This window comes from Panthera pardus, unplaced genomic scaffold (genome assembly GCF_024362965.1).
Source record: "Panthera pardus isolate Hobbes unplaced genomic scaffold, ASM2436296v1 HiC_scaffold_6, whole genome shotgun sequence".
NCBI classification, from domain to species: domain Eukaryota; kingdom Metazoa; phylum Chordata; class Mammalia; order Carnivora; family Felidae; genus Panthera; species Panthera pardus.
The window spans coordinates 35,450,481-35,522,569 of record NW_026526991.1 but is presented as its reverse complement, the minus strand read 5'-3'; positions in this window follow the sequence as shown (position 1 = coordinate 35,522,569).

Here is a 72,089-nt window from a genome sequence, read left to right as displayed (position 1 = left end):
AGAATAATAGAGGCACAAGCTTTGAAGGGGGATTATAGAGGCAAGGACGGTGATAAAACAAACACTACACATTATAAGCTGAAGAGTTCAACATCCTGACCTTGTGGCTTCCAAGACCTTGGGTCTGACAAATCAAGAGCCACAGGTGCAGAGAATGTATTCTCCTCTTCCACTTCTGCCCCAGGGTAACCCCTAGACTAATGATAATGCATTTGCATTGTGGGAACAGACCCAACTGATGAAGAAAGGTTGCCATGACAGTTCCAGTACAAACCTTGCAGGATCAACACTCTCCCAAACCTGTGGGAAGAGTTTCCCAAAAGATTGGAAGCAGCCTCCATTAGATACCACCATACGGTAGGTCACCACTCCTCCCAGCCCAGAGACACCCAATAATATCCAAATCCAAAACAACCTAGGGGATAGTTTCATCTCAGGAGCCTGCACACTCTCCCACCTGGAGTGTATACTTTCACTTTAACAAACTACTTTGTGTTTGCTACTTTCCATCTGGCTCTCTTAATTCTGAGCATGGATATTTACATATATCTTCTTGTGAGAGATCCAAGGACCCAGACCTCGATTCATACAATTCAGACTGTCTCACCTGTAATCATCCTTGTTTCTTTTTGTTTCAAATCCAAAGGTGATCATGGTCATCTACTCTTAGTAATTTGGGGTTGCCTCACCATCCTTTGTTTGGCTTCCTAGCTCTTCTATTTCCTTGTAATTAATTCACTCTATTGAACTATGTAGGACGAGCTGTTTTGCTAGTTAAACCCTTACCTTTACAGTCTTAGTACTAGCTAGTGGTTCCACTAGCAGTCGTTCCAGACTCTCATTGTGGAGTTCTGGGTTTTATTGCTCTCCTTATGGAGACTGATCATGTAACAGCTCTTTCTTTTTTTCCTAAAGGAAAATGTAATGCTAGTAATCTATGACATGCAAATGCATCAGGATTTTTATATCATCACATACACTTTTGAGATAAAACCCCAATTTAGGAAAAGCTTTGAGATCTCAAGTATTGGCTGGCTGCTTCTAACAATTGTGAAGAGCTTTATAAAAGACAAAAATAGGCTCAGGTTTTTAAGCACGCTTTTAAATGGTCATCTCAAGAAATCAGAAAATGACAGAGTTCCCATTATACCTTAAATATGTATCTTATTTTGTAATACTTATAAGGCAGGCATGGCTGAAAGTCTGACCCAAAATCTAATTAGGCTGATTACATAATGAAAACATAAATCAAATGCATAATACTGCCATGTTTTTATTTTTATATTAGGATTTGGGCATTGCTTTGGAAGAGTGGAACTGGGGATCAGAAAAACTGGGAAGACAAATCTGAAGAGAGTTCAGCCTTCAATTTTTGCCCAACCTTACTCACCAGAAGAACCCTTCCTTCACTCTCCAAGGAGACTAGCCTTTCTTTTCTTAAAACTTTGCAATAAGGTTATCTGAGATATTTATTTACAAGAAAATACCTATTATGCTCAATTTTATACCATTTGTTGCTTCAAGATTGGCAATTAGAGGAACATTGGAAGAAATTTTGATGAAATTTTCAAGAAATTTTGATGACTCTTACAACTCTTCTTTGATTAGATATTAAAATGTATTTATTTGGTTCAGATCTGTGGAGTTGATAAACGGAAATCATTTATCATAGGCATTTATGATAGGCTTGCAGAAAGTATATGCTAAAAAATCAAAAGGTACCAACTAGTGTCTTACTTATGATATAAGATATTCATCTAAATATGTGGCTTTTTTAAAAGCCAATTAAGCACTTGTTTAAAAATAAACTGGTATTTTACTTGATATTTTGTAAAAAAAATTTTTGAGTACATGTTTCTATGAAAGTTGAAATTATTATTAGTCATTTGTCATATTAACTATAATTTTAACTTATGCTAAGGAGACTGGGAAATAGAAAGGTTGAAGGATTTTACAGTGGCACACATGATCAATGATCTTTAAGGTCTCATTTTCCATAATGTTCTATTGTTTATATCCTGGCAGGTTCTGTTTCTGTATATCTATATTATGATGAAAATGTATGTGATTCACCTATGAATCCTGTTCCAACAGAATTAACTTATTCCTCTAAGATTCATGAGATTAGGAATTATGTTGGTGTTTATATCTTCCATTTTATTCAGCATTCCTTTTTACATAACATTAGCAATTTGTAGTGGTCATTCTGTTTTCTGCTATTTCCAGTTTTCCTCCATCATGGCACAGAGTAGGAGTAAACTTCTTTACCTCTTAAAGTTAGGCATGACTGTGAGTTGCTTAGATGATGAAAAGTCATCAGAAGCACCTAACAGTATCATCCCTGGGACATCTAACTTTTTCTCTGTCAGAGTAAACAGAGATGCTCTTCATGGTCTCTAAATGTGGACAAAATGAAGCACAGTCCTTTCTTGAAGATATAGCATTGTTTTAATCCCCTGAGATTTTGGGGTTGTCTGTTAAAAAACAGATTTGGGGGTTGTCTGTTAACCAGTACAGTACTTTTTAATCCTGTCTTAATCATGGCATCTTTTCTTCATTTAAAGATATGCCAGATGGTAACACTTGAAGTGGCTATTCTGGTGAAAGGGCTGAAGGGCTTGATTGTTCAGGATCCATTAGTCCATCCACTCCTATGAGCTGAGCTGTCTAGGGCCATCCCTCTGGCTCCATCAAAACTCAGTTGAGCACAGTTTAAAAACTGAGTCAGAAATCAGGAGACTTTGCCTTAATCACATCGAATATTTGATGATTCATATACTGTCTTTATTAAATATTTTATTGTTTTAAAAATATCTCAAATTTATTTTCTTACAGGATATATGTACTGCAGGTGTAATTCTTAAATCCTATCTCATATTGGTTGTAGAATAAGATTTGAAATGAGGGATGAAAAATATTTGGTTTGGCGTTATGACTTTGTGGGTGTGTATGTGTGTTTTAAGAAATGCAGTAAAAATATATAATGAGATGGTACCTTTATGGTTTATGATCAAATGTATTTTCTGAATCATAAAGCAGTATGAGAATATAAAGTTATTATTTTAATTAAGATAACGCATTTAAAGAAAACAAGTTTAAAACTATTTTTTAAGATGATGGGCTCTGAGCTCTTAGCTCCAATCTGGGAAAAGGAAACTGAATGACTTGGCTTTTTTCCCCCTTAGTGTGCACAAAAAGACTAAAATGGCTGGGCAGCATTAGGAAGGGTAGGAAACTAACACAAAACATAAGCTTATCCTACTGTGAAATTATTGTGAGGCCCCATCTGCAATATTCTATAGTGTGATTGCTAGAGAAATGAAAGATAAAATGTAGATGGAAAAAGCTTAGGAAGAGGTAATTTAAATGGCCAAGATGATGGAATGTCTCCATGAAAACCAGAAAATTAGGACTCTTCAGTTTGAGAGAATGAATGTGAGGACAGTAATGATTAAAGTGAATAAGCTAATCTCTGAGGCTCATTCTAGCACAAGGAAATCTTGAAGGAAATGACTAAATAGTAATGATAGCTCACTTTATTGAATACTAACAATTTACCAGATTCATACTAAAGGCTTTATCCATGCTCATGCAACCCTCAAAATAATTTTATGAACAGAAACTATTATTTTCCTCACTCTGTAGATGAGGAGACTGAAGGCAACCTAGTTAACTTATATAACACTGTATTAAAAACCTGGGCTAGTATCTGAATTCTTAAGGTAAAGATAAGTGAATGATTTTCAATTATATATAAGATTCTTCTAAATTGTTATCAAAAATATGGATTCCTGGTCCATCCTAAGCTACTTTAATTTAGTGTATCTGGGGTGAAGCCCAGAAGTATATATCTTAAAAATACTCGGCACCTGGATGGCTCAGTTGGTTGAGTGTCCCACATTGGCTCAGGTCGTGATCTCACAGTTTGTGAGTTTGAGCCCCACATTGGGCTCTCTGCTGTCAACAGAGAGGCTGCTTTGGATCCTCTGTCCTCCATTCTCTCTGCTCCTCCCCTACTTGTACTCTGTCTCTCTCAAAATAAATAAACTTTAAAAATATAAAAATAAAAATACCACAGGTACTAATATAAATGTGTTCATGACCCACATTTGGAAAAATACCAGTTTGGTAGATAATTACTTTCTGGAAATCCATTTAATGGATGTTTGACTTTGGCCAAATAATTTGATTTGGGAAACCTCACTTTCCTAATCCACAAAAGATACAATAATACTAATATCATTACCTTTTACCAAGCAATCATTTTTTTCAAATGTTGTTTATTTTTGAGAGAGAGAGAGAGAAAGACAGAGTCTGAGAGGAGGAGGGGCAGAGAAAGATTGAGGGAGACACAGATTCTGAAACAGGTTCCAGACTCTGATCTGTCAGCACAAAGCCCAACACGGGGCTCGGGCTCAGGAACAAGGAGATCATGAACTAGACCAAAGCCTGACGCTCAACCCACTGAGACACCCAGGTGCCACAAATATCATTACCTTTCAAAGGACTAAACAAATTACCCATTAAAAGTGCTCATCATGGAACAATACATATTAGTTCTTATTTGTAAGCAAAGTTAGCTATGGCTGTAGTACATCCATAATTTTTCTACTAAGTAAAATTGCTGCTGCTTCTTACACAAATTTTGAATCAACACAAACATTTTAACTTTCCATATGAGTTTGCTAAATTTATTACATGGCCCCATTCTCTAATTTTTTAAGTACTTTCTTTTTTTGGTAGTTTTGATATGTTTTGATATTTCTGTAATTTACCCTTTTCCCTTATGTAAAACTTCCCTTGACTGTTCCAATCCACAATAATCACTAGCTAGGTCCATTTATAGAATCCCTGCTACTTGTCAGGCACTTTATACCCCACAAGGTAAGTGTTACTATCTAAGCTTTATAGGAGAGTCAAACAATGTACTTAAAGAAGAAGTATAAAATTCAGGACCCAGAAACAAAATGAAATTCTACTGATAAAACTCAAGTTCAGTTCACTACACTATCTCTTTGACTCAAAGCACTTTACACTTTCTACAACTCACTGGTTTTACAATTTTCTGGTGATATTATTGAATAATTTTTATACGTACTTATCAATTTTAAGAATTGTTACATCTTATAAATAACTGAAGAAAACTATACTTCACATAAATTATTTTTAACCCTCAGAACTACTATGTAAGTTGGATGCATTTATTCCCCAGTGCCCTGAAGTCAAAAAGGTAGAAGCTGAAGTAGATGATTTGAACGCCTTGGTGTATACACCTTGTGTATCTTGTGTCAAAGTCTACTTTTTTCTTTTGTAATCATTTATTTCAAAGTTATTTGAGTGTTTACAATAAACCAGGCTTTAACAATAGCTTGGGATATACTTGTGCACATAGTAGAAAATCCCCTGACTTTACACAGCTAACATTGTTTTGGAATGTGGTCTCTCCTTCTTTGTCTTCATTGTGAGTTCTTTGCTGGCAGCAGCTAAAGATAACCAACAGAGCCAGGTGCAAGATTTCTCAAGCAGAGCAGCCTAAAGCATACTTTTAATTTAGTAAACTTGTAGTAGCTTAACTCAAAGGATAAGAACACATTATTTATTAGGGCAAGTTAGTAGTTAGCTTTACTCCATCCCAGGGTTTGAGAGTAATCTCTTCTCCCAGATTTCCCCAATGCAAGGCTGAGTGAATGTTATAGCACTTTTAGAATAGTTATTCCAACAACTAAAAAAGTACTTATCTCATTGCATTAAAATCAGTTGTCTTTTTTTTTCCTTAAATCATGCTTTGAGTTTTTTGAGAGCTAGCTTCAATTTTTTTAAATTTATATCCACAGTAATATCTAGCTAATAACAGAAAGGAAACAAATTTCTGTTGAAATAAGGAGCCAGATATCTTACCTAGTAATTTAATAAGTGCATGGCATTCTAAGAAAGGAAGGGAGAGAGAGACAGGGAGGAAGAAAAATATACAAAGCACATATATGAATCCTTATAAATTGAACAACTCACACAACTAGAATAACAATCCCTTCTAAGACATGAGTAGTCAGAGGGCTTAAGCTTAAATTTTCAACTCTGCCACTTTCTATTTGATCTGAGATAAATTTAACCTCTCTAAGCTAAAATGTGTTATGTACAGAACTCATAAGATTAGACAGTCTTAAGACTAAAATGAGATAATATATGTATAATTACAGATATGTCACTGTATGTGAAAGTAGGAATATATAATAATACCTTCTCGTGGGTTATCAACATACTCATATAAAAAGTAGTATAGTTCAGTGATTTAGAAACCAAGCTCTCAAACCGAAAGACTGAAATTAAAATCCAACTCTACCACTGTATAGAAGTGTGATCTTAGACATATTTCTTGAAATCCTGAACCTCAGTTTCCTCAATTCGAAAAAAAATTGTTACTTATACCTATGTATAATGTTGCTATGATAATTACATGAGAAAATGTACATAAAGTTATTAGCATAGCGCCATAAATTAGGAAGCCATAAATAGTTCAATATCTCATTTTTACACATGTGTACAATTAAATGTTACACATTCCAGCATCATGCTAAAAGAACATGAAAAAGACTAAAAAATATCCCATGAATTTCTTCTACTTAAAGTTTTATTATTTGTATAGATGTCAATGACTGTGAGAATGTCCATTTCTTTTTTTTTTTTTTTTTAATATTTATTTTTGAGAGGCAGAGAGAGCACAAGCATAGGAGGGGCAGAGAAAGAGGCAGACACAGAATCAGAAGCAGTCTCCAGGCTCTGAGCTGTCAGCACAGATCCCTGACACAGGGCTCGAACTCATGAACCCCGAGATCATGACCTGAGCGGAAGTCAGATGCTTAACCGACTGAGCCACCCAGGCGCCCCAGAGAATGTCCATTTCTAATCTTTAATATACAATTGTTAAACAGCTGTTGCTCCAGAGGAACTGTATTTGCTTTTTCTGTTTGATTTAATAAACAGATTCTTAAAATATAGTCAACTAACCTAATTCAAATATTAATTGAATAATTTTTTCCTGCATCATGAAAATGATAGAAAACAAAATATATTGCTTTACTATTTATTCATATTTAGAATTTGAACAAAAGTGAGATCAAGGCTTTGAATCCAATGTTTTCTCACTCCTTCTAAATAGGCAAGACCATGTAAAAATCTGCATTTGGTTTCCCTTACACATATTGAATGTATTTCATTTATTTTTAAAAATGTTTTCTTATGATCTATTTTCTCACCAATCTCCACATGCCTGATGGAAGATGTAAAAAAGCTATTCCATATGCTTTGTGTAAAATATGTTGGAGAAAATTGGGCACGAAATGGTCTACTTAGAAAAAAAAATATAACAATTGCATGATTTTTCCATCAGAAGAGGCAGATTATATTTAATTGGTCCTTTCGGCTTTCAATGTCCAGATTCAAAATTCAGGTGATTTAAAATTTAGTAAACAATTATATAATTGGTCTTTTACTATTGGCTTATAAAGAGAAGCATGAGTTACTAGAGACGCAGTTTCTAAGGTAATTTCTATCAAAGTTATGACAGATTAAGAATTATGCAAAAAACATGTGTAAGATTTTATCTGATTTAATAATTAGTAATGTATGCACCAAATAGCTCCCATAAAGAATTGAAGCAGCTTAAAATGAACTAATATTTCCTACATAGTTTTATAGTTTAATGTTCTCTAGACTTTATAATAAGGGGTTCTTCAATTGGATATTAGTTGATAATCCTCCTAACCCAAAAGAATTATTAATTATTATCCTTTTACAGATGAGGAAAGTGAGGTGGAAAGCCATGAAAGCCATGCAAGGTTTTACAAAAGTGAGTAGCCAAAATTAGGATTTAAATTCTGATCTAATTCAAATGTAAAGCCCTTTCCACTATTTATCAATGTCTCTGTAGGACCTCCCCTGGAACACATCACTCACAAGTCATTAAGTCCTCTAAGTGATTCCACATATACACAGAGAGAAGAAAGTCTAATGATACATAAAATACAATAAATTAGGTCTCTAGTGGAATATGTATTATTATTTTCAAATATAACCAAAAGAACTTTATCTAGGTAAACTTCTTATAAGATACAGGCCTAAGAAGTTACCAAAAGAATAAGTGATTTATGGTCAATAGTTACCCTTACTCTACAGAAGCAAATCAATTAGTACTCCTTCATTTCCTAACTCATGGTAATGATATAATATTAGAAAATCAAAATGATCTGTCTCCTAGATACCTTTCTCTCATTTTGTTAAAATCAACACAAATATATTAGTCAGAAGTTAATAATAACATCCTCACTAATTTGCTCTTGTTAATGTCTGAATGATGGGAATATGGACCAGAATGGTCACAATAGAAAAGTGAATGGATGAAAGAAATACAGAAGACACATTTGATGATACTTGATAAGGGACTGAATACAGAGAGTGAGGAAGAGGAAGTTGTCAGTGGGGACCCCTCATTTTCTGCCAAGTGAAACTGGAGGAATAGTAGGGACCCTCAGAAGGAAACTGAAAGAGGATGAGGTGTGAGGTGACTGAAAAAGGGGTGACTATAGCCATCCATGCTGAGGAAAGATTAGGGCTAGAAATAAAAAACCAATGTCCTTAGTTAAAGAAGTTGGTGAAGAGGGGTGCCTGGGTGGCTCAGTTGGTTAAGTGTTCGACTTTGGCTCAGGTCATGATCTCACAGTTTGTGAGTCTGAGCCCCATGTCCAGATCTGTGCTGACATCTCAGAGCCTGGAGCCTGCTTCAGATTCTGTGTCTCCCTCTCTGACTGCCTCTTCCCCACTCACACCCTGTTTCTCTCTCAAAATAAGTAAACTTTAAAAAAAAATAAAAAGTTTGTGAGGAATAAATGCATATGGCTAAGAAGCGAAAAGTGAGGAGTATGACTCACAACCAATCTTTAAAAAAAAAAAAAAAAACTCCAACATTGAATTACACAATAGAGAAGAATGAGCCTACAAAGTAGGTGACCTAGGAAATACTAGAGATGTAGGAGGAAAGCCTATATAATTCTACTAACATAGGTGGAAAGGAATCCAAAATGAGAGAGAACATTCACGTTCTTCACATTCAAGTCAAATGCTGCTAAAAATAAAATGAATTAAAGCCTGAAATGTCCATTTTATTATATAGAAGCTTCCATATTTATGTTTCCAATTTAACCTATTAATGTATGGTTTTTGGCTATTATTTTCATGCAGAAATGTTCTGCTGGGAAATTAGTTGATAGGTTCCATCAGCTCTTCAGCTTGTAAGCATTAATAAATTTAATTCAATGAGAAAAATGTATGCAGAAATAAGAATACAGGTTCTTTAAGGCTTAATAATTTCAAAACAAGTGCTTTACGTAGGCCCAGATTTATCTTTGAAAGATATTTGCAAATTAGTATAACAGCTTTAAAATAATGTTATTTCTTTAACTCTAAGAATAGGTAAGATTAAGTTAAATAATTTAAGTAAATTTAATTAATTAAAATATTTGCAAAGAATGAAGATTACATTGAGGAATCAATATTCTTTTTGAAATCCTTACTAAGTATATTTTGAGTTATTTTTATCTCCTCTTCTTGACCTAAGTACTGTCTAAATACACGGAGTATTTGCTCTGAAAGTATCTCAAACATCACACACACAAAAATAAAGTTACCTTTAAGTCATATGTAACTGAGGTCCATGGAAATCTAGTTTCAATCAGAATAGAAAGTTATAATTTATTGTCCAACTGAGAGTTGCCTCAATATGGAAAATAAAATTTCATAGAAAGCTTTTTGTGGATTCCTAAGGGTGTGGATATGTATGCATGTACACAAACACATAGATTTTAGTATTTCCACATGTGGATAAAGTGCAAATATATTTACCATACTATCATAAATAAAAATTAAAACAAATCTGTCCCTTTGTGTTTGGGTTTTTAAGTTTGAATGAATAACACTTCTTTCTTCCTTTTTTTTTTTAACGTTTATTCATTTTTTGAGAGACAGAGACAGAGCACAAGCATGTTGGCAGCAGAGAGAGAGACACACACAGAATCCAAAGCAGGCTCCAGGCTCTGAGTTGTCAGCACAGAGCCCAATGCAGGGCTCGAATTCACAACTGTGAGATCATGACCTGAGCTGGAAGTCCGACGCTTAACTGATAGAGCCACCACCCAGGCACCCCTTTCTTCCTTTCTTGAATTGGGAATTGAGACATAAGGCATAAGAGACAAAGATAATGAGATGAAAATAACAGCTTTATGAGAGAAAGGCCGTTTAGAGAATTTGCTTTAAATTTCTGCATAGAGCGCTTACTAGTATTTCAAACTAGAATTAAATATACATAAACAGACCTAAAAATTCAGTGCTTCCTCTGGTAAGCTTCAGGCTGAAGACACAAAAAGTTGTGATTGTTGAAGCTGGAACCAAAATAGAGGGAGGAAGAGGAAGATGACTTGAATGTATATTAATCCTTCTACAACATTTAACAAGTAATTCAGTTCTTTGTTTATGGAGATGAGACTGTGAATTAATAAGGAAAGAGGCCAAGTATTGCTATAAGCCATAAAGTCCTTTTGCTTGCAAATCTGAGCAAAGGAGAAAGGTGGTTCCCCCACTCAGTAGCATGCATTGATAAAATACACATAAATTAATTTTAATAAAAATTTATATGTGGATCTATCAAGTATACCTTAGCATTTCAAGTTTCTTACATGATATTTTTTAAAAGGATGAAATTCTTCCATTCTAAGGGAAAACAAGAATTTAACTAGTAACAAAGTCTAATAAGCAAGTAAAGACTTCTATTGATGCAATGAACTTAAATTTCAGCAAGTTCATGTGACCAATGAGAAAAAGGGTGGCCAAAAAAAATAATACATTTGCAGCATGAAGAATGATTATCTGAGAAAATAGGAGGAACCTATTTGTAAATATGTTATATTTTAACACATCCATCTCACACATACCAAAAAAATATATTTTCTATATCAAGAAGACCATGTATGTGATATATATACACACACATATATGTATACATATATTAGATTTTATTTTTATTAAATATTTATTTGAATTGTTTTATATATAAAAATCATTTCATATATATGGTCTTCTTGATATACATATGCATATCATTAGCAGATATCAAAATAAAAAATATCATCAACATGACAATGGTGATCTACCATTTGCTAACTTTAATGTTAATGGTGATATGTCAACACCAATGTCAATACAGCATATAAATTCCATCCCAGTCAAAATAATCCAATATCCAGCAAATTATTCTAATGTGAAGCCGCTCTTAATGGCAAAAACAATTTGCATCTTAAGTGGTTTTTAGTTTTTACTATGACATCTGCTATAAAAGGAAGCCACTCAAGAGTTTTTGCCTTTTCTTTACACCTTTGACCTCTCCTTTTCGCTGCCAGTGATTTCAGGCCTCTCAGTACTTTATTGATTCTCTATGGAGAATGTATGGGCCAGTTTCAGTCCCACCAGTAACTGTTATACTTTTGAACAGAAAATAATCCAAAGTTGAATCTCTAACTTACTATGATAGACTCCAAATATAAGAAACTGGAAAAAATGAGGCTAGAAACATATGAGAGACAGAAATAAGTGCTAGTAAAAATCTAAAAGCCACTTCACCAATGTTAACAGCCCATTCTGGAGAGGATTTTGGCTTCCTTGCCAACGTGTACTTAGAAGCACCTCCTCTCATCTCAGTCACTGACATGATCCCTGCCACACTCTCACTTTATCACCCATTGGGGCTACTTGTTTCTTTTATGGCAACAGAAAATGACATGGAACACTGTGCAGAAATTCAGCAGTTTCCCAGATCTCTTTCTTTGCATCTATCGTTCTCAATGTAACAAGTAGAGGAAAAACCTCAAAGTCAGTGAAATTCTATAATAGCCTGGTTGACTTTTCCCACCCATGAATATGTTGATGTGTTGTACAGGTTCACAGAAGAGAGTATACACTCTATAAGAAAAGTGAACTTGTTTTATTTACTACTACATTCCCATTTTATAGACACATAGGGGATGCTAAACTAATATTTGAGAGATAGGAAGAGAGGGAAGAAGACACTGGTATAAAATTGTGGTAAAATATGTAAGAAGGGAGAGTTAGAAGACAGAGCTTGATTATAGAAATTAGGAGAAAAACTGGGAATTTATTTTCAATACTTGAATCTCTGAGTAGATCTTATGTATATGGAGAATAATCAGAGGTTATTTTCACAGTGAGAAAGTTCCATCGAGACTCACTGATTTTTGGCTGCCATTGCCTATGTAGTCTTTGCTTGTAAAATGAGCTCATTATAAGTCAGAAGAGATACATTTTAGCTCTTTCAAAAGTGGACCAATATGCAGGAAATTCTACACGAAGCATTTCCCCCCTACTTATCTACTGCCCTACTTGGTCCTTTTCCTCTTTTCAGCTACTTAGCCACATGGCAACCTAGAGATGTTTTTCTTAAGCACAAGGTCTCGGACTTTTAGTTCAAGAGCCTTTGCCCCAACCTGCTTCTTCTCTCCAGGCATTAGGTGATCGGGTCTGTAAGTCTTCCAATCAAAAATTTGATGGGAAATCTCCCACCCTTCTTGAAGTCCTTCCAGGAAAAAGATTTATTCAATCTCATACCCTGAGTGAAGAAATAGAATATAGTATCCTATCAGCAACCACAGGCTCAGTTCATCTAAAGTTAATTTTCTCATCTCCTACTTGGTAGGAATACCAACATTTGCTTAAGTTTTAACAAGATGCCTGCTATTGCTAGATGCAATGTAGATCCACCACATATAAGCCTTCTCATCCTCCTGCCATCAAATTTTTCTTCATTCATTCAAAATATTTTGGTTCAGTGCCAAGCACAATGTTAAGTACTAGGGGGGCAATTATGAATTTGACTGATTTTACGCTCTCCCTAGAGCCCCTTTGGTGGAGGAGGTAAATTTAAAATTCTTAAGCAATAAATATTTCAGAATTCTAGTAAATGCTATAAAGGAAACAAAAAAAGGAGGCTAAAATAGAAGATAACTGAAGCCTTGAGGAGCAACTTTAGATAGAACAGTCCCAACTATTTCCTTGGGAGGTAACATTTAGTCTGAAAAGTGAAAGAATGAAGTCGCTAACTAAGAGCAGAACTGGGAACAGAGCATTTTAGCATGCACCCTGAATCAGTCATGGAAAAGTAATGTGCTCCATAAAGAGCCAGGTGTCCTACCTGGAGAAATTTTTGATGGATTTCTGACTAAAAGAGCCAAGTAAGATTTTTTTCATACTGCAGACCGTTTACACCAGGAGTCTTTCGATGTCTCCGGCATTTCCCCATCTGACTCTGAAGCTAACGACTATTCCCACAAAGCATCACTTTCAGCCAGCTGTCAATCCACCAATAGTTTCAAACCATACTTACTAAGAGACTAGATAGAAATGACTTAACACTCTGGGGTATTTCTGTTCTCAAAGTGGATACAAGAAGACAATAAATCCATTCAAATGCAAAGGAGTGAATCTCTAATGGATCACCTGGCAGAAGAGTGAGAAGAGTGAGTTGAGTAGGTAATACTCACCCACTGTTATAGAAGCTAATTTCATAAATCTTTTCCTATTAGGGTTCATATAAATTGAGACTTATATACTGAAGAAAGTAGAGAACTGATTATTTATATTAAAAAATGAGTTTGGTTCTAATTTAAGTGAATTACACACACACACACACACACACACACACACACACACACACACTGATCAATGTTCTACTCTGACCCGGTCACATTCCAAATTGTTCCCTCTACCCTTTAGTCAATTCAAGCTATTAAGTCATTTAAATGCATATTAACTCATTAAGTTTGAGAACAAGTTTTTGTTTTCTGAAATAATTATCTATGATATTTATCTAAAAAAAAATAATTCTATGACTGTGTTGTTCTATGGCTATTAGCTTCAGCAGAGAACACTTTGTTTAGCTCTGTCAATCCCTGACCACTGCTAAATTATCATACAATTTACATTAATGCTCTGAATAGTTTGACACATTGCCCCATAATCACTTAATTTGTACCAATACAACATGGCTTATGATTCAATAAGTAAACACAGATTTTTAAGGAATGTGTATACTCAGTAGCATTTTGATTCCATAAAATGTTTTAAAACTATTCTTTCAAACATTTGGGGTTTGGCAAAACATAAAATGCCTTGGCCAAGCACTTTCTCCCAATTTTTAAGCCCAGTGCCTTTCAAGGGAAATTTAATTCATATGTTTCCAGTATATTTACACTTAGTTTATTTAAATGGTGTTTTGTAAGAGCTCTGTGAGGTCCAAGAAGTCAATAACCAGTTTATAAAGTGTTTTAAATTTCCTGTACATTGAACCAGGTGAGCAGATTTTGTTTAAAACAATAAAAATTCATGAATTTATTTTAAAATGTAATATTATATAACAATAATATTCAAACTGTAAAAGTTACATGCTATTCCCAAATAGGTCTCAATAATATGGCATTAGATGCCACCCAAGTATTCCTTGTGTAGGACTGGGCTAGAATAGAGTTGAGGGAGCCAGTTGAGATCAATCCAGGATGTAAAAGAGCTGATCTGTGGGTCGATGAGAAAACAAGTTATGGCAAGGAAACTTCTCTAACTCTTTTGGAAGTGGCTGGCTCGACTACCTCCCATTTACGAACTGTAACTTTGGACAAGCCACTTAACTTCTCCTAACCACTCTTATTTTCTTTTAATCTAAAAAAGGTGATAACACAGAACAATTTCATAGGGCTAGAGTGAGGAATAAGTGAACAAAATAAGGGTAAGGTTATAGGTCTTTATGAAATGGGGTGGCATACAATATGTGTTCAATAATAAAAAGGATAGTTGTGTGCATCTGACTTAAGATTACCTACAGTAAGTACTTCAGCCAAACTGATTTTAGCTAGGTGCCCATTAGTTGAAATCCATTTTAAAAAATTATTTAGGTGATTCTGGCTTACATAGGAAAATGAACAGGGCAACAGAAAATAAGCTAGAATCGGAGCAAAATGAGAGCTTTCTAGATTTGTCTATAGTGTTGGCTAGTGAAAGGAATACCAGCCCAGGAAAGAAGGCAAGAGCTCCAATGCCCCACAGTGCTATCAGCTTTATGATTGCAGGTAAGTTACATAATGGTGCTGGCCTCCAGCATTAGCTGTGGCTAGACTAGATGACCCCAACTTTCAAATAGAGTAATTCTATTGTTTACCTCAGCATTAAAAGAGTCTCAAAATTTGTCACGAAAGTTAACTAATGAGAATTAGTTTTTCTAAACCTATCAGGTCAGAGACTTTATAACTTAAGCTTTACAAATATTCCGACTGTTGCCAGACATATCATTCCTCTTCACTTTCTAAAAAATATATGGATGTGAAATAAAAAAAAAGTGCATCTAAACTGATCCATATATGCAAGTATGCATCACATTTATATTTTCAAAAATTGGAAATGTAGAAAGATAATAAATACAAATATAAATGTAACTCCAAGTATCTGACAAGGAGTAGCTTGCAGGAATCCATTTCATATCAGTCCACTTCGCTTTTTCTAACCTTTAGTTCAAAAAAACTTTGAAAGTAGAGAGTATATTTTTGTTATCTAGAAGAGTAAAAGCATTTTAAAAACATATGTTTATCACCTGTTTATTATCTTTTGTCATATGGTATAATCACTTCCCTCAGGCATAGTTTGGTCACTCTGCAGTTGGAGAAAGGAAGCATTTTCAGAGTTAGTCTGAAGACTGAGTTCAGGCCACCGTCAAAACAAGAGCTCTAAAGCATCATTAGTCTATCAACCACCTTCCACAGTCCATGCCACAGCTAATCACCATTCAAATTAAGAATGAATTATAAATGCAAAAATAAAAATCTCACATGAGAAGTTAAAGCACATTGTTAAGGATCCTAAGAACAGTAAATGCAGAGCTAAAATTGTGACTAAATTATCTTAGTCCAGAAATATTTCTACTTCTATCTCCATATCTGTCTTTTAGGGTCTTTCTTTTTCTCACATTACTGCCAAGACAAATTCAGGAAGAGCAGATATTCTTAGCCATATTGAGCCAGGCACATAATTATTTTTAGATTAAGGCACAAATTCTTTGTTCTCTTTGAAAACACCTTCTTATACTCACTTCTTTGAACTTTCTCCTCAGGTTAATAAAATAATCATAACCTAATGCATATGGAATGGCTTTGTCACTGTATCACTTCTGTGAAAATAAATAATCTTATTGTTGTCACCTTAAAATATACCCATAATTTCATATAAGTTATGTAACTTTTGTCTCTCCTTTTCCTAAATATTAAAGAACATAAAAGTTTAAGAAATTAATCTGCTTTCCAGATGCTAACATTCTTGTTGAATGGAGAATATTAGCATATATGATATGCCGAAAAGCAGGCTTCTGACCATACATGCAACCAGGACTTGAAGCAGAGAGAGATGTCTGTGGACTAGAGCACTCTAACCTACTTTTGGAAGCTACAACGGATGCCACACATGAACCCACCCCTGGTGCCTAATGCCACAAATAAGATTTGGCCCTGATGTGGTTAATCATTCTCCAGTCTCACTTATTCATATCTGCTCCAGGCACAGCAGGAGAATTCTGACATCTAGACTACTGTTGTTTGGACCAGCTGTCTCCCAAATTTTTATTCTTCAAGGTACCAAAGTAGTGCTGATGAGCATGCAAGAGTAGAGTGGGGAGGGTCTCCTCTGTGTCCATGGCCACCATAGGCCCCAAGCTTCTCTGTGCCTAGATATAACAGAGTTTTTGAATGCTCTATGAAGCAATGCCTCTAAGCATACCTAATGCCCATTTCCCCTGTTAAAAAGCCAGCATAAGAAACCTGGTGGTGGGTAGGTACACCATTATACAAATGTGTCCCTCTCTTCTGACTATATCAATCCTTATCTTGATAATACCTCCTCTAAACTCAAGTAAGAATTACACAAATATAAAAGAACTGGGAAAACACGGGAAGACAGGGGAGGAAATGGTATTGACACAATCAGCAGTTCACCAAAAGTCAGGAGATAAACTTATGTAAGTTTCAATCTTCAATTCTGCAAAAATGTAAGTGATATCCTGAAAATGAAATGTTAGCTAAGGTATAAAACAAAGTTTAAAACCAAGTCTTGTTATGGTCAATACCAACTTCCTCAATTAAATTACAAAGAATTCTTACATAATGATGAGTGCTAATCCAATAATGCCTGATAGGATTATTTGGGATTCAAATCAACAGTTAAAAAATTTTTTTTAATGTTTATTTATTTTTCAGAGACAGACAGAGCACGTGTGGGGGAGGGGCAGAGAGAGAAGGAGTCACAGAATCTGAAGCAGGATCCAGGCTCTGAGCTGTTAACACAGAACCTGATGAGGGGCTCGAACCGATGAGCTGTGAGATGATGACCTGAGCCCAAGTCGGACGCTTAACTGACTGAGCCACGTAGGTGCCCCTAAATCAACATTTTGAAGCCAACTTAATTCACTGGACACACCAAAGACAGAACATGAAATTGCTCAGATCCGTGCAATATTATTTGTTCTGTGAACCGACAGGAGTTACTTATTTTGTATTCATTTATTTTCAAATTATATGTGATTTGTTATTTCAGAACAATTTTTGTTTCAGAAAATAACATCCACTAGTATTTGCATGTATATGCAATAAATCTAAATATTTTTAAAATACATTAATTTATATGGGATTTTTTTCTCTTTCTGAGCCTTTTTTTAGTTATAAAGGGATTGTTTTAGATGACCTCTAACAACTCTTTTATATTTATTTATTTATTTATTTAGATATATATTTATATAATATAAATATATATTATAAATTATATATATTTATATATATTTAGATGACCTCTAACAACTATTTTATATATATATATTTATATATATATAAATATAAATTTTAGATTTATAAATCTATATTTATATTATAGATATAAATATATCTATATATATTTATAATATATATTTATATTTATATTATATATAAAATATTTTATATTTTATATATAAATATATTTTATATATTTATAAATATTATAATATAATAAAATATATTTATATTTATATATCTTTTAAATATAAATTATATTTAAAATTATACCCAATAATTTTATAAAATTTATTCTTAAACAAGTGTACATGTATATACACACACAAGAATATAAAGTGAATATGTTACTTATTTCTCATAAATATTTTGCAAAGCACATTTTGAAACCAGACAAAGAAATTTGCTGCCAGAAAAATACATACTTTGGAGAGAAAAATATACTATAACTTTTCCAGAACATTTTTAACACTAAATGTACAAATCTGCTTATCCGTTACAATGATACAATTAGAATTCTGAAAATAAAATTTGGTTTAAAATTAATAATATGGGGCACCTAGGTGGCTCAGTAGGTTAAGTGTCCAACTGTTGGTTTCAGTTCAGGTCATGATCTTATGGTTTCGTGAGTTCAATCCCCATGTCTGGTTCTGTGCTGGCAGTGTGGAGCCTGCTTGGGATTCTCTCTCTCCCTTTCTCTCTGCCCCTCCCCTACTCATGCTGTATCTGTCTCCCTCAAAGTAAATAAATAAACTTAAAAAAATTATTAAGATAGGGGGCCTGGATGGCTCAGTCGGTTAAGCATCCGACTTCGGCTCAGGTCATGATCTCGTAGTTTGTGGGTTCGAGCCCCGCATCAGACTCTGTGCTGACAGCTCAGAGCCTGGAGCCTGTTTTGGATTCTGTGTCTCCTCCTCTCTCTCTGCCCCACCCCCACCCCCATGCTCATGCTCTCTCTCTCTCTTGTCTCTCAGTAATAAATAAATGTTAAAAAAATAATAAAAAAATAAAATAATAAGATAAAAAAGAAACTTGTGTTAGTTCCTTTATCATTATAATCACTAGAATGGAATGGAACAATATAATTCAATTTTTTTAATTGCAAAAGTCACTATTAATGCTATGAGTTGCCTTTTGATAGATCCATTTAATTTTTAGGACATTAGGAAAACATTGGCTTTAGCTATAGTGTAAAATGTCCCTAAAATATGCCTCCCTCAAAAACAAAATATCATAGCAAACACACAGATTTCTTCAATAGGCAAAGTTCAAAGCTCTGCTTTAAGTACTATATTTCTTTTAACCCTCGTGTTATTGCAGAATAAAATGTTACATGCTGCATTTGAAAGGAGAAACAGAACAAAGAACTAAACTTCATGATGGGTTATGACTTTGCTTTTATATTTAGGAATTTTAAATGTATCCACACTAAGGTTTCTCACTTCCTTTTTTTAAAATATTATCAGTGACTATTCTTTCTTCCTGCCTTATTGCATTTCACACATGAAAAAGATTAACACAAATGTACCATGCCACTCTCTGTATGTTAGCTACTTTTGTATGTTTCTACTTTTGATTCCTTTATTCAAAAAATCAAAAACAGTTTAAAATACATGGTTTTGGAAAAATCCAGGTGAGAAATTCTAGGCTGTCAGTGGACTTTTGCCCAGAAATAGAAATCACTGTGACTCATTTCAAAAAGCAATTTTCATAGCCTCATAAATATCTGGTTATAAAGGATAATCTAGATACTATCATTAAACCCATTTTCAGTGTTCAAAGAGACACTTTTTTATGATTTGTGGAACTTTTGTTTGCCAATTTTTCATTCAAATACCCCTTTGTACAAATTAAATTCAACTCAATAATCACATCAGTGATACATATCAAAAATAAATATAAACTCTGATCTCAAAGCACTCAAAATTAAGCACAGAAAACAGAATGGAAGCGAATAACAATTTTCTTTTTCTTTCTCACTCTTCCCGTGGCTTTTCTCTCCCAGATAATAAAATGAAACACTATAGCCACTCTTTTCTTAACATTCTATGTCCTGGTTTTGCAAGACACACGACTCTACACTTTCTAACTTGGATGACTATTTCCTTCACTCCTAAATACAGGCATCTGCATGATGTTATAGAACTTCATTAGAATCCTGGAGACTGGAGGCACCCCAATCATAAATTCTCTGATATTTGCTAAACCCAAGCACCTCTCAAACACTCGATTTCAAGTATCATTAGCTAGTGGGCACTAACCTTTCAAAAAATCATTTTAACACATACAATTTATGTCCCTAGATAAAACTTTTCTTATCGCCACAAATTCTCTATAGTGCCTCACCTCTTACCACTGGTTACGTACAGCACTGAAACAATCACGACTGTTCAATCACACTTAAATTGCTGTCCTTCACAACTGTACCTACATCTGCTCCTGCCCTCACTGCCTTTTTTCCAACCTTGGAAGACTAGGTGCATCTTCTGTTATTTAAGGATGTTAATTTCACGTCTACTTTTTTGTGACATACTCTCCCGATTCTTTTCGATTCTCTTTCTCAATAACAACCTAAGTTCTTTGAGGAGACAACTTGCCATGTTTGAGTCATGGTAAGTATTCAAAACTAAATGCTTGCAAATATTAATGGCTGATTTATGTGTTTGGCACTAATTATCTATGGAGTGTCAAAACATGGTGTATTTCATAAAATTGTATTTCTTTTCAAGATTGTACAGTGAATTAATACTTATCAGAAATAATCTGCTACAGGGGCAGTTAAGCATCCAACTTCAGCTCAGGCCATGGTTTCACAGCTTTTGAGTTCAAGCCCGGCATCAGGCCTGGAGCCTGCTTCAGATTCTGTGTCTCCTTCTCTCTTTGCCCCTCCTCACCCCCTGTTCGTGCTCTCTCTCTCAAAAATAAATAAAACATTAAAAAAATTTTTAAAAGAAATAATCTGCTCCAGGTACATAGCAATAAGGAATAAACTATAAAAATGGAAAGCCAATAGGACATATCTGGGCTTAAAAGTAAGATTACTACTTTCTCCCCAGACTTAACACACACACACACACACACACACACACACACACACACACGCAAAGAGCGAGGCCACTGCCACAGCCCTGCTGAGCTCAAGTTTTGGAAGTATGCAGTGGTTACCAGAAATAAGGACCATCCTATGGGAAAAGGGATGGAAATGGCATCTAGTCAGACAGAACCTCAAGCCAGACTCAATCATTAAAGCTGGATTTGATCCTAATCCTGATCAATGTAAGAAATAAATCAATCAATAATCTTCAGTGACTAAACCCATCTGTCCATTGTCACATAGACTAGTTCTGCAAAGTCTTTAATATTTAGAACAAATAAAAAACTGTAAAGTAGTATATTAAAAAGTGTATCTAAACAAACTCCTGAGTTTGGAAGGCTAAAACATATGTTACTAACTAATGGGTTAAAGAGAAAATTAAAAGTAAAAATTCAAAATATTTAGAAGACTATTAATATACAAACTTTTAGGATTCAAGGGAAAAAGGCTTTTATTTATTTTTTTAGTGTTACAATTTTTTTTTCAATTTTAATCCCAGTGTAGTTAACATATAGGGTTATATTAGTTTCAGGTGTACAATATAGTGATTCAATAATTCCATATATTACTGCTCATCATAAGTGTATTCTTAACTCCCTTCACCATTTTAATTAATATTTTAATTCCAGTATAGTTAACATACAGTGTTATAGTAGTTGAGAAGAAGGCTTTTAGTGATCAAAATATATAGTTTTAAAAGCACAAAATATTTATTATGTGCTCTACACAAAATCTATAAAAAGAATGAAGGGACATGTTAAAAATTAGAAGAGGGGCACCTGGGTGGCTCAGTGAGTTGAGCATCTGACTTTGGCTCAGGTTATGATCTTGCAATTCCTGAGTTCAAGCCCAGCATTGGGATCTCAGCTGTCAGCACAGAGCCCACTTCAGATCCTCTGTCCACCTCTCTGTGCCCCTCCCCCACTGCACTCTCTCAAAAATAAACAATTTTTTAAATTTTTTAAAATTAAAAAATGAATACAAATTAGAAGAAATAGTAAAGATCAAATGAGAAACAAAATAAACTAGAAATCAAACAATGGGCACTATTTTAACACCACAAGTTGCTTAGTCAGGGCAAAAAAGATTTAAAGCAAATGAGAGAGGCAAACTCGTAGCAACGACAATAACAACATCTTATAAAGCACTAGGAAAAAGAGAAATGGCCTGAAAAAGTTGTACTAGGAATGGAAAGGGAGCTATACGTACAGAATAAGTAGATATTAAACAATTTTTGTCTCTAGGTAAAAATATATAATTTTCTCTTTTTTTTTAAGTTTATTTATTTTGAGAGAGAATGAGTGTGGGCAGAGAGAGAGAATCTCAAACAGGCTCCACACCATCAACACAGAGCCAACGTGGGGCTCAAACTCACAAACTGTGAGATCATGACCTGTGCTGAAATCAAGAGTCTGATGCTTAACCAACTGAGCCACCTAAGCACTCCAGTAAAATAAATAATTTTCTAAACATAGATAACCAAAGTTGAATCAAAATGACACTAATAATATACTGACACAGAAAATCTAAGTAGAGCAATAAGTATTAACTACATCACATCTATTTTCAAGTATATCCTATGGTCTTTACTCCCCAAAACAGAGCCAGGCCACTCTCTGAGTTTTCTATATCATCAACAAGCAGAAAATTCATGTTATATACATTTTGTTATTCCAGCAAATAGAAAAAGAAAAGTGCTCCAACTAATAATTTTATAACTTAAACCTTGCTAACAATTAAGAACAAATCAAAGAGAAAAATATTCATAGAGCAATTCCAGTTATCAAAATATATAGAAAAAAATCAAAACAGATTGCTAAGCAACTTAATCTACCAGCAATTTAAAAAATAGGCTATAGTCAAGTAATGTTAATGGCAAGCAACATTAGAAAATTGAATAAAAATGAGCACATTCACAAAGGGAAAAACCACTCCCCAAAATACCAAAAAACAAACAAACAAACAAACAAAAACACCGCACACATTTGATAAAATCACTCATACTGTTATTTAAAACTGGGTCTTTGAAAACTAGGAATACAAGGTTATATCTATAATTTGATATGTTTATTGTGCCCAAATATACAGAAATCATCTTACTTAATGGTAAAATTTTAGAAGCCAGCTATTTAAATTAAGGTAAAGTACTACTTTCATTTAACTTTGTAATAGAAGTTCTAGCCAAGTTGATAAAGAAGAAAAAAGTAAAAACTGGAAAAGAAAAAGCTCTTTTTATTTGCTCTTTTTATTTGTAATAATGTGCATACACATAAAACAAGAGAATCTAAGAAAAACAGAATGAAAATTTTAGTTCAGCAAGACTGAATACAAGGACAGGAAAAAAGATATCCTATAACAGTAAAACTAATTAAACATTAGATCTCATCTATAACAGAAATCAAACACAAATATCTGTGTATATGATGTGCTCACACCCACAAAATCAAGATACCCACGTGATTTAACAGTTCATACATAAGGAAGTCTAAAATTCTAAAATATATTGAGGTTGAACAATGTCACTTTTAATCAAAGAAAACATGCACAAAAATGTTTATCACAACATGTATAATAGCAAAAATAAAGCAATTCAACTAAAATTAATTTTTAATTGAAATTTAAAAATGTTAAAAAATGTATAAAAGGATTAAACAATTGCTACTTATTCACACAATGGAATACTATATAGCAGCTAAAGTGAGTGAAACTATAACTATGCATATTAATATGGAAAAATGTTTTAGGATAAAAACAATTTGTAGAATACTAAAATATAATATTTCTATAAAGATAACATATTTCACACCTCTACTTTTCTTGCTTAAGCACATACTCCTATTTGATTAATGATTAATGCATGCATGAAATGGTGAAACACTGGGACACCTGGATGCTCAGTCAGTTAAGCGTCTGACTCTTGATTTTGACTCAGGTCATGATCTCACAGTTCATGGGTTTCAGGCCCATGTCAGGCTCTGTGCTAATGGCAGGGAGCCTGCTTGGGATTTTCTTTCTGCCCCTCCCCACTCATATGCACATGCACTTTCTCAAAATAAATATATAAACTTTAAAAAAAAGTGAAAATTTTCAAGATAGTGATTAACTCTGGAAAAAAGAAATGACAATGGAATTAATAGTAAAGATTTAAATAGAGTTTCAACTGTGCCTGGAATGTTTGATTTATTAAAAAATAATTTCTGTGGAAGATGGAAATATATTGTTTTGCTAAAACCAGTGGATAGTATATTGTTTTCTTTTTAATTTAAATTCAAGTTAGTTAACATATAGGTTAATAATGATTTCAAGAGAATTTAGTGACTTATCAGTTACATACAATACCCAGTGCTCATCCCAACAAGTTCCCTCCTTAATGCCCATCACCCATTTAGCCCATCCTCCCCACCAACATCCCTCCAGCAACCCTCAGCCTGTTCTCTGTATTTAAGAGTATCTTATGGTTTGCCTCCCTCTCTGTTTTTATCTTATTTTTCCTTCCTTTCCCCTATGTTCATCTGTTTTGTTTCTTAAATTCCACATATAAGTGAAATCATATGATATTTGTCTTTCTCTGACTGACTTATTTCACTTAGCATAACTCGAGTTCTATCCACATTGTTGCAAATGGCAAGTTTTCATTCTTTTTAATTGCTGAGTAATATTCCATTATGTATATATGTATGTACGTACATACATAACACACACACACACACACACACACACACACACACACACACCACATCTTCTTTATCCATTCATCGGTCGATGGATATTTGGGTTCTTCCCATAATTTGGCCTTGTCTATAGTGCTACTATAAACACTGGGGTTCATGTGCCCTTTTGAATCAGCATTTTTGTATCCTTTGGATAAATACATAGTAGTGCAATTGCTGGGTCATAGAGTAGTTCTATTTTTAATATTTTCAGGAACCTCCATATGGTTTCCAGAGTGGCTTCACCAATTTGCATTCCCACAAGCAGTGCAAAAGAATTCCCTTTTGACTGCATCCTCACCAACATTTGTTGTTGCCTGAGTTTTTAATTTTAGCCATTCTGACACGTGTGAGATGGTATCTCATTGTGGCTTTTATTTGTATTTCCCTGATGATGAGTGATGTTGAACATATTTTCATGTGTCTGATAACCATCTGGATGTCATCTTTGGAAAAGTGTCTAATCATATCTTTTGCCTATTTCTTCACCAGATTATTTGTTTTTGGGGTATTGAGTTTGAGGAGTTCTTTATAGATTTTAGATACTAACCCTTTACCTAATATGTCATTGAAAGTATATTGGTTTTAATGTTATTTACTATTTTGGTTCTGTTAGAAATATTCAACAATTAAAAAACAAACAATAACCAAAGTATCCTTAAGATAGATTTTATTGTTTGCCAATCTTCACTCACCTATTCTTCATGGAAAAAATATCCTTTCAACCCAATGATGTGGCACTTGGATTTTAAGTTTGTTTTGGCCAGTGGAATAAGGATGGAAGTGACAAAATATGTATTTTGAATAAAAGCTGTGAGAGGCATGGCAAGATTCTGTCCCCCTTTTGTGTTCCTGTACTTTCCCATGAAAACATCACATCCCAGATGGGGTGCTACATCATTCTGGTCTTGAATGAGAGGACACATTGGAGCAGACCTACATCTGACATTGTACTTTGATAAGAGTCAGCATCTAACCCACAGGCACCGACATAAAATATGAGTGAGAAATAAATCCATAGTTACGTAAGCCACTGAAAGTCAGAAGTTATTTGTTACAGAGCCATTTTACAGCAAAACTGTCAAACAGAGTGCAATATTATTATAGTATAGAATATTAATGAAAAACATTATAAAATTACATATTAGTATATAAAACTGTCTCATGTATTCAATATCAGAGGCATGTTCATAAAATGTACCAACTGACCTTAATTTGAAGTTGGTTCTTATTCACCACCCCAACCCAATATACAACATGAACACATGCACCATGCAAACTTCTACAATTAATAATCAGAAAAAAATAATCCTATAGTTAACATGCATAATTCATTCTAAGGAAGAACTGAATGTGGTTTAAATATTAGAAACTATAATGCACATTTAAATTTTAAAACCAGGAAAAAATATAATTTTGAATTTAGTACTGCAAACCTTTTCTCATTTTGGGTACAAACTTTTGAGGTTAATTTTAATTAGCCAAATATCACCCATAGTCTGTCACATAAGTTTATTTTTAGAGAAAATAGTTTTTGAAGTGTACGAATTCTTACAGTAAGTGATTATGGGAAATTTCTAAGCCATCAAGCAAGAGTTTTTGTTTATTATACTTAGAACAAAAGAAGAAATTCTGAATTCTCTCTAGTGGAGCTAAAAGCAGGGAAAAAATAGCAAAAGTTTGGATTCCACCCAATCACTGAGCCACACAATTGCCGAGTCAGAGACCTACCATCCATTCTACTCCCAGATATTGACAATGTGAAAAACTGTCACCCTGTCCTTGGTGGTAATCGCATTTCCTATTCAGAATAACCCTCCCTCTGAGAGCAATTAAAATGCTAATTAAAACATATTTAAAAAATTAATTTGAGGGTTGCCTGGTGGCTCAGTAATTTGAGCATCTGACTCTTTATTTCAGTTCAGATTATGATCCCCAGGTTGTGGGATGGAGCCCCACTTCAGGCTCTGTGCTAGGTGTGGAGCCTGCTTAAGATTGTCTCTCTTCCCCTTTGCCAATCTCCCTCACTCACACTGTCTCCGCAGAATAAAAAAAAAATAAAAATAAAAATAAATTATTTTAAAAGCTTCAAAGAATTGATTAAGTTAAAAGGGCTCAAAGGACCAAAATTTTAGTATGGAATTATGCAGAAAGTCAAGCACAGCTCATAAGCTCACTTTTTCCCTAAAGACATTTGCCAGTGATGACGATATTGTACTGATGTTTTTCTGATCTTGTAAGGCATAGAAACAGAACCAAAGCTCTGGGCCTTTCCATGATAGGGAGACCATGTATATCCATCCATCAAGAAAGCGAGAACTCCAAAAGCTACCCTCGATGTAACAGTGAATCAAGAGAAAACCATCCTCCACTCTCCATTCCCAAGAGACTTTAAGAAAAGTGATTTGGCAATAGCAGAGTTGCAAGTATGTAGTGTGTGTAATAAAGCTGTCTCAGTTGTGACTACAATATTCTATCAATATAAACACAAAAGTGCTGACTGCCACCAGGGAAAGACATCACATCTAATCAACATCACCCTACCATGGTTGCCTAATTTGCATATACATAAAACTGGAGCCAGATGGCTGGGGGACCAGAGCCAGATGTACATAAATCACATGAAGGATCAACACTTTAGAGTTGTCTGATTTAAATACAGGTGAACCTCAGAGCCAGTTGGGTAGGAAAAATAAACATGTGCACTTATCATAGTTAGTATCACCTTATTATGGTTTACTAAGTATATAAACCCCAAACCTTCACCCCTTTGATACTTGTTCCCATTGCAAGGATTTCTTCACTTTCCCAAGAGTGAAGGTTCACATTTTCAACAAGAAGAGAACCTCCCTTTGAGAAGAGAACTTGTTAAGAATCCCATAGTACAGTGATGAGTTTGGGGCAAGGGTTTGGAGTTGGGGAGACAGATTTAGAGAGAGTATTAAAGGAGAGAAAGCATTGAGAAAGAGAGTAGGGGCATGCAAGTGAAAGCAAGGAAGAATTTATAACTGCTAGATGACTAAAGGACCATTAGAGATACCTATCTGGATAAGGTATATTACCTCTACCCCAATCAAATGTATACGTGTGTGTGTACACACACACACACACACACACACACACACACACACACACACACTGTTAGGAAGTCTTAATTTAAATGAATGATATATGTTTACATTAGATAATCTCTTGTCCTATAGAATAATTCCATAATAGATATAAACAACTTGAAAAAACTAACTCTGGTTGGTTATACATTATTTTATTAAAGATAGTAGAGTGAATATAGTACAGTTTATTGCAGATCTTATACCCTTCTCTCCCTTGCTTTCACCATAGCTTTAACAAATTATGACAAAAACTATCCCTCAGAAACTGAAACCACATTTAAGCCTTCTCAAATTCACATTACCTAAGTAGTCAAAAAAAATTATGAGTTTCAATTGCCCCTAGTAACTTAACAAAAGCAAAAGACAAATTTTCTCTGAAAGTTTTTAACTTCATCTGAGTCATAGACAACTCCTACCATTTTCCAAGCATAGAAAAAAACTCCCAATCAAAATAAACTGACCAGCATACTAAAGAACCAACTATACAACAGAACGCAGAAAGTGACTCACAATGAGTTGAAATTTTCAATTCCAGATTATAAATTGACAAAGATATTAAAATGTTTAAAGAAATTAAAAAACAAGATTGACAATTATCTGTAGGTACTGGAAAACTATAAGTTTTTAAATATAGAAAAACAACAGATAAAAATTTCTGGAAGCATAATAAATTTAAAAACTCAATGGATTAGACACAGATGAAGAAAACAAGTCAGAAAAAACTAGTCAATATGTAGAGAGACAAAGAAATATAAGATGGAATTAAATAAAACATGTCTAATCAGAGCTCCAGGAGGACGGGAGAAAGAGAAGGGGTTAGATGCATATATAAAGATATAAAGTCTGAGAACATACTAAACTGATAAAGTATACTAAGTCCAAACAATCCAACATAGGATAAACAAAAAACTTTCACACCTAGGTGTATCATAGTGAAATTTTGGAAAACCAATGGCAAACAGAAAAAAAAATAGAGAGGAAAAAATATATGCTTCAAAATAGTGGTAGTTTGATGGACAGCTCCTTTCTCAATAGCAATAGAAGCCCAAAAGCAGTAGAATGATAACTTTAATGGATGGAAAATAAATAAAGGAGAGCCTTTGAAATTCTATGAAGACAAAACTTATTTCAAGAATAAAGGCAAAATAAAGATACTTTCAGACAAAACTATGAGAATTTATCACAGGCAAAATTGCACTAAATTCTACAGGATATACTCTATGCAGAAAAAGAAGTCCCAGACAAATGGGTTGGAAATAAAGAAAGAAAGCACCGGAAGTGATAAATACATGGCTAAATTTAAACAAATACTGAAAGAAACAGATAATATAATGTTTAATGGGGTTAAATATGTAGAATTATAATTTAGCACAGGAATAATTTGTCAAAAGAAGGGTAAATTATTCTGTGGGTCTTACATTGTCTTGAAAGAAAAAAATGATATTGATTAAATTTAGGATACTGAAAATATACATATAATTTCCATAGTAACCCCTATAGCATTAAAAAACATTTCACAACTAGTTGCAGGAAAAATGCATCATAAGACAAAATTAATTGCAGAAAAAAGGCCAAAAAGAAGAAAAAGAATACTGGAATCAGCAGGAAAACAATATGTAAAAATAAATCAAATTACATCAGAAATCAATATAAATATAAGTAGCCTAAATTCTCTAGCTAAAGACCAAAGATTTTTCAGACTCAATTTAAAAGTCAATAGAGAAATAAAGTTTGGAGATGAGCCAAGAAAATGCTAACCTAAAAGAATTGGAGTTGCTATACGATTTACTGAGAAAATAAGATGTAAGTAAAGGCACTAGCAAAAATAAAGCCTTTTGCTTATAATAAATAAAAATTCAATTTTTGAGGAAAAAATTACGGTATGAATTTTCTATTAATCCTTTCACAGCTATGTCTATCAGCATTAATGAATCTTACATATATAATGTTGAACAAAATAAATCATTGAAATAAACCTACACTATGATTCTAGTTATACATTTTTTTAAAAAGGCAAAACTAAGTGACTTTTTTTCAGGAATAAATATACATGTGGTGAAAAAAAGAAAATCAGAAGTTGAAGTAATACAAAATTCATGGTAGTGCTTTTTCTGGGAGAAAAGAGATAGAATAAAAGAAGTTCATCTCAGGGAGTCCTATGTGGATGGCAGTATTTTCATTGTTAAGTAGTGGTAACAGGGGTGCTTACTTTATCGTTTTTCTTTAAAGTATGTATGTATATTTGTATATTTCTATCTGTATATATTTCACAATTTTGGAAGATGTGAAACTTAAGAAAACGATAAATGACATATTAAGGCAACACCGCTAGTAGTCATAACTATAATCTCTGGTTCCTGTTATATATTTTTTTTCTTTTACAGTATGTCTTACTTAACTTCCTTGTTAACATCTCTTATTCTCTATATTTTTCAGTGGCCCATGTTTATCAAGATAGATGTTTGTACATACTTCATAGATTTGGGGGGGAACTATATGTAACATTTTTATTTTATCAACTCATTTACTAACTCAAATATGCATTCCTGTGTAACTAAATAGCTTCTTAGTGTTATACCTTAATTTGTGATTCTCTTGGACAACTGTCATTTTGCCTGACCTAAATCTCTTTTTCCTTTATTCTGTTAACAGAATTCTTCTTTACCATGGGCATATTATTCCAGGAGATTTATTTATTTATTTATTTATTTATTTATTTATTTATTTATTTATTTATTTCAATATATGAAATTTATTGTCAAATTGGTTTCCATACAACACCCAGTGCTCATCCCAAAAGGTGAGCAATACCCATCCTCAATACCCATCGCCCACCCTCCTCTCTCTCCCACCCCCATCAACCCTCAGTTTGTTCTCAGTTTTTAAGAGTCTCTTATGCTTTGGCTCTCTCCCACTCTAACCTTTTTTTTTTTTTCCTTCCCCTCCCCCCATGGTCTTCTGGTAAGTTTCTCAGGATCCACATAAGAGTGAAAACATATGGTATCTGTCTTTCTCGGTATGGTTTATTTCACTTAGCATAACACTCTCCAGTTCCATCCACGTTGCTACAAAGGGCCATATTTCATTCTTTCTCGTTGCCATGTAGTACCAGGAGTTTTAGATCAAGCTAACTTTTTTTGCTCCTGTCAGAGATGAGCAGATGACCTAGAACCTGGACCTGGTCTATGAGACTACCACACCTCCCTTACCAACAGTGATTGCTTGGCTTAGGCATGTGACCTTACACAGGCCAATAAAAGCCACCAAAATGTTACATTAGAATTGCTGGGATATTCTCCCTTTATCTAGAATTATGGACATTGAAAATTTTGTAAGCCTGGAGGGACCAGTGGCTTTTGTCATCTCACTGCTAAAATCAGCCCGAGAATGTGGCCCAGAGAGAACACAATGGTATCACAAAATGAAAAACAAAAGAAATGGATTTCTGATAACATTATTTTGTTCCCCTGGAACAAGTAATGTGAACAGGTAACTATTTTTGTTTGCTTATGGAAATATGAGTTGGTTTCTGCCACCTGTGACTAAAAGTGTTGACTCAGTCTTTACAAAAACTTTAAATTATGGATTGAAACTTAAAGGCCTAAAGGAGCCGGGCAAGCAAATGGGGTAAGCAAGCCAGATAAATGGTTGTTACCTTTTTCTCCCTTGTTTCCCAAAAGAGTAAAAACACCACAGTTTAAAAAAATTTATGTTTTTTTGTGGGTTTTTTTGGGGGGTGGGGCTTGGTCTTAGCCAAATGTTATAAGTGATAGAACAATTGACATTGATGGATTTGGAAGGTTCATTCTCCATCAGAACAGGCAGCTGCTACAGACTTTTGCCATTCAAGCACATAGGCCCAGTGTGGATCTACTTTCTAATTTTTCAAGGGAAGATGGATTTTTAAAATTATTTTTGAGAAATTCCCCAATTTTTAAATGTGGCAATTAATTCAGGTTTGTTTTAAAGACTGTGTGTGCCAAACAAAATACTTCCTCAGATAAGATTCACGTCTGGAGCCAACAGTTTGGATCCTTTCCCTCATGGTAATTACCGCAGTATGCTATTTTTTCCTTCTCGGTATGATCTGTTAGACATTTTTATCATTCTCTCCCTCTCTTCCCCCACCCACACACACACACACATCAAAAAATTGCTTCTACCCTCCTTGAATTCAGCTTGACCATGTCTACTTGGTAGTTAAAAAAACTCTAACTTGGTTAGTGAAATTAAATAAGAAAAATTGTAAGGTAAGTTTTTCATTCTATAAGGAAAAGATTCATGGTTTATATCAGTTAATGACTATTAATTGCTAGTCCTTTGATAAAATTAAGAAAAAATAGAATAAAATGGTCAGGAAGTATTTTTAAACAGTAGAGATGTGTTGCTAAATATAGAGAAAACACCTTAAAAGATAATTTAAGTAAAAAGTATTAATTATATTATCTGGCTAGGTATATTTTGGAAGACATACATACACACACATCATAGTTTCTGAAATAAGAAAACACTGTATTAAATTAAAATTAAGTGTTATTTAGTTCACAAAGGGAATTGCTCTATTGAGAAAAAACAGATTAAAGTTCTAACAGGATATGGATACATTGATATTCTGTTGGATATTTTTCCTTCTTAATATCCTAAAACAGAAAGGAAGACTAGAAGAGAGTTTGGAAATATTGTTTTTCAGAAGAAAAATATCTGAGTTTATTTGGTTAAATAACATTCATAGTGGATAAAAGCGATGCAGGAGTCTGTTATTCAAAGAACATTTTGGCAAAAGCACATTCCTCTCTTTTTCTCAATAGCATAAAATTAAAGATTATAATTAAAATAAATATATGTAAATACATTTAATATTGTCCCATTAAGAGTGAAAGCAAGGGACATCACAGAATTCATAAATTGGCTTGGATAGGTACACATAACTCATCAGCAGAAAAATTTGAGTTCATTATGAGGGCTATAATAAGGAGCAGCCAAATAAACCAAGAAGTTATAACTCATGGAATCTGAAACACTGTTTAGGATACAACCAGCCTATAAGTCACAGTAATAATCTCTCTGTGAAGGTGGTAAGATCATACCTCTGCAGATATGGTCTATAAAGAATTTTTATCAGTCAACTACTGCTACGTTACAAACCACCTCAAAACTTGGTAGCTTCACATGATGTCTTTACTTTATTGTTTACAAGTCAACGCCACAGCTGGCAGGTCTCCTGGTCTTATCTGGGCTTCCTCATGCATCTGTAGTTAGCTAGGAGACAGATATGGAACTGAGCTAATTTTGTCTGGAATCATTCGCATATTTGGAATTAGTCTTCCATTAACTGTGTCAGATCAGCTCCCCTGCTTGTGCTCTCATCCTCCAGCAGGCTAATCCAGGCTCATTCTCATAGCAAAGGCAGAAGAGCAAGAGAGAGAGAATAAACATGTGCAAAGATTCTTAAGGCTTAGTCCCTGAACTAGTGCAGAGTCATTTCTGCCACAGTCTGCTGGCCAAAACAAGTCACAGCCCAGATTCAAGGATGAGGGAAATAAACTCCAGCCTGTAATGTAAGGAACCACAAACTCTAATGGCAAAATGTGTAACTACAAGGAGGGTTGAAAAATTTGTACCATTGCTGTAATCAGCCCACTGAAAGACATCCAGCAGAGATAATGGACATGAAAGGCCTTTGAATTTTGTTTAAAAGAGGAAAGCCAATGGGGAAGCACCTTACATAGGTCCACTCTGCACACACACCCACAATTCACACACTCTTTCCCTCTTTTATTCCTCTTAAAATTGGTGTCTTTTACTCTAGCTCCAAAAGTCAGATAAGAAATGCTTTAGCTAAAAGCTATTACTTTTACAGCAACATCAAAGAGAAAGTAGAAAGCAGTGGTGGATTAATTATGAAAACTGCTTTCCATGTGCTAAACCTGTAAAGCTAGTACACTGTCTATGGCAGATAGCATCCCATGACAAAGAGACAAAGAGAGTGCCATGATGGCCTATGGAAGACTAACAATTTCTTAAACAAAACAAAACAAAAAACACACCTTATTCATTTATTTATTTTGAGAGAGAGAGAGAGCAAGTGTGTGAGCATGGGAGGGACAGAGAGAGAGGGAGAGAGAGACTCCCAAGCAGGATCTACACTCTTAGTATAGACCCCCCCAACATGGGGCTTGATCCCACAAATTGCGAGATCATGACCTGAACTGAAATCAAGAGTCCAACACTTAACCAACTGTGCCACCCAGGTGCCCTAAAAGTTAACAGCTTCTTCCAAGTAACAGAAATGCAAGACTCCATTGTAACCAAACTGGCTTCAAATACAGAAAATAATGTGTACTTAACACATATGGATTTTTATTAGTATTAACTGATAGATGCTCAGGGAAATACCAGGTTTCAGAGATGCAGATTCCACATCAAGCTTTGCTTAATTAGACAATACTGAATGTTCAATTTTGAGAGACTTTTTTTTTTAATTTTTTTTTAACGTTTATTTATTTTTGAGACAGAGAGAGACAGAGCATGAACGGGGGAGGGTCGGAGAGAGGGAGACACAGAATCTGAAACAGGCTCCAGGCTCTGAGCTGTCAGCACAGAGCCCGACGCGGGGGTCGAACCCACGGACAGTGAGATCGTGACCTGAGCCGAAGTCGAAGGCTTAGCCGACTCAGCCACCCAGGTGCCCCGAGAGACTCTTTTTGAATGTTAACTTGTATTTCATTGACTATATTATGTGTGAATAATTGAGTCAAATATCTTCCTGGGGCACTTGGGTGGCTTTTAAACATCCAACTTCAGCTCAGGTCATGATCTCACAGTTTGTGAGTTCAAGGCCCACATTGGGCTCTGTGCTGACAGCTCAGAGCCTGGAGTCTGCTTAGGATTCTGTGTCTCCTCTCTACCCCTCCTCCACTCACACTCTGTCTCTCTGTTTCAAAAATAAAGAAACACTAAAAAAAATCTTCCTAATATTTCAGGGTATAATTTATTTACTAAGGCTATAAAAGTTACAGAAGTTTTTCTGTTTTTACATCGGTCTTTAAAGTGTTCTGAAATTTACTTAAAACTTACCTAAAAGAACACTATCGTCACATATCCATTATCCCTACTCTCAAAACTTGTTACCATTTTAATTTTATCAACCCTCCCTAATTCCCACCTCTCTCTCTCATAGAATCAATCTTTATGCCCTGTGTACTTATTTAATTTTGCTCTAATCCATCCTCTTATTGCCAGTGTCATAACCCTCTATCGCATCTTATTTCTCAGAATATTGCCTAAAATAGGAATTATATTTAATCCTTTCCAATTTACCTACATAATTTTATCCACACGAATATTCTAAAACACAAATCTCTACAGATCATTTCACTCTTTTATATCCTTCCAATACTCCCAAAATGCACTGGAAAAAGTAATGACATTATTAAGACATCAAAAGCTTCCATGGCATATTTTAGTCTACCTCTATATTTCACTCCTTCCCCTCGCTGTCTATTCTACATCAAGATTCAAATTCTTTTTTTTTTTAATTTTTTAATGTTTCTTTTTTGAGAGAGACAGAGAGACAGAGCTTGAGCAGGGGAGGGGTAGAGAGAGAGGGAGACATAGAATCTGAAGCAGGCTCCAGGCTCTGAGCTGTCAGCACAGAGCCCGATGCAAGGCTTGAACCCACAAACCATAAGATCATGACCTATGCCAAAGTTAGATGCTTAACTGACTGAGCCACCCAGGTGCCCCATCAAGATTTAAATTCTTACAGATCTATAAAATTTGTATCTACCATTCCCTATGCTGCAAATAGCCTGTGATTTTTTTCTGATTAATTATAATATATCCTCCTCGTTTCATCTTCAGAGTCATGTCTTCAAAAAACCTTTCCCTGACTCCATCTGCATGAGGATTGGTCTTCTGCCTGTGTGTCTCTCATAACACTTACTATTCTACCTGGCTGTTCCAGTCACAAAATGGGTATATATTATTTGAGGAAATGTTTCTTGTTGTGTTTGGTGTGTGTGTGTGTGTGTGTGTGTGTAGTTTTAATAAATATTTATACAATAGTTGTCATTTACCCAACAGAAGCCAGAGACAAAATCCAAGATTCCTTTTATCCAGTTTTTTTACTCTCAAAAAGTGAATCTTAAATATCTCAATTAAGAGTATCCAGCATCCAAAGTATAGAAACTAAAAAATGGCTGGTTTTAAAGGAAGACAACATAATTCTGAGTTTAGTAAAGTGACAGAGAAACAAAAAAGTTGGAGGAAACACAAAATTCAACTAGTAAAATACCCTCCACTGCAATAGCATCCCTTGTAATGTCTGCATGTCTATTATGAGTGTGTTCCCAATTGCATTTTATAAAGAATCATTTACAGAATGTTCAATATGTCTGTCTTTACTAGAAAATTATTCTTATACTGTTTAAGCAATGAGTATTATTTTTAGGGCTTCCTTGAAGTTAATATTTTTTTACCTTCACTATAAACAAAACTAAAATCAAATGGTCTTGAACAAGTTTATGCTGTCTATTTAACAGATTGCAAAATGTCTTCAAAATGAATTTTATTAATAGAAAAGGCACGATTAGCCATTTCAATGTGATGGAAATAAAATGAAACCATAAAAGAAGTAAAATAGCTTCTTTTATTATATATTTGACATTATAAAAACTCGTTTCTGTTTACTACTTATGTTAGAATATTATGAATTGAATCATAGCCTTAATCCATACAACACTGCAATGATTTCCAGAGTAATTCAATCATAGACTAAGGGCAAATGATAGCCACTCAACTTTTAATCACTTTACAAAGCTATAAACACAGATGGTAGTGAAATATAAAATAGTAAGACCTATAAAATAATAACAGCTTTTTCTATCATTAAAGTAACTTCCATTGACAGTTTTAGGAGATATTTTAAAAGAAGTTAATGTATTGTGATTAACACAACAAACAGTAACTCTGAGACTTGGAATTTTATTTTTTCCCAGTGCAGACTTTGTAATTCCTGGCAATTTTTTATTTTAGAAAATGTTATTTACCTATTTAACATATATATGGACATGTTTTTTATTGTTGTTACATACTTAACTCTTCTGCTCATCTCTCAACTATATTCCTGACTCTGTCACAGCACCCTGTATCCTTGTCTTCTAATCTCCCCTTTGTACCTCCATTTTCTTAAGAGATGATAGGAAATGCTACATGGTGGGATTGGTATATTCTCCAAATAAAGAAGTTGTCAAAAGACAGAATGGTCCACGTTTTCCCAAGTAACTGCACATGATGAGGAAACATTTTGTTGGGGATTTTGCAGCATAGACTGTGTAGTAGATATATATAGTCCATACAAAAAGCAAGATAATATTCTTTAGTGACAGGGATTATAGAATATGTAGTAAAAAGTGTTGCAAAGATGAAGTACAGGTACCCCTCTATGATCTTTGAGAACAGTTAGTAACGTGGGATTATTTGTGGTCACATATATCCGTGAAACAATCTCAGGACACGGTTGGTTTGTGGCTACATTTGCTAGTAGCAGAAAATTCTGTCTAAAATTCACTTAAGCAATAAGGAATTAAATATAAAACAGATGACAGTTGATGGCATTCTAGGTAGGGTCTTCTGGTACACTGTTACCACATCTCAGCGCTCCTCCCAGTCTTATACTTTGTGTGTTGACATTTTAGTTGGTTGGGAGTGAGATGGTCACAGAAATTCTAAGGTTAACATTTTTATTTATCTGAGGAAAATGAGTGTATTTTTTTCACCTCTCCATTTCATTAGCACGTAAACCTTTCTCAGAAGCCCCTATATTTCTCCTCATTGGTCAGGGTTGTATCATGTGTCAAACTTGGTTGGGTCATATGTCAATCATTCCTAATAAAGTAGTCGTGACAGGATGAGCTTAGATCAATCACTGGGGATAAAATGAATATTAGGAAATTAAGCAAGAACATGGTATATTGAAATACATTTAGTAATTCTGTGAGGAGAATGAACTTCAAAAGCAAGGAATTTGTCTTTGTTGCTTATCATTTTTTAAAATTTTTATTCCAGTTAACATGCAAAGCTATATTAGTTTCAGGTATAAATATAGTAATTCAACACTTCCATACATCATGCTGTGCTCATCAGGACAAGTGCACTCCTTACCCCTCATCACCTATTTAACCCATCCCCCAACCCACCTCCCTTCTGGTGACCATCAATTTATTCTCTATAGTGAAGAGTCTGTTTCTTGGTTTGTCTCTCTCGTTTTTTTTTTCCCCTTTATTCATTTGTTTTGTTTCTTAAATTCCACATATGAGTGAAATCATATGGTATTTGTCTTTCTCTGATTCATTTTGCTTAGTATTATATGCTGTAGCTCCATCCAGGCCATTGCAAATGGCAAGATTTCATTATTTTTATGGCTGAATAATATTCCGTTGTGTGTGTATGTGTGTGTGTGTGTGTGTATACACACACACCACATCTTCTTTATCCATTCATCAATCAATGGCTACTTGGGCTGCTTCCATACCTTAGCTATTATAAATAATGCTGCTATATGTTGCTTATCATTGAATTTGTATCATGTGGACCTATTTTTTTCCTACTTGATTATGAGAATTGATACTGCAGAAGAATTACATCTTTCTCCAACATCTGTAAGTATACAACCCATTACTATGTGGTAGGGAAAAAAGCAGTTTTTCATATTCAGTATTTGAGTTTTATCCTTCCAGATACTTCCCAAAAGCAATGATACCTTAGGGTAAATGCAGATCTGTCTTTGTAGAGATAAAATGACTAAATGAGGGAATACATCTAAAACTATGGGTACATTTTATATTCATCTTTAATGAGGTTAGATAGGGTTGACCTCAAAGTCATGAAAGCAAGAGAGGAGAAAACAAGATGACCAAAGGTGGACTGGACACTCTCTATCAATTATGTCTGTACCCTCTCTAAAATTTGTTCAAATGCCAATTTTGGATTGTTCTTTTTTAAATTACAAATGTCTATTGCTAAGCTCCAGTGTTATTTGTGCTTTCAAGTGCCTAATGAGTTCTTGATTATATTCCACTTATCCTACTAGGAAAGGAGTCTATATTTAAACCCTACCTGATTTTCTGAGGCTTGCTGTCCTCACTCCTGAAAGTTGAATTATTTCCTCAGTCACTGAAAGATTTTATGATATAACACTGATATAATTACACCACGGCTATAACATTGCTATCCATGCCTCTTATGTATATACTTTTTCTGTGCTTCCAGGCACACTGACCTCTAACTCACTATATTTATCTCAAGAACAAGTACCAACAGTAGTGATTATAAAGATTGTGGAGTTAATTTGTTATTTTCTATAGCTCTACAGAATCTATATAGGGAAAATAACTATAATCTACAATCTTAAAGTAGGAACATATTTGTAGAAACATAGAGCCTGTATGAACCTTTGAAGGACTATCTTATTTCCAGTGATAGAAGAGCAAATATGGCTGAAGATGTTTAGGTTGGATTGTAGGGGTGGCAAACTTTCAGCACCAATTATGTAAACGTGCTTAGGGTCACTACTGAAAAAGTAACAGATCTTGAGATATAGGCTAGGGATGTTTGAGCATACATGGAAGAGCCTAACAGTTTTAAACTTCCAAATTCCCTAAGCTCCTCTTGGACAAGGCAGCCCTTTCCTTTCCCAGAAATGATCTGTCCTTTGTATAAAAGCCATTCCATAGATTACTCAGAGAAAGCTACCTCATAAACTAATGCCAATTCTCCTCAGGATAATCTCTTTCTAGAATATTGTCTCCAGGTCTATATGTAGACTCATAATACTATTTAGTTCAAACAGACACTGACTTGTGTGAAAAAAGATAGATCTTTCATCAAAATGTTCTCAGATCTAAGCATTGTATCTGTAGGAAGTTGGAGAGTATTGTGGAGTACAGTAAAAAAGAGTCGGACTATAAGGGAGAAGAGATACATGATCAGGTATCATCATCACTCATTATGCATGACTTGGTCACATTGACTTCATTAACAGGGATGTGCTCGCCAAGGATTTGGGTTTTAATATGTTGTCTTCAGCACCTGACTGGTGTTATTCTTAACAGTTGGTTAGATTCCTGGTCAATGCTTGGACTAAGAAAATGTTTATAATCAATGAGGTTGAAACAACCACTTCAAAAGAATAGGATTGAGAAAGGAACCAACAGGCTACTGAAATGGTAGCCTCTTAGGATCAACCTGTTACCCCAACCTTACAAAAGTCCAGAAAACACTTCCTTCTGAAAGCATTAAGAAATCCCTTGGGTTGGAGCGGGTACCACAACTGTTGAAGGACTCTGCTAGTTCTATGTGCAAGCTATAGAGACAGTGGTAAATACTTAAATGGATTGGGTTCCCCTATCTCAAGAGAAAACAATGGGTATAAAATCAGACACTATCATCCAGCTCTCAGAGAAAAGATGGGTGCATGTGCACTATAAGGCAAATGAGAGACAAAAATCAAACTCTAGTGGTTTCCAAACTTTGCTGCATATTAGAATCACCTGGAGACATAAAAATATTGTAAAGCCCAGATTTTGGGGTTCCGGAAGATGGCGGCGTAGGAGGACGCGGGGCTCACAGCGCGTCCTGCCGATCACTTAGATTCCACCTACACCTGCCTAAAGAACCCAGAAAACCGCCAGAGGATTAGCAGAAGGGAGTCTCCGGAGTCAAGCGCAGACTAGAGGCCCACGGAAGAGGGTAGGAAGGGCGGCGAGGCGGTGCGCGCTCCACGGACTGGCGGGAGGGAGCCGGGGCGGAGGGGCGGCTCGCCGGCCAAGCAGAGCCCCCGAGTCTGGCTGGCAAAAGCGGAGGGGCCGGACAGACTGTGTTCCGACAGCAAGCGCACCTTAGCGTCTGGGAGGTCATAAGTTAACAGCTCTGCTCGGAAAGCGGGAAGGCTGGAGGACAAAGGGAGGGAGAGCTGCTGAGCCCCCGGACGGCAGAGCTCAGCTTGGCGGGGAACAAAGGCGCCAGCGCCATCTCCCCCGCCCATCCCCCAGCCAAAATCCCAAAGGGAACCAGTTCCTGCCAGAGAACTTGCTCGCTCCGCGCAAACACCCAACTCTGTGCTTCTGCGGAGCCAAACCTCCGGCAGCGGATCTGACTCCCTCCCGATGCCACAGGGCTCCTCATGAAGTGGATCACCTAAGGAGAAGCGAGCTAAGCCTGCCCCTCCACCCCCCGTGCACCTTGCCTACCCACCCCAGCTAATACGCCAGATCCCCAGCAACACAAGCCTGGCAGTGTGCAAGTAGCCCAGACGGGACACGCCACCCCACAGTGAATCCCGCCCCTAGGAGAGGGGAAGAGAAGGCACACACCAGTCTGACTGTGGCCCCAGCAGTGGGCTGGGGGCAGACATCGGGTCGGACTGCGGCCCCGCCCACTAACTCCAGTTATACACCACAGCACAGGGGAAGTGCACTGCAGGTCCTCACCACGCCAGGGACTCTCCAAAATGACCAAACGGAAGAATTCCCCTCAGAAGAATCTCCAGGAAATAACAACAGCTAATGAACTGATCAAAAAGGATTTAAATAATATAACAGAAAGTGAATTTAGAATAATAGTCACAAATTAATCGCTGGGCTTGAAAACAGTATACAGGACAGCAGAGAATCTCTTGCCACAAAGATCGAGGGACTAAGGAACAGTCACGAGGAGTTGAAAAACGCTTTAAACGAATTGCAAAACAAAATGGAATCCACGATGGCTCGGCTTGAAGAGGCACAGAAGAGAATAGGTGAACTAGAAGATAAAGTTATGGAGAAAGAGGAAGCTGAAAGAAAGAGAGATAAAAAAATCCAGGAGTATGAGGGGAAAATTAGAGAACTAAGTGATACACTAAAAAAAAATAATATACGCATAATTGGTATCCCAGAGGAGGAAGAGAGAGGGAAGGGTGCTGAAGGGGTACTTGAACAAATTATAGCTGAGAACTTCCCTGAACTGGGGAAGGAAAAAGGCATTGAAATCCAAGAGGCACAGAGAACTCCCTTCAGACGTAACTTGAACCGATCTTCTGCACGACATATCATAGTGAAACTGGCAAATACAAGGATAAAGAGAAAATTCTGAAAGCAGCAAGGGATAAACGTGCCCTCACATATAAAGGGAGACCTATAAGACTCGTGACTGATCTCTCCTTTGAAACTTGGCAGGCCAGAAAGGCTTGGCACGATATCTACAGTGTGCTAAACAGAAAAAATATGCAGCCGAGAATCCTTTATCCAGCAAGTCTGTCATTTAGAATAGAAGGAGAGATAAAGGTCTTCCCAAACAAACAAAAACTGAAGGAATTTGTCACCACTAAACCAGCTCTACAAGAGATCCTAAGGGGGATCCTGTTAGACAAAGTACCAGAGACATCACTACAAGCATAAAACATACAGACATCACAATGACTCTAAACCCATATCTTTCTATAATAACACTGAATGTAAATGGATTAAATGCGCCAACCAAAAGACATAGGGTATCAGAATGGATAAAAAAACAAGACCCATCTATTTGCTGTCTACAAGAGACTCATTTTAGATCTGAGGACACCTTTAGATTGAGAGTGAGGGGATGGAGAACTATTTATCAGGCTCCTGGAAGCCAAAAGAAAGCTGGAGTAGCCATACTTATATCAGACAAACTAGACTTTAAATTAAAGGCTGTAACAAGAGATGAAGAAGGGCATTATATAATAATCACAGGGTCTATCCACCAGGAAGAGCTAACTATTATAAATGTCTATGCGCCAAATACCCGAGCCCCCAGATATATAAAACAATTACTCATAAACAGAAGCAACCTTATTGATAAGAATGTGGTCATTGCAGGGGACTTTAACACCCCACTTACAGAAAGGGATAGATCATCTAGACACAGGGTCAATAAAGAAACAAGGGCCCTGAATGATACATTGGATCAGATGGACTTGACAGATATATTTAGAACTCTGCATCCCAAAGCAACAGAATATACTTTCTTCTCGAGTGCACATGGAACATTCTCCAAGATAGATCATATACTGGGTCACAAAACAGCCCTTCATAAGTTTACAAGAATTGAAATTATACCATGCATACTTTCAGACCACAATGCTATGAAGCTTGAAATCAACCACAGGAAAAAGTCTGGAAAACCTCCAAAAGCATGGAGGTTAAAGAACACCCTACTAACGAATGAGTGGGTCAACCAGGCAATTAGAGAAGAAATTAAAAAATATATGGAAACAAACGAAAATGAAAATACAACAATCCAAACGCTTTGGGATGCAGCGAAGGCAGTCCTGAGAGGAAAATACATTGCAATCCAGGCCTATCTCAAGAAACAAGAAAAATCCCAAATACAAAATCTAACAGCACACCTAAAGGAAATAGAAGCAGAACAGCAAAGGCAGCCTAAACCCAGCAGAAGAAGAGAAATCATAAAGGTCAGAGCAGAAATAAACAATATAGAATCTAAAAAAACTGTAGAGCAGATCAACGAAACCAAGAGTTGGTTTTTTGAAAAAATAAACAAAATTGACAAACCTCTAGCCAGGCTTCTCAAAAAGAAAAGGGAGATGACCCAAATAGATAAAATCATGAATGAAAATGGAATGATTACAACCAATCCCTCAGAGATACAAACAATTATCAGGGAATACTATGAAAAATTATATGCCAGCAAATTGGACAACCTGGAAGAAATGGACAAATTTCTAAACACCCACACTCTTCCAAAACTCAATCAGGAGGAAATAGAAAGCTTGAACAGACCCATAACCAGCGAAGAAATTGAATCGGTTATCAAAAATCTACCCAACAAATAAGAGTCCAGGACCAGATGGCTTCCCAGGGGAGTTCTACCAGACATTTAAAGCAGAGATAATACCTATCCTTCTCAAGCTATTCCAAGAAATAGAAAGGGAAGGAAAACTTCCAGACTCATTCTATGAAGCCAGTATTACTTTGATTCCTAAACCAGACAGAGACCCAGTAAAAAAAGAGAACTACAGGCCAATCTCCCTGATGAATATGGATGCAAAAATTCTTAATAAGATACTAGCAAATCGAATTCAACAGCATATAAAAAGAATTATTCACCATGATCAAGTGGGATTCATTCCTGGGATGCAGGGCTGGTTCAACATTCACAAATCGATCAACGTGATACATCACATTAACAAAAAAAAAGAGAACCATATGATCCTGTCAATCGATGCAGAAAAGGCCTTTGACAAAATCCAGCACCCTTTCTTAATAAAAACCCTTGAGAAAGTCGGGATAGAAGGAACATACTTAAAGATCATAAAGGCCATTTATGAAAAGCCCACAGCTAACATCATCCTCAACGGGGAAAAACTGAGAGCTTTTTCCCTGAGATCAGGAACACGACAGGGATACCCACTGTCACCGCTGCTGTTTAATATAGTGCTGGAAGTTCTAGCATCAGCAATCAGACAACAAAAGGAAATCAAAGGCATCAAAATTGGCAAAGATGAAGTCAAGCTTTCGCTTTTTGCAGATGACATGATATTATACATGGAAAATCCGATAGACTCCACCAGAAGTCTGCTAGAACTGATACATGAATTCAGCAAAGTTGCAGGATACAAAATCAATGTGCAGAAATCAGTTGCATTCTTATACACTAACAATGAAGCAACAGAAAGACAAATGAAGAAACTGATCCCATTCACAATTGCACCAAGAAGCATCAAATACCTAGGAATAAATCTAACCAAAGATGTAAAAGATCTGTATGCTGAAAACTATAGAAAGCTTATGCAGGTAATTGAAGAAGATATAAAGAAATGGAAAGAAATTCCCTGCTCATGGATTGGAAGAATAAATATTGTCAAAATGTCAATACTACCCAAAGCTATCTACACATTCAATGCAATCCCAATCAAAATTGCACCAGCATTCTTCTCGAAACTAGAACAAGCAATCCTAAAATTCATATGGAACCACAAAAGGCCCCGAATAGCCAAAGTAATTTTGAAGAAGAAGACCAAAGCAGGAGGCATCACAATCCCAGACTTTAGCCTCTACTACAAAGCTGTCATCATCAAGACAGCATGGTATTGGCATAAAAACAGACACATAGACCAATGGAATAGAATAGAAACCCCAGAACTAGACCCACAAACGTATGGCCAACTCATCTTTGACAAAGCAGGAAAGAACATCCAATGGAAAAAAGACAGTCTCTTTAACAAATGGTGCTGGGAGAACTGGACAGCAACATGCAGAAGGTTGAAACTAGACCACTTTCTCACACCATTCACAAAAATAAACTCAAAATGGATAAAGGACCTGAATGTGAGACAGGAAACCATCAAAACCTTAGAGGAGAAAGCAGGAAAAGACCTCTCTGACCTCAGCCGTAGCAATCTCTTACTCGGCACATCCCCAAAGGCAAGGGAATTAAAAGCAAAAGTGAATTACTGGGACCTTATGAAGATAAAAAGCTTCTGCACAGCAAAGGAAACAACCAACAAAACTAAAAGGCAACCAACGGAATGGGAAAAGATATTTGCAAATGACACATCGGACAAAGGGCTAGTATCCAAAATCTATAAAGAGCTCATCAAACTCCACACCCGAAAAACAAATAACCCAGTGAAGAAATGGGCAGAAAACATGAATAGACACTTCTCTAAAGAAGACATCCGGATGGCCAACAGGCACATGAAAAGATGTTCAACGTCGCTCCTTATCAGGGAAATACAAATCAAAACCACACTCAGATACCACCTCACGCCAGTCAGAGTGGCCAAAATGAAGAAATCAGGAGACTATAGATGCTGGAGAGGATGTGGAGAAACAGGAACCCTCTTGCACTGTTGGTGGGAATGCAAATTGGTGCAGCCGCTCTGGAAAGCAGTGTGGAGGTTCCTCAGAAAATTAAAAATAGACCTACCCTATGACCCAGCAATAGCACTGCTAGGAATTTATCCAAGGGATACAGGAGTACTGATGCATAGGGGCACCTGTACCCCAATGTTTATAGCGGCACTCTCAACAATAGCCAAATTATGGAAAGAGCCTAAATGTCCATCAACTGATGAATGGATAAAGAAATTGTGGTTTATATACACAATGGAATACTACGTGGCAATGAGAAAAAATGAAATATGGCCTTTTGTAGCAACATGGATGGAACTGGAGAGTGTGATGCTAAGTGAAATAAGCCATACAGAGAAAGACAGATACCATATGGTTTCACTCTTATGTGGATCCTGAGAAACATAACAGAAACCCATGGGGGAGGGGAAGGAAAAAAAAAAAAAAAAAGAGGTTAGAGTGGGAGAGAGCCAAAGCATTAGAGACTGTTAAAAACTGAGAACAAACTGAGGGTTGATGGGGGGTGGGAGGGAGGGCAGGGTGGGTGATGGGTATTGAGGAGGGCACCTTTTGGGATGAGCACTGGGTGTTGTATGGAAACCAATTTGACAGTAAATTTCATATATTAAAAAATAAAAAAAAATAAAAAAAAAAATATTGTAAAGCCCAGATCAACTCCATACAAATTAAGTTACATGTTATGCAGTGAGAGCTAGTAATAAGTATTTTTTAACAAATCCCCAGGTAATTACAATGTGAAACAGATTTTGGAAAACAATTGGTTAATCTGTTTTGTATTTTTTTTTTTTTTTTGACCCTTAGGATCTGTGGCAAGGATCTATTGATCAGTTTCCCAGAATATAAAAGTAAACACATGGATGATTAGGGAAGATGGCAACATAGGAGGACGCTGGGCTCACTGCGCATCCTGCTGATCACTTAGATCCTACCTACACCTGCCTAAATAACCCGGAAAACCGCCAGAGGAATAGCAGAACAGAGTCTCCGGAGGCAAGTGCAGACGAGAGGCCCACGGAAGAGGGTAGGAAGGACGGCGAAGCAGTGCCCGCTGCACGGACTGGCGGGAAGGAGCAGGGGCGGAGGGGCAGCCTGCTGGCCAAGTAGAGGTCCCAAGTCTGGCTTGCAAAAGCAGAGGGGCCCGACAGAGTGTGTTCCGACAGCAAGCGGGACTTAGCATCTGGGAGGTCATAAGTTAACAGCTCTGCTCAGAAAGCAGGAAGGCTGGAGGACAAAGGGAAGGAGAGTTGCTGAGCCATGGGACTACAGAGCTCAGCTTGGTGGGGAACAAAGGTGCTTCCCAGCGCCATCTCCCTCGCCCATCCCCCAGCCAAAATCCCAAAGGGAACCAGTTCCTTCCAGGGAACTTGCTTGCTCCGAGCAAACACCCAACGCTGTGCTTCTGCAGAGCCACCCCTCCGGCCGCGGGTCTGACTCCCTCCCGCTGCTACAGGGCCCCTCCTGAAGTGGATCACCTAAGGAGAAGTGAGCTAAGCCTGCCCCTCCTGCCCCCGTGCACCTTGCCTACCCACCACAGCTAATATGCCAGATCCCCAGCACCACAAGCCTGGCAGTGTGCAAGTCTCTCAGATGGGCCACGCCACCCCACAGTGAATCCCGCCCCTAGGAGAGGGGAAGAGAAGGCACACACCAGTCTGACTGTGGCCCCAGCGGTGGGCTGGGGGCAGACATCAGGGCGGACTGCGGCCCCACCCACCAACTCCAGTTATACACCACAGCACAGGAGAAGTGCCCTGCAGGTCTGCACCACTCCAGGGACTATTCAAAATGACCAAACGGAAGAATTCACCTCAAAAGAATCTCCAGGAAATAACAAGAGCTAATGAACTGATCAAAAAGGATTTAAAAAATATAACAGAAAGTGAATTTAGAATAATAGTCATAAAATTAATCGCTGGGCTTGAAAACAGTACAGAGGACAGCAGAGAATCTCTTGCTACAGAGATCAAGGGACTAAGGAACAGTCAGGAGAGCTGAAAAATGCTTTAAACGACATGCAAAATAAAATGGAAGTGACGATGGCTCGGATTGAAGAGGCAGAGGAGAGAATAGGTGAACTAGAAGATAAAATTATGGAAAAAGAGGAAGCTGAGAAAAAGATAAAAAAATTCCAGGGGTATGAGAGGAAAATTAGAGAACTAAGTGATACACTAAAAAGAAATAATATAGGCATAATTGGTATCCCAGAGGAGGAAGAGAGAGGGAAGGGTGCTGAAGGGGTACTTGAAGAAATAATAGCTGAGAACTTCCCTGAACTGGGGAAGGAAAAAGGCATTGAAATCCAAGAGGCACAGAGAATGCCCTTCAAAAGTAACTTGAATCGATCTTCTGCACGACATATCAGTGAAACTGGCAAAATACAAGGATAAAGAGAAAATTCTGAAAGCAGCAAGGGATAAACATGCCCTAACATATAAAGGAAGACCTATAAGACTCGTGACTGATCTCTCTTCTGAAACTTGGCAGGCCAGAAAGGCATGACAGGAGATCTTCAATGTGATGAACAGTAAAAATATGCAGCCGAGAATCCTTTATCCAGCAAGTCTGTCATTTAGAATAGAAGGAGAGATAAAGGTCTTCCAAACAAACAAAAACTGAAGGAATTCATCAGCACTAAACCAGCCCTACAAGAGATCCTAAGGGGAATCCTGTGAGACAAAGTACCAGAGACATCGCTACAAGCATAAAACATACAGACATCACAATGACTCTAAACCCGTATCTTTCTATAATAACACTGAATGTAAATGGACTAAATGCACCAACCAAAAGACGTAGGGTATCAGAATGGATAAAAAAACAAGACCCATCTATTTGCTGTCTACAAGAGACTCATTTTAGACCTGAGGACACCTTTAGATTGAGAGTGAGGGGATGGAGAACTCTTTGTCATGCTACTGGAAGCCAAAAGAAAGCTGAAGTAGCCATACTTATATCAGACAAACTAGACTTTAAATTAAAGGCTGTAACAAGAGATGAAGAAGGGCATTATATAATAATTACAGGGTCTATCCATCAGGAAGAGCTAACAGTTATAAATGTCTATGCGTCGAATACGGGAGCCCCCAAATATATAAAACAATTACTCATAAACATAAGCAACCTTATTGATAAGAATGTGGTAATTGCAGGGGACTTTAACACTCCACTTACAGAAATGGATAGATCATCTAGACACATGGTCAATAAAGAAACAAGGGCCCTGAATGACACATTGGATCAGATGGACTTGACAGGTATATCTAGAACTCTGCATTCCAAAGCAACAGAATATACTTTCTTCTCGAGTGCACATGGAACATTCTCCAAGATAGATCATATACTGGGTCACAAAACAGCCCTTCATAAGTTTACATGAATTGAAATTATACCATGCATACTTTCAGACCACAATGCTATGAAGCTTGAAATCAACCACAGGAAAAAGTCTGGAAAACCTCCAAAAGCATGGAGGTTAAAGAACACCCTACTAACGAATGAGTGGGTCAACCAGGCAATTAGAGAAGAAATTAAAAAATATATGGAAACAAACGAAAATGAAAATACAATAATCCAAACACTTTGGGGTGCAGCGAAGGCAGTCCTGAGAGGAAAATACATTGCAATCCAGGCCTATCTCAAGAAACAAGAAAAATCCCAAATACAAAATCTAACAGCACACCTAAAGGAAATAGAAGCAGAACAGCAAAGGCAGCCTAAACCCAGCAGAAGAAGAGAAATCATAAAGATCAGAGCAGAAATAAACAATATAGAATCTAAAAAAACTGTAGAGCAGATCAACGAAACCAAGAGTTGGTTTTTTGAAAAATTAAACAAAATTGACAAACCTCTAGCCAGGCTTCTCAAAAAGAAAAGGGAGATGACCCAAATAGATAAAATCATGAATGAAAATGGAATGATTACAACCAATCTCTCAGAGATACAAACAATTATCAGGGAATACTATGAAAAATTATATGCCAGCAAATTGGACAACCTGGAAGCAATGGACAAATTCCTAAACACCCACACTCTTCCAAAACTCAGTCAGGAGGAAATAGAAAGCTTGAACAGACCCATAACCAGCGAAGAAATTGAATCGGTTATCAAAAATCTCCCAACAAATAAGAGTCCAGGACCAGATGGCTTCCCAGGGGAGTTCTGCCAGACATTTAAAGCAGAAATAATACCTATCCTTCTCAAGCTATTCCAAGAAATAGAAAGGGAAGGAAAACTTCCAGACTCATTCTATGAAGCCAGTATTACTTTGATTCCCAAACCAGACAGAGACCCAGTAAAAAAAGAGAACTACAGGCCAATATCCCTGATGAATATGGATGCAAAAATTCTTAATAAGATACTAGCAAATCGAATTCAACAGCATATAAAAAGAATTATTCACCATGATCAAGTGGGATTCATTCCTGGGATGCAGGGCTGGTTCAACATTCGCAAATCGATCAACGTGATACATCACATTAATAAAAGAAAAGTTAAGAAACATATGATCCTATAAATCAATGCAGAAAAGGCCTTTGACAAAATCCAGCACCCTTTCTTAATAAAAACCCTTGAGAAAGTCGGGATAGAAGGAACATACTTAAAATTCATAAAAGCCATTTATGAAAAGCCCACAGCTAACATCATTCTCAATGGGGAAAAACTGAGAGCTTTTTCCCTGATATCAGGAACATGACAGGGATGCCCACTGTCACCGCTGCTGTTTAACATAGTGTTGGAAGTTCTAGCATCAGCAATCAGACAACAAAAGGAAATCAAAGGCATCAAAATTGGCAAAGATGAGGTCAAGCTTTCGCTTTTTGCAGTTGACATCATACTATACATGGAAAATCCGATAGACTCCACCAAAAGTCTGCTAGAACTGATACATGAATTCAGCAAAGTTGCAGGATACAAAATCAGTGTACAGAAATCAGTTGCGTTCTTATACACTAACAATGAAGCAACAGAAAGACAAATAAGGAAACTGATCCCATTCACAATTGCACCAAGAAGCATAAAATACCTAGGAATAAATCTAACCAAAGATGTAAAAGATCTGTATGCTGAAAACTATAGAAAGTGTATGAAGGAAATTGAAGAAGATATAAAGAAATGAAAGACATTCCCTGCTCATGGATTGGAAGAATAAATATTGTCAAAATGTCAATACTACCCAAAGCTATCTACACATTCAATGCAATCCCAATCAAAATTGCACCAGCATTCTTCTCGAAACTAGAACAAGCAATCCTAAAATTCATATGGAACCACAAAAGGCCCCGAATAGCCAAAGTAATTTTGAAGAAGAAGACCAAGCAGGAGGCATCACAATCCCAGACTTTAGCCTCTACTATAAAGCTGTAATCATCAAGACAGCATGGTATTGGCACAAAAACAGACACATAGACCAATGGAATAGAATAGAAACCCCAGAACTAGACCCACAAACGTATGGCCAACTCATCTTTGACAAAGCAGGAAAGAACATCCAATGGAAAAAAGACAGTCTCTTTAACAAATGGTGCTGGGAGAACTGGACAGCCACATGCAGAAGGTTGAAACTAGACCACTTTCTCACACCATTCACAAAAATAAACTCAAAATGGATAAAGGACCTGAATGTGAGACAGGAAACCATCAAAACCCTAGAGGAGAAAGCAGGAAAAGACCTCTCTGACCTCAGCCGTAGCAATCTCTTACTCGGCACATCCCCAAAGGCAAGGGAATTAAAGGCAAAAATGAATTACTGGGACCTTATGAAGATAAAAAGCTTCTGCACAGCAAAGGAAACAACCAACAAAACTAAAAGGCAACCAACGGAATGGGAAAAGATATTTGCAAATGACACATCGGACAAAGGGCTAGTATCCAAAATCTATAAAGAGCTCATCAAACTCCACACCTGAAAAACAAATAATCCAGTGAAGAAATGGGCAGAAAACATGAATAGACACTTCTCTAAAGAAGACATCCGGATGGCCAACAGGCACATGAAAAGATGCTCAACGTCGCTCCTTATCAGGGAAATACAAATCAAAACCACCTCAGATATCACCTCACACCAGTCAGAGTGGCCAAAATGAACAAATCAGGAGACTATAGAGGCTGGAGAGGATGTGGAGAAACGGGAACCCTCTTGCACTGTTGGTGGGAATGCAAATTGGTGCAGCCACTCTGGAAAGCAGTGTGGAGGTTCTTCAGAAAATTAAAAATAGACCTACCCTATGACCCAGCAATAGCACTGCTAGGAATTTACCCAAGGGATACAGGAGTACTGATGCATAGGGGCACTTGTACCCCAATGTTTATAGCAGCACTCTCTACAATAGCCAAATTATGGAAAGAGCCTAAATGTCCATCAACTGATGAATGGATAAAGAAATTGTGGTTTATATACACAATGGAGTACTACGTGGCAATGAGAAAGAACGAAATCTGTCCCTTTGTAGCAACGTGGATGGAACTGGAGAGTGTGATGCTAAGTGAAATAAGCCATACAGAGAAAGACAGATACCATATGTTTTCACTTTTATGTGGATCCTGAGAAACTTAACAGAATTCCATGGGGGAGGGGAAGGGGAAAAAAAAGAGGTTAGAGTGGGAGAGAGCCAAAGCATAAGAGACTCTTAAAAACTGAGAACAAACTGAGGGTTGATGGGGGGTGGGAGGGAGGGTAGGGTGGGTGATGGGTATTGAGGAGGGCACCTTTTGGGATGAGCACTGGTTGTTGTGTGGAAACCAATTTGACAATAAATTTCATATATTGAAAAAATAAATAAATAAATAAAAGTAAACACAGACAACCTACCAAAAATATTATTTTATATAAATTAGAAGAAAAATTCTGAGCCTTCTGGGTTGAAAGCTACTGTTATTACCATAGTGAGTATTCACGTATTGTAAATCAGAAAGTGAGCTAACAAGGCTCAGGAAATGAAGGAAAACACCAAACATGATTGAAAAATGTAGGACTGAAAATAGCAATAGAGTTAGAGATCCTTTGTTCAAAGAGATTAAGTTATCAAAGTCCAGTTATTCTTCATTGAACACCTTTAGCGATAGTTTTTTTGTTGTTTTTTAACTTTGAAACCTTATGCCATAATTAGACTTTCAAGTATATATTGATTTGTATGTATTATGATATAGAAAGCTATCTAAATGTCAAAGTGCTCAATAACAAATGCTATAATAAACTTCAGAAGCTGAAGAGACTATAGGGGATCGAAAATGGAGTCTAAGAAACTTCCTAGAAGTGGTGATACACAGGTGTAAAGGTCCGTATAGACAGTATGAGCATGCCTGCTTTCTTCTCTCTGCTAACCATCACACAAACGCTGTATTCTATCTTCCATTTATTCTGGAGATGGCAGAAGGGTAAAAAATTGGGCCCCAAATTTTAAGATACATTTTCAAGAAAGTAGACTGATGGGAAGGTTTTCTTTTGGCTAATTTCTGTTTTCAATTTTAGGGTTTCCTTTAAAAACAAAACCCAAAACCAAAAAACTCTCTCCTACTAATTTATATAGCAGCTCTCTTCTTTCCCTCCTTTAAGTAGTCACTTTTAGGCAGAGTGAAGACTTCTATTGTATTTCATTATTCTCCTCAATCTGCAAATCTAACTCCAATCTCCCATAAATCACCTTCTTGAAATCACCCAGGAACTTTGTCACGTCCAATAGCCTTCCCAGTACTCATTATTTTACTCTCGTCTATAAAGTGATACCATTGCTCAAATCCATCTGCTTTAGCTTCCCTGTCTTCTCACCTGGTTGTCTTGCTCTTCTTGTTTTCCTAACTGTGGACATTCCATGTACTCTCAAACATGAATGTTCACTATTCACTCCTATTCTTTTATCCTGAGAGAGTTTCTCAGCTCAAAGCTCCAACATTGCAGGTGACTTTTGAACAGTTAAATTCACTTGTTACTTATTCAGGACTGCCACAAGGAATCTTGTATTATACTCCAAATAGTTACCACAATTTTGAGTTGGGAGTGTTGCCACAGCTTCCAGTTTCTAGTACAAAATCCAGTAGTTATTTGTTTTTCCTCTCTGATCAGAGTAATTTGATTATGTGACTGTTATGCAAAAGGTTTCCTTTAATCTATCTTTCTGTCCATTCCCTATGACAATTGCTTTCATCTTGCTGGGATTAATACAGTAAGCTTTTTATAGATCTACTTGTTTTCAGTCTCTTCTTACTCTACTTTTGTAACATATGGTCACTTGATTAATCTTAAAGTATGCCTCTCTACACAAACATATCCTCAGGATAAAATTTGATCTCTTAAGTGAGGCTTTCAAAGTCTTTCCTCATCCAACCCCACTCCTCCCACCAACCTTATCTAATCACTGTTGCATACAAATATTCTGTAGCCATTTTATTGTCCTTTTGGTTTTAGTATCTCTGTTCAGTTCTGGAGATATTTCTTTCATTACTGCTCCATATACTATAATATCTCTGCCTGCCAACCAATTTTAAATTATACTTTCTCAAGATTAAGAAATAAATTATGATATAGACACAAAGTATACTTCTATGAAGATAAATGGATAATTTAATAAGAAAATGTTCATAGTTTATTGGTAATTTTTAAATTATAAAATGTAAATTATACACATATACAGATATCATTATACATATATGCTATATTGATATAAATTTATGTACCTAAATATTTGTAGTTTTCCTTTTAATATTGGGATAATGAGTGAGTAGTTTCATTCTTCATCCTTTCACATAATTTTGAAGTTTTCTGCAAAAATACTAGTTTTGTATGTAATGATAAAAGAAATAGGTGCAGGATTGATAAAAACATTAAAATGTACATGTAATACTTTAGATACATTAGAATATTTCTGGCATAAAATTTTTTTGAAAGTTTGTATAGTATTATTCATTATATATATTTTACATTCTCTCAATATACATATTATTAATGAGTCCTAGCTCTGTGGTTTCCATCCTGAGGTTTGGTCCTGGTGTTATAATCAAAATCTGGTTTCAAGGTAGGTATTATGTGGAATATTAGAAATGGTTTTCTGCTCTCTGCTAGAAACACTCCAGGCTATTATACTGACATTTTTGAGGAAGCACAGTTTAAAACTTTTCTGCAAATGGTTTCTGGGTCTCTTATTACTAGCCCTTGAATTGATCATCAAATGTCTACTTACAAAAGAAGGAATCAAAGCTGATTTTTTCCTTCAGTGGTTACTTTGATACTTGGAAAGAAAAAGCCTGTTGTTACACCTTCATTAGATCTTCAAAAAAAAATCTGCATTTTGTTTAATAAAAAGAGCAACTAGAAAACTAGGCCTAAAAGACTGTACAATTTAATCGTATAAGCAAATTTTCATTATTCACGCAGTCTAGTGTATGATTTAGCTCAACGGGAGGTAGCGAGGAAAAGGAAAACAAGATGCAGCCTCTGAGTCCAATCAACTAAAAACTGATCATCGAATACATATTATATATTCAACATTGGATATTTCCCCCTACTTATTCTGATAGGGGCATTTTTCATGCTACTTAGTTCCTTTGAAAGTATTGTTGAACCAATTTATAGTCCTACAATAATATGTAACAGTGCCAATCTTTTCCTAAGTAATGCTATTTTCCAAAGTATGTTCTTGATTATTGCAAATTTATATTTCTCTCCCCTCTTTCTCTTTCCTACTTAGAGCCATATTTCAAAGTACATGGACATCCCAAAGCCATTTCAGATTTAGTTAAAACTAAAGTGAATTCATTACCTTCCCCAAAAGTTTGCACCTTTTCCTGTTTTCTATATCCACAAATGATGTCAGAACTGTCTACTTCTCCAAGCTTACAGCCTCAAACTCAACTTCAAACATATCTCCACTTTCTTCCCCATCAATTGAGTCCTACTAATTTTTCAAAATTGTCTTTCAAATATTCTTTCCAGTTAATGCTATAGTTTTATATCTACTTTTTCATAAAATCCCATATCCCAAGTGGTTCCTTTCTACCCTCAACAATTTTCATACAGTCATGAAAATTACCTTCATAAAAAATTAAATGATAGACATTTTACTTTTTTTTCATTTTTAAGTGTGTATTCATTTTTTGAGAGAGAGAGAGAGAGAGAGAGAGAGAGAGAGAGAGAACATAATCAGGGGAGGGGCAGAGAGAGAGGGAGACACAGAATCTGAAGCAGGCTCCAGGCTCTGAGCTGTCAGCACAGAGCCTGATGCAGGGCTCGAACTCATGAACCATGAGATCGTGACCTGAGCCAAAGTCAGACACTTAACTGACTGAGCCACCCAGGTGTCCCTAAACAATAGACATTTTAGAAGTTAACCTCTTGCTTAGTATATTTTATCACTCTCCAATGATTATACAAGTCAAATTCCTGAACATGATAAACTTTCTACAATCTAATTTTTCAAATCAGATTTCTCATCTACCTATCTTATTCTTACTATGCAAGTCAAAACTCTCTCAAAGAGCCACTATCTGAACCTTGCCAAAAGCCAGCACCAATTGTAACTTATATGAGTAAGTAATGTTGAACACCCCAGCTCTAGTCAGGCAACAAGATGAAAGCAGTCCAGGTGGTACCATATGGAGCAAACAAGACTAGTCCAGCTAAGCCCAGTCAACTCCCAGAGAATCATGACAAAATCAAGTGAAGTTGTTAAGTGACACACCAAGAAACAAATTACTGAAATAGTTTTTCCACAAAAAGATTTCATTAACTATGCATTTATACATAATGCATTTAGGTTCAATCCAAGAAGGCTTCTAATTCATTAGTTTTCACTTCATTCACATTTCTACCCCTAAACATGTTTATTTTACATTTTCTATCTCCAAAGATCTGTTTATTTCATATTTAGAATGAAAAGAATATTTCCTACTCTCTTATCCCTGAAATCTCAAAATCTAGAATTTAAACTTGTGTCATACAGTAGAACTAAGATTGGTTCCATTAAAAGGAAACAAGCTTTCCAAGTATTTGCTTGCCAAATATTTATTGATTTTATTTTTTATTTATAAAAAAGACAAACAGTAACTTAAATAAAAATAGCAAATATTAACCCTGAATCCAAGGAATACACATCTACACAAGGATGCAAATAAGTGAAGAAATGATTATGGTAGTATTAATCCTATTGAGCTATATATGGGTTGTAAAGTAGGCAAGTACTAAAGTCTTAAAAGAAAGAGGTAGTAATAAGAACAATTTCATATGAGAAGAAAACTTTTAGTCTGGAGTTCAAAAAAGAAATAGCCAGCAGGACAAGCAAGAATAGGTATATTTCCTGACAGAGCAATTAACATATAAAACTAATGATCCAATCTATGAAAATTTTAAATATACTTGAATATATGCATGGTGAATATTTGACCATGACAAGGGTCAGAAATGTATACAAGGGGGCAAGGTGGCAAGATATGTGTGTGTTCTCAGGAAGAATTTCAACTGTATCTTGCAGGCAATGAGGATAGGAAAATTTTTATATTAATCATTGATGTTATCAGATTTCTATTTTACAAAAGTCTCACTGAACACAAATTAAGAAATTGGTATAATGGTAGTAAAGATGGAAATTGGTATAACAGCTAAGTAAATATTAATGCAGTAAAGCAGGTTAAAATACACATATATATACACCTAAACAGCGATATTGGGCATTGAAATAAAGGAACATACATACGACCAGCTTGGGAGGTAGAATATAAGGGTTTGTTTACTGGAACTGTGAGTGTGAGAAGTTTACAATAGCTCTTAAGTTTTCCAGGCATTTTCAAGAAATCAAACCTAGGAGCAACCACATATAAACAGAAACTGATGAGTTTGAAGTGTCTATGGGATAGCTGGTAGAGATTTTAGGGTAAATAAAATTCATATTATGACACTTTGATTTTTCTACCTTTTAAATTTCATTATCAGTAAAAATAGTTATTACTATATACATCATATGAAGTCTTCTGTTTGGGTTAAAAATATTATAAATTATTTTTGCACTATAGGAATTGCGTCCCTACCTCCACAGTTTAACACTTTAGAAGACATTTAAATAGGCATAAATTATGCTATGCTTTCCCTTTCAGAGTGATTTATTAATAAAATAAATATAACCATTTGCTTAAAATTGCATGTATCAAGTCTGGGCCAGGGTATGGAGAAACTGGAATTCATATATTGCTGGTGTAAATATACATTTATACAAACCCAACGGAAAATGGTTTTATACCTCCACTAATTCTCAACTTATATACATTCTATGACCCAGAAATCCTATTCCTATTTGTATTCAACACAAATGTGTACCTATGTGCACATAAGGTATTTACAAGAATGTTCATATTAGTGTTATTCATCACTGTTGTCACCTTGAAACAGTCAAGTTCCATCAATAGCTAAATGGATAAACTGAGGTATATTTTACATAATTGAATATTACACACAATGAAAATGAATGAACCACATTGTACAACATGGATTAATCTCAAATACAATATATTGGGTAAAAGAAGTCAGGCACTCAAAAGATACTTACTGTTTAATAACACTTTATAAAGTTCAAAAGCAAAATTTATTTATGGACTTTGGGGAAGAAGGTAGAGTAGGAGTATCCTAAGCTCACCTCATCCCATGGATACTACTAGATAACATCCACATCAGTGTAAATAATCTGGAAAATGACCCAAGGACTGGCATAAGAGACCCTCCACAGCTAAACATATAGAAAAGGCCACATCAAAGAAGATGATAGAAAGAGAGAAGATGAGGTCAGGAGCCAAACAGACCCATGGGGCTGTCTGTGAGAAGGAGGGACGACACGGTAGGTATGGAGAGGCAAATGCCTGGTCTTACAAAAGACCAGACACTCCAGGCATGGTAAACTCACATGAGGAAGATGAATCCCTATAACATTTGGCTTTGAAAACGAGAGGGGCCTAACAATCAATGGGACTTAACCCCTGGAACTTTACGTAAAATAAGGAGCTTGGCTCTGAGAGAGCCTGGAGGGCAGAGCTTCAACCCTTAAAGAGACAACACAATCAATAGCCCTTCTAAGATGCATCATAGAAGCAGCTGTTTGAAAAACACCTGGGGTATAGGGCAAGGAGATTTATTTACTAATCTCAGAGCATGTGCTACAGTGGCAAGAATCTTTGGGAGACTTCTCAAAGAACAAAAGAGCAGGTTGATAGCATTTCTCTCCTCCATCCCCCAGCCTAGATACGTGGATACCTACAGCACCAACAATTTCCACCTACTTTGTTAACAGCATGCCCTGCCCTGTGTGCTTCTGTGAATCTGCCCCTCTCAGACCCAGTGGGCCTTGTCAGTTTTCCCAGGCAGTACAGGTCTTCTCTTGAAGTGGGTCAGCACTCGCCTTGCTGGTACTAGACCCCACCCCTCATGTTCTCCTACAAACTTGTCCCCTACAATTCAACCTTGGCCTGATGCCACCCAAAGTCGTGGCATAAGCCTGACAGTGTGTAAGTGGCCCCAACAGGGGCCAGCACCACTCCAAAGTGACTACTGCCCTGGAGAGAGGGGAAAGTAACAACACAAACCAGACCAACTGCAGCCCCAACAATGTGCTGGGGGCAGATAACTGGTCTGACTGGACATCCTACTCACCAAGGTAAAATTCTCAAGGGACAACACAGGGAAAGCACCTGCAGTTCAAGGCTACTGCATCTGGGGCAAATGTCTGGTCTTACTAATCTCAAGACCAAGGTGGCTCCAGACTGTTCCACTAACACAGGGACTGAACCCTTTCCATAACAGACAAAAAGATCCACTGCAGATGACTAAAGGCAAATGCACCTCAGCTACACAGTAGGGTGCACACAATACCTATAGGAGACACCCCTGATGTACCAGGTTCTGATGAACAGGGGACATTGCACTACAGGGCATGACAGGACCTCTTCTTCATAAGGCCACTACTTTCAAGAGCAGGAGACCTAACTGAGTCTCCTAACACACAGAAATAGAGACAGAGTTAAACAAATGAGGAGACAGAAGAATATGTCCCAAATGAAAGAACAGGACAAAAATCACTGCAAGAAAGCTAAATAAAACAGATAAGTTAATATGCTTGATACTTAATTTAAAGTATTGGTCAAAAAGATACTCAGTGGATTTGGGAAAAGAGTAGGGGACTTCAGTGAGACTCTCAACAAAGAGATAGAAAATCTAAAAAAGAACTAATGAGAGATGAAGAACTCAATACCTGAAATTAAAAATATACCATATGGAATAAATAGTAAATTAGAAGAATCAGAAGAACAGATTAGCAACCTGGAGGACAGAGTAATGGGGAGCAATCAAGTAGAAAAGAAAGAGAGAAAAAAATAAAAAGGAAACTAGAGTATGAGGACTCAGGGACAGCATCAAGCATAATAACTTTCACTATATAGGGATTCCAGAAAGAGAAGAGAGAGAAAAGGGGGCTGATAATTTGAGGAAATAATAGCTAAAAACTTCCCAAACAGAAAGAAGGAAACAAATCCAAATCCAGAAGACAAAGAGAGCCCCCAATAAAATCAACCCCAGGAGTTCCACACCAAGACAAATAGTAATTAAAATGACAACTATAGTGATAAAGAGTGAATTTTTAATAAGTAGCAAGAGAAAAGAAAACAGTTACAAGGGAAACCCCATAAGGTTATCAGTTGATTTTTCAGCAGAAACTTTGCAGGCCAGAAGAAAGTGGTATTATGTATTCAGAATGTTGAAGGGGAAATCTACAGGCAAGAATATTCAGCAAGACTATCATTCAGAATAGAAGAGATAAAGAGCTTCCCAGACAAACAAAAGTTAAAGGAATTCATAACCACTAAACCATCCCTACAAGAATTGTTAAAGGAGACTCTAAGTGGAAAGAAAAAAAAAACAGTAAGTGAGAAAAGTAGGAAGCACTGACGCAGTAAACTTAAGCATATCTATAAAAATCAGTCCAGGGATTCACAAAATATAAGGATGTAAAGCATGAAGCTATATTGCTAAAATGTGGGACAAGGAGTAAAGAATGGATTCAAACTTAAGCAACCATCAACTTAATATAGACTTCTATATGCATAAGATATTATATATAAACCTAACAGTATCCACAAATCCAAAACCAGTAACATATATGCAAAAAATAAAGAGAAAGGAATCCAAGTATATCACTAAAGAAAGCCAGCAAACTGTAAGAGAACAAAAAAGAAACAGAAGAATTACAAAAACAAGCATATGACAAGTAACAAAAAAATACCTATCAATAATTACTCTGAATGTAAATGGACTAAATGCTCCAATCAAAAGACATAAAGTGACAGAATGAATAAAAAGCAAGACCCATCTATTTGCTGCCTGTAAGAGACTTATTTCAGACCTAAGGACACATATAGACTGAATGTGAGGGGATACAATACCCTTTATCATGCAAATGGAAGTGAAAAGAAAGTCAGGGTAGCAAAACTTGTATTAGACGAAATAGACTTTAAAACAAAGACTGTAACAAAAGGTCAAGGGGGATGCTATATAATCAAAAAGGGAACAATCCAACAAAAAGCTATAATAATTGTAAATATTTATGCAGCCAACATAGGAGAACCCAAATACATAAGGCAGCTAATGACAAACAAAGGAAGTAACTGAAAGTAATAAAATAATAGTAGGCAACTTAACATCCCACTTCCATCAATGGATAGATGATCTAAACAGAAAATCAACAAGGAAACATTGACTTTGAATAACACATTGGACAAGAGGGATCTAATAGATATATTCAGAACATTCCATCCTAAAACAGAATATACATTATTTTCAAGTGCATATGGAACATTCTCCAGAACAGATCACATGTTAACACACAAACAAGTCTCAATGAATTAAAAAAGACTGAAGTCACACCATCTGTCTTTTCCAGCCACAATGCTATGAAATTAGAAATCAATCACAAGAAAAAAATCTGGAAAGAATACAAATACATGGAGGTTAAATAACGTGCTAGTCAACAATGAATGGGTCAACCAAGAAATCAAAGAGGAAATCAAAAAAATACATGGAAACAGAGGTACCTGGGTGGCTTAGTCAGTAGAGCAGCCAACTTTGGCTCAGGTCATGATCTCACAGTTCATGAGTTCAAGCCCCACATTGAGCTGTCTGTTGTCAGCACAGAGCCCACTTCGGATCCTTAGTCTCCCTATCTGCCCCTCCCTGCTCACACTCACTTTCTCTCAAAAATAAACACTAAAAAATTTAAAAAAAATACATGGACACAAAAGAAAATAAAGACACAATGGTCCAAAATCTTTGGGTTGCAGCAAAAGCAGTTCTAAGAGGGAAATTTATAGCAACACAGACCTACCTCAAAAAGCAAGAAAAAAATCTCAAATATACAACCTAAAGTTAGATGTGAAGAAGCTAGAAAAAGAAGAATAAAACCCAAAACAACTAGCAGGGAGGAAATAATAAAGAGCAGAAATTACTGAAATAGATACTTTAAAAAAATCAACAGGAAAAAAATATCATTGAAACCAGGAGCTGATTCTTTGAGAAGATCAACAAAATTGTTAAGCATTAGCCAGACACATCCAAAATAGAGAGAAAGGACTCAAAAAATCAGAAATGGTGGAGGAGGAGGAGGGGTGCCTGGGTGGCTCATTCAGTTAAGCATCGACTGTAGCTCAGGTCATGATCTCCCAGTTTGTGGGTTCGAGCCCCACATCGGCCTCTGTGCTGCCAGCTCAGAACCTAGAGCCTGCTTCATATTCTGCATCTCCCTCTCTCTCTCCGCCCCTCCTCCACTCGTGCTCTCTGTCTCTCAAAAATGAATAAAAAACGTTAAAAATGTTTTTAAAAGGAGAAACAATGGAGGAGAAATAACCACTACCACAGAAATACAAAGGATTATGTTATGAACAATTACATGCCAAAAAATTAGACAACCTAGAAGAAATGGATAAATTCCTAAAAACATGTAAGATATTAAAACTAAATCAGGAATAGAAAATTTGAACAGATTGATTACCATTAATGATATTGAATCAGTAATCACAAAACTCCCAACAAAAAAAGTCTAGAACCAGACACTTCATGGTGAATTCTAACAAACATTTAAGGAAGAGTTAATACCTATTCTTATCAAACTACTCATAAAATAGAAGAAGGAAAACTTCCAAATTCATTCTATGAGGCCAGCGTTAACCTGACACCAAGACCAGATCAACACACTACAAAAAAGGAGAGCTACAGGCTACTACCTCTGATGAACATAGATGCAGAAGTTCTCAACAAAATACCAGAAAACTGAATTCAACAATATGTTAAAAAAATCATTCACCATGATCAAGTGGGATTTATTCCTGGGAGGCAAGGGTGGTTCAGTATTCACAAATCAATAAATATGATGCATCACATCAAGAGGATAAAAACCATATGATTATTTCAATAGATGCAGAAAAACAACTTAACAAAACATAATATCCATTCATAATAAAAACCCTCAACAAAGTTGGCTTCAGCCAAAACATACCACTTTGTAAAGAAAGCCATATATAAAAACCCCACAAGTAACAGTATACTGAATGGTGAAAAACTGAGATCCTTTCCCTTAAGATCAGGAACAGGAGAGGGATGTCCACTGTCACCATTTTTATTCAATATAGTATTGGAAGAACTAGTTCTGGTGATCAGAAAAGAAAAAAATATATAAAAGGCATCCGAATTGGTGTGGAAGGAGTAAAACTCACTCTCTGCAGGTAACATGATACTATATGTAGAAAACCCTAAAGACTGCACCAAAAAACTACCATATCTGATAAATCAACTCAGTACATTCACAGGATACAAAATCAATATACAGAAATCTATTGCATTTCTATATACTAATAATGAAATAGCAGAAAAATAAAATAAATAAAAAATCCCATTAACTATACTGGAATTAAAATAACAAAACAAACCCAGAAAATACTCCCATTTACAATTACACCAAAAATAATACAATACCTAGGAATAAATTTAAGCAAGGAGGTGAAAGACCTGTGCTCTGAAAACTATAAAACACTGATGAAATTCAAGATGACACAAACAAATGGAAAGATATTCCATGCTCATGGATTAGAAGAAAAAATAGTATTAAGGTATCCATACCACCCGAAGCAATCTATGCATTTATGCAATCCTTGTCAAAATATCAACAGCATTTTTCACATAACTAGACCAAATAATCCTAAAGTTTATATGGAACTACAAAAGACTCTGAAGAGCCAAAGAAACCTTGAAAAAGAAGAACAAATTTGGAGGTATCACAATCCCAGCTTTCAAGGTATACAACAAAGCTGTAGTAAACAGAATAGGATGGTATTAGCATAATAAAATTGACATATATATATCAATGGAACAGAGGAGAGAGCCCCAAAATAAACTCAGAATACAGTCAATTAATCTTTGACAAAAGAGGCAAAACTATGGAGTGGGAAAAATACAGTCTCTTCAAGAAATGGTTCTGGGAAAACTAGACAGCTCCATGCAAAAGAAAAAAAAAAAAAAAACAACTAGACCACTTTCTTACACCGTACGCATAAATAAACTCAAAATGGATTAAGGAACTAAATGTAAGATCTGAAACCATAAAAATCCTGAGGGAGAGCTGTAGCAACATTTTTCTAGGTATGTCTGCTTTGGCCAGGGAAATAAAAGTAAAAATAAACTATTTAAACTACACCAAGATAAGAAGCTTTTGCACAGCAAAGGAAACTGTCAACCAAAGGACAACCTACTAAATAGGAGAAGATATTTGCAAAGGATATATCTAACAAGGGGATAACATTCAAAATATATAAAGGACTTATAGAATTCAACACCAAAAAAAATCCGATTAAAAAATGGGCAGAATGGGGCGCCTGGGTGGCTCAGTCGGTTAAGCATCCAACTTCAGCTCAAGTCACGATCTCGCGGTCCGCGAGTTCAAGCCCCGCGTCGGGCTCTGGGCTGATGGCTCAGAGCCTGGAGCCTGCTTCCGATTCTGTGTCTCCCTCTCTCTCTGCCCCTCCCCCATTCGTGCTCTGTCTCTCTCTGTCTCAAAAATAAATAAAAACGTTAAAAAAAAATTAAAAAAAAAAATGGGCAGAAGACATGGCCAGATATTTCTCCAAAGAAGAAATACAGTGGTCAATAGACATGAAAAGAGACTCAACATCACTATTCATTAGAAACACACAAATCAAAAGTTCAAGGACACCTGTCAAACTGTTAAAATCAAAAACACAAGAAACAAGTGTTGGCAAGGATGGGGAAAAAAAGAAACACTCCTGCACTGTTGGTGGGAATGTAGCCACTGTGGGAGAAACAGTATGGTGGCTCCACAAGAAGTTAAAAGTAGAATTACTGGATCATATTATAATTCTATTACGGGCTATTTACCCAAAGAAAGTAGAGACACTAATTCAAAAAGATATAAGCACCCCTGTGTTTATTGCAGCATTGTTTACAATAGCCAAGAGAGGGAAGTAGCCCAAGTGTTTATCAATAAAGAATAAAGAAGCGGCGGCATATGTATACACAATGGAATAACACGCAGCCATAAAAGAGAAAGAAATTTTGCCATTTTCCACAAAATGGATGGATCTAGGGGATATAATGCTAAGTGAAACAAGAGAGCAAAAGACAAATGCCATATGATTTCACTCATATATTGAATCCAAAATACAAAACAAATGAATGATAAAAAAAAAAAAAAGACAAAAAACCGGACTGCTAAATATAGAGAACTGATGGTTGCCAGAGGGGTGAAAGGTGTGGGACAGGAGAAATTAAGGTACATAGGTAGCCAAAGGAATTTCAGAATACATTTATCATCATGAGCACTGAGTAACGTACAGGACTGTTGACTCCTTATATGGTACGCTGCAAACTAATAGAACGATGTATGTTATTTATCCAGGAGTTAAAATTTTAAAAATTAATTTATGATTTCAGAAGGTACTCTAGTGACTTTTCAGAAGGAAGTAATGTTCAGTGATTGGACATAAGAGGAATTCTTCATTGCTGATTATATTCTACTTCTACTTGGGTGAAGATATAAGCATATTAAAGTTTGTGATAACATATTAAATTGTATAATGATACTTTTACAGAAGTTTTATATAACTTTTCTAAACATATATGAATATTTTATTGTATAATAAATGGAAATAGAAATATATTTTTAAAAAGAGGCGATTATGGTCATATATGTGCCCTGTGCGAAGCAAGACAAAATCATCAATAGTCATTGGTTTTCCGGTAAGGTAATCAGAATGCTAATGATGTACAACAAAAATAGTTCTGTAGTATGACAGAAACAAAACTCCACAGTATTTGACAAAAAAAGACAATGTGAATTTAGGAAGGAGAAGTTATTTATAGTTAGTTTTTTCCAAAAGTTTTACCATGAAAGGGGAAGATTTGAAAAGTAGAGGTCAAGAAAGTTCTACAGCATGTTCATAAACAGGTGGGAATACACACTGGAGAAGGAAAAATCCATAAAGCAAGGAGAGAGCACAGCTGTATAAACAAGAGAATGTGGGAGAAGAGCAGCAGAGCCTCAGTGAATAGTACGTCAATAGCAGCAGATGAGGGTAGACAAGAAGTTTCAGCACGGTTGCTGGTGTGATAGATTTAGTACCATGAAGACCAGGGAGTTTATGTCTGCTTGCTTTACCTGTGAATTAAGAGAAAAGAGAGTAAAAGAAGCATCAGGAGAGAAGAGAGGGTTGGAGTGGTCATTTTGGAAAGAGAAGAACGGATGGTAGCTGCGATACCCAGAAATACGGTTTTCTTTGCCATTACTGTGTAAATTCAAACATTAAGTCATTTTCAGAGACTTAAAAGAACAGAAGACATTGTCCTTGATTATAAAAAATTATCAATTTAGAAGTGTTTAATTCTTAAAATTACCATCTGATTAGAAGCTAGAGAGGCCCTTCAAGCTGATCCTTAAATTGAACTAAACAAATATCTAAAAGACAGTCTGGCAGTGCTATCATCTAAGTGTAAAACCATTTTTATAATATTAAAAAAAAAGACATGTTCTAAGATTAAATGGATTTGGTATCGCTTCAGTTATATATACAATCTATTTAATGATTATCTTAAGTCAAATAGTAGGATCGGATTGGAGATTTTAAAAGATATAATTATGAAAGAAAGAAAAAAAGAACATTTGGTCTTTGGGATGTTTTCTGTCAAGCAGGGAAGATGTACTTGGAAAAAAGTCATAGCAATCATTGCAAAGAATATCACAAAATAAATAGGTACAAAGCACAGCACTTGGTGATGGCAGTTGTAACAAATTATTTATTGAGGTGATTACGTATTTCAGACACTAAACACAAAGAAGGCGAGCGCCATGCCGTTCTCAGTAGATTTCTATTTCATTCATTCAACAAATACTTATTAAGCACCAGTTACATACTAGGTGCTGTTTTTATATGCTGGGGATAGAGTAGTAAGTGAGATAGATATCCGGGCACCTGGATGGTTTAGTCAGCTAGGCATCCGACTTCGGCTCAGGTCATGATCTCACAGTTCCTGTGTTTGAGCCCTGCGTCGGGCTCTATGCTGACAGCTCAGAGCCTGGAGCCTGCTTCAGATTCTATGTCTCCCTCTCTCTCTCTGCCCCTCCCCTGCTCACGTTCTGCATCTCTCAAAAATGAATAAACATGAAAAAATTTTTAGAATGACATAGATATCATCTTTATACTGAAGTGGCATACCTTACACTAGCATAACCCAAGTTATGTCATCTAGAGATGGACATTTTAAAGAAGTTACAAAGTGACACACAAAGTTGGAAAGGCAAGGGAGCCAAGTAGGATCGACTATGAACATAGAAACCAATGGCAAGATACCAGGAAAAAGCAGGGGAAGGGAATAAGATTAAAGACAGGTAGAGTAAGGTCTGTAAACCTTTTGAATGTCATGTGAAAAAAGGAGTTTTATTCTGAAGGCTTTGTGAAATTACTGAAGGGTATCAAGCAAGGGAGTGACTTAGACTTTTATTTTAAAATTATTGCTTGGACAGTGGTGTAGTCTTTGAGTTCAAGTAGAGAGAGACTAAAATTAAGACAGCATTTTGGTAGGAAAGTAGAGAGAATAGAAGAGGGAGAAAAGAAGAGGAAAAAAAGGAGATAGAAGGGAGAGAAAGAAATGCAGAAGAAAGGAGGAAAATTAAAAAAAAATTCAGATGAAAAATAAAACAAGTATTCTGTGAAGGAAATAGATGGCGAATTCAAGAGATAAGAGTATAGCAGAATGATTTAATCATAGACCCTACATCAAGGCTCCCTGCCTCCTAATCCTATCTTACTCCTGTGTGACCTTGGGTATTATCTTCCTTTGTCTCAAATTATTTGTAAAAGGATGATAATAAAATGTAACTTATATGATTGTCATTAGTATTGGATTAATTCATGTGTTTTGCTTTGAATAGTACCTGGCACATAAGTGATCCATAAATATTAGGAAAGAAAATTAAAGAGCAGAAGATGTCTGTTTGGGGGATATAAAAACAAAAAAAATGCATTGAAGATGACCTCAGATTTCTCATTCCATTAATTGTACTGATGATAGCAGCAGCAATGTGGAGAGGGATTAAAAGGGGAGGCAGATTTGAAAGATAATAAGTTCAATGTTTAACATGTTGATTTTGAATTACCTAAGGGGCATCTTATTAAGTTTGCTCATTAAGCAATTGCATTTTTAATCAGGACTTCAATGAAGAATTCTGTACCAAAGATAAATATTTGTGGATCATTTCTGTGTAGAAGCAGATGAAGTCATTCACTGCAGATGCTATTATCTAGGGACACTATACAGATTTACAAAAGAAACGTGCACCTAATATACACAGAATGAACAAAAAAGAAAAGCGAGAAGGCATAGTCAGGTTTGAAGAAATATGAAACATGTAAAGACATGAAAGGGATAAAGATTTCCAAGAGTTCAAAATTACAAAATGCTGATATAGCAAATAGGATAAGAATATAAAATCGCCTTATTTCTGTCTCAGTCATCACTAGCAGAGTCATTAACATCTACCCTTCTCCTAATGGTTTGCTGAAGGCAATCTAGACTTTTTCTATCATGCTCCTCAAAATGTGACAAACAATTTCTCAATCCAAAAGTCATGTTCACATTTTTAGGTATTTGTTACAGCAGCTCCTCACTTACATAATCCAGGATTCATATTAGTTTCCTATTGCTGCAATAATTCCTCACAAATATAGTCACTTAAAACACAAATTTATTGGGGCACCTAGGTGGCTCAGTCAGTTAAGAGTTTGACTTGATTTCAGTTCAAGTCATGATCTCACTGCTCATGAGTTTGAGCCCTGCATTGGGCTCTGTACTAACTGTGAAGCCTGCTTGGGATTCTCTCTCTCTCACCCTCTCTCTCTGCCCCTGCCCTGCGCACATGCGTGTGCACGCTCTCTCTCTCAAAAACAAAGTTATACATATATACATATTTATTATTTATTATCTTAGACTTCTGGAAGTGAGAAGTCCAAAATTAGTTTTATCGGACTAAAATCAAGGTGTTGATGAGGCTGCATTCCTTTCTGAAAGTAATTACATTGGAAATTTCATTTTCTTGCCTTTAACCAACTTCTAGAGATTGCCTGAATTCTTGGCTTATGGCTTCCGCTTTCATCTTTAAAATCTGAATGGCTACTCAAGTTAGCTCTCGATGCTGTATCTCTGGTCCTAATCTTTTTCTACTCTTCCCCTCTAAGGAGTCTTATGATTGCATCAGCCTCACCCAGATACTCAAGAATAATCTATTTTCAGGTCAGCTGATTAGCAATCTTAACTTCATCTGCAAATTTAATTCCTTCTCGTCACATAACATATTGACAAGTTCTAAGGGTTAGGATGTGGACATTTTTGAGAGCCATTGCCCTAACTACCACATCATTCTTGGCATAATTGAATGTAGTTCTAGGAATGTGATAGTGACATAAAGTGGATTACATTGTATTGAGAATGAATGAATGTTTAAGGAAGGAAGACAACTTATCAAGGAAGGGAAGACAACTGCCCTTATTAAGAAATATATTTAATAGAAAATAAGAAAATTAAAATGGAAAAAAAACTAAAGCAGTAACTTCCTTCTGTTGCTTGTCACTGAGATCAGCGGTACTGTAACATGGTCATAGGGTGGCAGGTAGTGGTTTGTGGAAGTCTTGTAAATATGAACGACATCCAAAATATTAACAGAGAGATTGATTTTTTTGACCATGATAATAAAAATTAACATATGCACCATATAGTATATCAGCCAGTTTCTTTGCCATTATTTTAATCGGGCTTCTTTGCTTCTGTGGATTAGATTGAAAGTGGTAAAGATTTAGATCCTGATACGTGTTGAAATGCGAAAATAATTATCATAGTACAGCAGTTCAGAGAACAGGCTCTTCAATACTATTCTTTGTAAAGGGACATCATAACATTCACCAGAAAGAATATTTAAAGCAACCTGATATTATCAAGTGTTGTGTGAATATGGAGCCATTGAAACTCTCATACACTACTGCTGGGAGAGCAAACCAATGCAACCATATTTGATGATAAGTTGAAACTCTTTCATATAACTTGAAAAATCAGTTTGTTGAATAAATGTTGCACTTATGAAGAACTCCACTCTTAGGTATATAACTGGCATAAATGCATATATATATATGTCAACCAAACAAATAATAGTTTTGTCAATCTCATTTATAATAGCGTAGTCTGGAATAAATCAAAATGTACATCAAAAGAAGATAAGTTGTATTAAATTCATACCATGGAATAGTATACAAAATTAATTACTATACACAACAGGATTGAATCTCACAAATAGAGTACTGAGTGAAAGTAGCTGGATTCAAAATAATGCCTATTTTAAAATTCCATTTATATAGAGCTCTAAAAAAAAAAAGAGATTAAGTCTTCATAGTGGAAAACGTTGGAAAGGAAAGAAACAGTGACTGGGATGGAATTCAGGAGGGTTTCCATGAAGCAGCTCAAGTTTTCTTTTCTTTTTTTTAACATTCATTTATTTATTTTGAGAGAGAATGAGCACAAGTGGGGGAGGGGCAGAGAAAGGGAGGGAGAGAGAATCCCAGGGGGACTTTGCACTGTCTGCAGAGCCCTATCTCACCAACTGTGAGATCATGACCTGAGCCGAAATCAAGAGTCAGATGCTTAATGGACTGAGCCATCCAGGTGCCCAAGTTTTCTTTCTTAATATGGGTGATAATAACATGAATGTATTCACATGAAATTTGTCAAGGATTATATTTATGATTTGTGTACTTTATATGTTTACTACATAAATTAAAAAGTGGCAGGAAGTAGGATAAAAGTAAATTCAGAAGTACTAAGGAGATAAGAGATGTTTGTACCACCTTGATGTGAAAATACTAAAGGTATTTGGTAATATGGGTGCAGACGTTCATTTATCTTTTTTTAATCCCAAAGTCAAAGTTAAAAAGAATTGGCAACGTTCATAAATTTCAAGACCAATCTATAGCTGATTGCTCATATATATTATTAAAATTGGAGAATATAAATGAGAAAAACAATTTGCTTGAAAAATAAATGTTATTTTGGCCTATAAGCAAAGAAAATTTCAAAATGGCCATTGGAATTCCAAAGGAGTTTTGATGCAACTAAATATAAGTTGTCATGTGCACAGATGTTACTACAGTTTACCCTATATTAAGTATAATTTTAGCTTGTGATATTTCTTCTCTTCAAGCAAAGGCTATGATCCCAAATGAAATGCCAGATGGCAAAAAGACTGTAGCACACACTCAGTGAATAACCGCCCCCCCCCCCAAAAAGTTTAGGGCTGTGTTCAATAAACCATTGTTATATTTGGCCTAGATTATTTAAATATTAAGCAGGATGCAAAGCCCAGAGAGAACTTCTTAAACAATATTATGGCTTTTATAATTTACATAAATTTCTATAAATGCAATCATTTCTTTTTCTAATTCCCCAACTAGTTTTCCTTTTAATTTACTGTGATTACCATAGAACCACTCATTTCATCTTTTTCCCCAAATAAATACTGAAATGTTGGACTAAGTTCTGGATTATTTTATATCTATCTTTTGACTTCAAGTGGGCGTAGAAAGTATTTTGTTTTAAGTATATTTTGTTAAGGAATTTGGCAACTGAAGATGATCAAAGTTTTCTGGAATCTCTATGTAAAGCAAGTTGTTAGTTCTGCTAAATAAAAATGATGAATTAATTTTTAAATTTAAGTAAGTATGCAATTTAAAATCCTTCTACTTCCTAGCAGGAAGGAACTGATGATTTATAAAGACTTTGATAACTGCTAACACATACAAAT